Raw genomic sequence first — 60,948 nt, 5'->3', positions numbered from 1 at the left:
TTTATGGTCTCAGAAATTATTTTAGATTACGAGGCTGATAACTCTGAGCCCCATAAAGGACTGTAAACATTCTGTGACTAATGTCCATTCCTTTTATTTTATTCCTAATAATGGCTATTGCCTATCACTTGCCACCATTGGTACGCTGTATAGCCTCTTTCAGAAACCAACCATATTATTAACATAAGTATAACCAAGTAAAAGACAGAAAATGAATTGATAAATGGTCTCATCTAATATCTCTTAAGCATCAAGAATGATCAGTAGATGTGTTGCTGTTTTCTTTATATTCTTCCGTAATTTGCAGCACACTGCTTGTTTTCTAATTATAAAGAACGAATAATGGTCTTAAAAATGTATGGATTTTTTTTTTTCAAACCTAAAATGTAACAAGTATTTTATAGAAAATGTGGTTTTGATAACCTATGATTGAATGTAATACATCTTCTGGTAAAATACTATTTCATTTCTCAACACTTGAGGGCGCACTTGGATCTCTCTCTTTAGAGTCTCCATTGATGCTGTTACAAGGGGGTGGGGGATAGGTGAAAGACCCAGCAGCCGTCCAATCAAATGCGACAATGTGGGTTTTAAATTGGATGAACCAATCATCTTCTTAGAAACGTGTGAAGAGCTGGATTCAGCCTCCTACGTTACCGTAGACACTTTGGTGGACACGGCCCTCTCTCAAAGTTCCTGGGGGAAGAGGGAAGGAACCCGGACAAACCCAAGGAAAGGGGCCAAGATTGTTCTCGGAGGATAAATACTTACCTGTAATTCACCCCAGGGAGGATTATTGTCAAACCAAGTGAAAAGGTTCGGGGACATTGTATCTGTTTGTAGCTATGTTACATAGCTAACGTTAGCTAACTAGCCGTTGGTTTATATGTGTATCGTTAGCTTATGTTACTTGGCTATTAGCTAGCTAGCTATCATTTTTCGTCTGCTAACATTGCCTAAATGTTGAGTACGGGGTCTTCATTGATTCACAGATTTGATTCAAAACGAATATTAACATTAACTGTCAGTGTCCGTCTCTTTTTCTGTTTGATCTAGGGTGCAACACGGAAAACCAAGGTCTTGACTGCCCGAGAACGTCAGAAAATAAAGAAAATGGCGGAGCCGGACAAATTAAACATCGACTCTATAATTCAGCGTCTCTTGGAAGGTGAGGAGAAATAAACCTACAATGCAGTGGTACACTTATTTTATATAATGCATATCTTGATGCTAGAGAGATGTGTATTTTATATCGCAGGTAAGTCGGCTAAAGTTAAAGGTAGACACAGTATGGTGTAGTAGCCTACTTAAGATTGCTATGCTCTCAAGCTCGATGGTTGCATTTGGATAGAACCAAGGATTGTAGCCAAATCCACTTTAACAACTCTTGTCATTAAAACTTAGTTGCGGTATTCGATTGGAAAAGGCTTTTTTTATATTATGGTTTCCCATTTCTGTTTTCATAAGAAACTGTGTTGTATTGAAATCAAGGCGAAATGGGTGACGTTACAGAAGTAAATGGCACGAAAGAAGAGGAACTTAACATATTTGATCAAATGGCACCTAGTCATACCTTAGGATGTTATTATTATTATTATTAATGCATTTCTTGTTGGGAGGAGATTATCTCTTACTTGTATTTCAGTTTATAATGATAGAATCACTGTTGTAGGTTGGATGATTTGCAACATGGTGGCATGGGAATAACTCAATAACTCTACCTTTTTTTTTTAGATTTGTTGTTATTGTTTTCATTCACATTAATACATTGACACTTTCTTACTGTAGGAAAACTCTTGTAATCATAGTTTTCTTCAAACATTTGTAACTCCTTTTCCCACCAGAGCTTCTCAGTTACATGGGTGCACTTTTGTTGTGCTTTCTGTTATGTAGTTGAGGCTCTGATATCAATTTGCAGTCACAACCTTCCCTAGAGTGATTTGTTAATGAGGCGTACAAACAAAGATGCTTTGATTGGCACATGCTCACACTACTGAGAGCAACTGCTGTTTGGCCTTCTATTCTACTTTATGCTGTTTTTGAAGCAATCAGTTATTTTCTACCTTTGTGATCCATACTCAAAATACTTTGTGCAAACAATTATTTCTGAGTGCATATATCAGGATAGCTCTAAAAGACATTCTTACAAGTTGTAAGAAAGTGTTCTCTAGAATGCTTTTGCACAAAATGTACTTTTATATGGAGTGATTTGTAATCTGTATTGGCTCTACAAACTGACATGCTCCATTGCATGCGCACTGTATACAATGTGTGTAAACAGATTTGTTATGCTTGCAGTTGCTTGTGTGTGAGGGAAACAGGGCTGTCTTTATCTTCACATGATGGTTGTGTAACAGGAGCCCCGTGGACATCAAACAGAAGCATACATCTCTTCTGACCTAACTGTACAGTTCATATAAAAAGAACACAAAATAAGGTCGTGACCTCTGTAGTTGACCTTTTCACTGGGTGTGGAAGTTGGTATCCAGGCTTCTTTGTGTGACTGTTTCACAGGAACAACATCATATTTAGGAGACTTGTGATCTCAAACAAATGTGACTCACATTCCATCTATCAAAAGACCATTTTTAATTTGGATGTTGGGCACTGAAGTGTTTCCGAGGCTGTAAATACATTTGACCTTAGCCCTTTGTTTATTTACCTTCTTATATATATACACACACACACACACACACACACACACACACACACACACACACACACACACACACACACACACACACACACACACACACACACACACACACACACACACACACAGTCCCCTCACGACCAGCCTAAGGCAAGCTGGTGTATGTGATTGGGATTATTGTCAAATCTGCATGTGCAGTCATAGTACCTCCTGGGAGTTTGACTTTGACTGTGGACCCTGCCTGTTATGCTCTGTTTTGTACATGGATTCTTATGCTTTGATAAGGTTGTCTGCAAAGCACAGAGGAACACAAACAAGCCTGATAGTGGCAGTATTTTTATCCTGTTATGTAACTCACTTGACCCTTATTGTCAGCATTTGTGGTTTTATTGCTGAGAATAACCACTCGCCTGAAAAAAATACTATTGTGTTTGCCGCTCTGTTGGAGACTAGTGAAAAATAATTGCCTCGCTGCATTAAAAGACTGATAAATTATACACTATCTCAGCCTCTGTGGTGAACAAGTTACTTTCTTCGTGCTTGCTGACTGTTTTTTGAGACCAACCCAAGGCAAGGCAAACCCAATTAAACTTGTTTGGATAATGATTGTTTCAATTGGATTACTTTCGTATATCTAAAGCTAAGTGAACTCTGGGAGTGTGTGTTGCTCATAGCTTGTCTGGAGAGCGTGACATCACATAAGCTCAGCCAGAACGTCCAGCACTGAGTCAGGAGTGCTGGACCAAATCAACTGTTGATTCCAGCAATCCCGGAACCCCAATGGCTTTTCTGTTGTGCTGGTCCAGCTCTTTGTTTCCTGCCCCCTGATCAGCGTAGTGGAAAGCCTTTTGTCTGTATCCCTCTTGGTAAGCTCGCTGTTGCCCACTGGCTATGTGGCTAACTTTGGAGTAAGCTCTGTCAGGGCTTAGCCTTCTGTAATCCAGGTTTAAGTGACAAGCAGCACTGCAGTATTATTTATACCTACTTTTCACTGTTGTTAAGGGACTTACTTTCAGTTCCCATTCCAGGAAAGTGCGATTTATTTCACAACCATTTGTACAAAATGAATACTCTCACTTTCCCTTTGCAAGTGTTTTTCAGTTTTATTATAACTAAATTGGGTTTACTTGTAACAATAATTGACAAGTGATAACCGTGTGATATGTTCATGGTTTGTAACATGGACAAAAAACGTAATCTGTATTTTAAAACCAAATGTTAACTTTGCAGTCATATTTTGTAGTCCAAACTGTGATACCGTTTAAAGTATTAAAATGCTGAATGTTTTGGAATTTTTATTTCTAAATGGTTCATCTGTAGTTTAAGAGAAGTGAGAGAAGTACCATGAGTTATTTTATTTCGAAGCAGGTCTCAAGCAATGTCTGTTTATCCACCTGACAACTCTGAAACTTTATTGAGAGAGCTCTGTTCACACCCAGCTTTATATTAATAATTGTGATTATGACAGTTGGAGGCAAGTCTATCTCCACTGTAAATACATTACCTGTTCTGTAGGCTGTGAGCAATTTGTTGGGTGGGAAACAGAGTGGCCATTATTCGGTTGCACAGCTTGTGTTGAGATTTACTTTGGCATAAAGAAGCACATGTAGGAAATGAGGGTGTGATATCATTCTGCCCGAGATGCAAACAAACCAGATTCCAAACTCCACCAGTCTTGCCTAAGGCCAGAGTGTACACGCAGTCGCTGAGATACAGTCGGGTGGCATCACGTACGCACCCCACCGTGGGCCTGTCAATGTGCAAATGTTTTGATCTAAATTATTAGCGCTGGTGATACTTCAATGAATAATTTAAGAATGCCTGTAAGCCTACCAACTCCTCTCCCTTCAGTTGCTGTCTTTTACTTTGCTCTTATCTTTAGGAGCCATTAAGTGTGTCATTTTAAACAAGCTGTCTGTAAAATAAACTTGGTTCCTTGTCGAAGTCTTTATCTTGGGTTTGGCTCCTTTCAGAGTGTGTAATAAGTCTAAAAAATATGACAATTACAGACTTGACAAGCCTTGTGAATTTGTCAAGAGTATCAGTGAAAGTAGTTGAGTGCCAAAAACAGAAAATAATATTCAACATTACATGATAGTTACATTTAATTAAAATGTCTGTTTTATTGGCCGTCTTTGTGGTGCAGTGTCATAACAATGTGTCGTTCTTAACCGTGCATATTAAGAGGGCCCCAGTTATGTGTTTGAAATGTCTTTGCTACATCAGCTAAAGGGGATGTGGGTTTCTCGTCTTCTTCCTAGCTTGGCTTTAAACTGCTACATAAGCAGAACGACGTGCCTTTGAGGCTGACAACGTCAGGCAAGTTTCCACAGACCAGGGTTTCTCAGATGCTGCATCTCTGCATCCTGCACATAACCATCTTGCTGTGTTGTGGCTAGATTTAAAGTGTAACTTCTGATAGGAAATAACGATTTAAAAAATGAGGAGTAAATCATACACAATAACCATTAAATAGTGTAATTAACTGCGTATGTGGCTGTAAGACTCGACTAACATTTTCCTGCATTTGGTTGTTGTGAGTTCTTTACTTCCAGTCTGGTTTTCAGAATCTGAGGCTCATGTTTCATTGCTTACTCCTTGTGTCCTTCTCCATTCAGACTTTTTTACAGCTCTGACTGTGGCAGTGTCTTTTTGTTTGAACTATATTTCCCATAAAACATCTTTTGTCTTCACCTTTCTTTCAGTCAAGGGCTCTCGACCAGGGAAGAATGTCCAGCTGACAGAGGGTGAGATCCGTGGCCTTTGCCTGAAGTCCCGTGAAATCTTCTTGAGCCAGCCAATCCTGCTCGAACTAGAGGCGCCCCTCAAAATCTGCGGTGAGCTTTAATGTGGTTGTCAATAAGCCTTCAAAATGTATCAAACCAAATGTGAAATACCATAGTAGTTACACTGCAGACTGACTAATGCAGAGAAAATCACCTGATGTTTTGTTCTCGATTAACTTGACAGTTTGCTCATCTGTAAATGCCAGTTGTGGTGTTACTCACCAGCCTCACCCAGTAGCAGTGTGAGAATGGTGTTAACATTGCACTCCTCTGCTGCCCTCTGCAGGCGATGTCCATGGCCAGTACTATGATCTGCTCCGGCTGTTTGAATATGGAGGCTTCCCCCCAGAAAGCAACTACCTGTTCCTTGGAGACTACGTAGACAGAGGGAAGCAGTCACTGGAGACCATCTGCCTGCTTCTAGCCTACAAGATCAAATATCCAGAGAACTTTTTCCTTCTGCGGGGAAACCATGAATGCGCCTCTATTAATCGTATCTACGGCTTTTATGACGAGTGTAAGTGCAGAGTACCTTTTGTTAACAGGACACACTTCAAATCTGCTCTCTTGGCTGGTGCACTTATGTCTCATATTTCCTCTTTTGCTGGTAGGTAAGCGACGGTATAACATTAAGCTGTGGAAGACCTTCACAGACTGCTTCAACTGTTTACCTGTGGCGGCCATTGTAGATGAGAAAATCTTCTGCTGTCATGGAGGTAAGTGTTAAATAAGATGCTATGAGGATTAGGTGATACACACTCGGGGTTTGTCAGTCCTGAACGTTTGGAAGATGCTTCATTTTGACTGTTAAGTTTTGAAACTTAGAAATATGCTTGAACTCAAAAATGCTCCTTGAAAATGCCTGATTTTCAACATAATCTCTTTCATCGGACGCATGGCGGACCGAAGCTAAATGAGCATTAAATACATATCACCCGAACAAACGGCTAAAGTCTTTTAGATAGATTGCTATGGGTATAAAGTATTTTGCAATTGCTTTTATAGCAACAATTTAGACTTGCTTACAAAGGTTGAGAATCTTTAAATGTTTTGTTTAGGTCCCTTGAACATGCTTGAAAAAATGCTTGAATCTTACTCTACTCTTTAGCTGTGAGGACCCTTGCCCATCAGAAGATAAAAACTAGATGTGTGTATGATTTCTCTGCAGGCCTCTCTCCTGACCTCCAGTCTATGGAGCAGATCCGCAGAGTAATGCGACCCACAGACGTGCCGGACCAGGGTCTGTTGTGTGACCTGCTGTGGGCCGATCCAGACAAAGATGTGCTTGGCTGGGGTGAAAACGACCGCGGCGTCTCCTTCACATTTGGAGCGGATGTGGTGGCCAAATTTTTGCACAAACATGACATGGACCTAATATGCAGGGCACATCAGGTAATGTTTAGTCAGTGGGCTTTATGCCCCTACCAACTGAAGCTTTAAGATTATTCCTCTCTTATTCTTTTCCAATAGCAGTTTGCCTTTTTGTTAGGATTTTATATTCAATTCAAAAAATGCTAGTGAACTTATTTCACTTAAATATGTAATATTCTTAACGACCTTCCGTGTAGTGTAACTTCTAGTGTTCCCGTTTAGTTGAAATCTGACTTTGTGTTGCTTCACTCAACCAACCGTACGACACGGTGTAATGTGATGTAACAAGCGAGCTACCGACTGACCTGTTGATCTTTTTGCTTCTTGTTTGTCTGTGTTGTTGACTGTTCCTGTTCCTCCTCAGGTGGTAGAAGATGGTTATGAGTTTTTCGCAAAGAGGCAGCTCGTCACCTTATTCTCGGCTCCCAACTACTGTGGAGAGTTTGACAATGCCGGCGCCATGATGAGTGTGGATGAAACACTCATGTGCTCCTTCCAGGTGTGTAAAGCAGAACCTTTGTTTGTTTTTGTTTTTCTAATTTTGTAATAAAACACATTTGCCATCATCTGCATGTATTTTGTTTAGCAACAACAATTGTTCATAATTGGTAATTAATTAGTTCTAATGAATGTGTAGCATTTCCTTTTTGTTAAGTTTGATCATAGTTTTCTTTGCTTTAAGTTGACCTAAAAGAAATTCAATTTATTTTTTCATTACAGAAGTTACTGTTTATGTCCGTCAAACTAAATAAGAGTTCCTCTGTCTCTCTCTCAGATTCTGAAGCCAGCCGATAAGAAATTGTATCCTTATGGCGGAGGAGGAGGAATGGGATCTGGGAGACCGGTCACCCCGCCGCGAAATTCAGCCAAGGCTGCCAAGGCCAAGAAATAACAGCCGCTGGATCCCCCTCCCTCAACCTGCCACCCTGCTGTCTACCCAACTCTTCTTTCCTCTACCTCCCAAACTTGTTCTCCCTCGTCACCAAACGGCAACAAAGCAGACAAGTGTCCAGGGTTCAATCATGTTTTTTCTCTCTGAAACAAACTGTTGGTTTGGCTGTTTGCGTGCACTCTTTTGTGTGAGTGTGTAATCAAAAAAAGTGAGAATGATACAGAGGGAAATGCTGTATTGTGTATGTATGTTTTTTTTCTTTCTTCCTCTTATTCCTCTGTTCATTTTTCCTTGTCATTTTGTAGAGCTGGGTTCTTCTTCCCGCTCTGTGATGTATATTCAAACCTGGGGGCAGTGGAGGAGGGAAGGGGGCAAAGAGAAAGAGGAGCCTTAGCTGTTTATGTTAAGGTCCCGCACTGTTTAATGCTAAACACAAGCTTTTGTACATCCTGTTTCAGAGGTTTGTGTATGTCTGTGTGATGGGGGGGGGGATCAAGTTGCACACTCAAATGGTAACTGCACATACCACACACTGGGTGCACAGGTGGACATATGTGCAGGTGAACCCTTGAATGAAATGGATTCACATGAAATAATACTTTTTTTTCTTCTCTTCCCTTTTTCGAAAACCAATGATTTGAGAACGCAGACATGGATGTGAAATAGTTTTGCTTCTTCCATTTCTTTTTTGTAGATACATGAAACCTACATGGTTGATTTCTTTCTTTTTGTTCTTGTTTTTAGTTCACTGAAATTACAAGATGAATAAAATAACCATTTATTTGAATTATGCCATCACGCCGCTCACTCTGTTTGCCGTTGCTTTCGTGTTTGTCAGCAACCTTTGCCATCAAGCATAGTGGCTGCGCTTGTCATTGAGTGTGGTAGCTTAATCTGACAATACAGCAGCTTAAAGAGATGTCTTATGAATAGGACCCACTCAAATATAGACACTGAAAAGTATCATTTTAGTTCAAACAAAGGGTAATTTCACATGGTTCTTTAGTGTAATCTACTCAAAGATGTAGGACAGAACAGGTGGTCTTAGAACCAGATGTTGCCTGTTTTTATCACAATACTTTGAACTAGAATCTTGACTATGATTATGGAGAACACGTGGTTAATGATCTTCAGCGGGAGGACTAGGAAGTTAATATTTTCTGGCTTTTAAGCCGTATTGAACTTTTACAACAGCATACTCAAGATACCTGAGCTGAAAGTGGATAGAAGGTTCTCCCCATAGTCCCAGGGCGAGGAGATGGTGAATCATTGTCCAAGTGCTCTAGTCAAGAAGAGCATCATACCAATAAAGAGTGGGTTTCTTTTTATTTGAACCCACTGAATGAGGCTAGAACTGGGAACATAAGCCCTGAAGGCAGCAGAGTTTGGACGGAACTATTATACTTTTTATTTTTATAAAGGGTTGCAGATTACCCTTTAAACTTAATAGGGAATCATATTAAGTAATTGTTTCACTATTAAAGTTCCCAAAGCAATAATATACAGAAAATCCAAAATAAATCTAGATTACATTTTTTGTCTGCAACATCAGGTAATAACCAGGAGAACAGCTACTGTACATGCATTAGTAAATCATTTTTAATGCTTATTAGATTTTGCTTTGTGAACATTTTTTGCGATAATATGGAAGTGCTTGCATTGCTTGTGACGGCAGTCATCATCTTTGAGTTGCTTTCTTTTTGCAGCTTGTTGTTGGAAAAAGCATAAAGACCCATAGACAGAATAAATTAAATACTTTAAGAAATGAATCAAAGTGGACACTGTGACCACTGTCACCCCCAAACAACGCAGCCAACCTAAATTCAGACTCAAAAATAAAAAAAAATCTTATTGAAACAGGCTTTTAAATATACATTCTGTCCTGTACAGAATAATGCCATAAGCAGGCCATTTTGCTTTCCTTTTTTCTGTGCATTAAGTTGGCATACAGGTTGTCCCCATTGAAAGCATTCCATAGTTCAGCGCTGGCTGTTGCAACTGGTGAAAATATTAATTTATGCAGTGTTTCAGGGTGTCTCACTGCCCATTTCTAATGACCCAAACACAGTTTTCCTCCATTACATATGTAGTTTGTCTGGTTTTATTTGTCTGCTGTCTCTGTCCTCATTCCTCTGTCCAAGTATGAGCACATGCCACAGCAGCGTTCCAGATTGCAGAGGCAGTAAACATTGTCAAGTTGAGTGCAAGGCATACGCACATACGCAAGCAGAGGGTGGGGAAGCTGTTTTTCAGCTGTCTGCCTGCCCCATACAATAAGACCAACTCAGGAAGTGAAATTTAAAATAAAATGAATGGTATGAGGAAATCTTATTTTGTATTCAAATAGTAAGTAATAACATTCATATTTACCAGTCGGATGACTTGTCGTTTATGTTCAATTTACGGTAAATAAGTTGAGCCCAACTGTGGCGTGGTGAGTCCATTAGGGAACAATGTTCACAGTGATTTGTTAGTTTAAAGGTCCTTTTGATTTGTTAATAATACAGGCCCGCCTTTTGTAAATACAGTTGATATGATTGTCTAACGGATCTGAAAATGTACAGAAATGTCTGACGGTAAAATATTTTTAGAATAATAGGAAATGAAGGCATGGGTGTTATCATTTTGTGGAGAACGTCTCCAATGGAGAGATTGTGTCTTCAACAATGAGGGGACTCCTTTAAGAGAAAATAGTGAAACACTATTGAATTGTACATTTCAGTCTTCTGAAAAAATTGTCCAAAAATGGCCACTATAATTCCCATTTTCAAAGCTGTACAAACCTCTGCTTAAAGCATTGTTACTCTATGTTTAATGTTGGTATTTCCACAAAATTATCTGGTCTTTAACTACTTTTTCGTTCATTAATTTTACTCAATTCAATGCTAAATACCGCAAGCTTATTAGTGTAGGATTTTTTTAATCAATCAGGGATGTTTTGCACCATGCACTGTTGCTAGGTAGATATTATAATTAGGGAAAAGAAACAATAGAAATTAACAGTATTTTTTATTTGAATCACAAGTTGTGTCTGTTACAAGGTAAAAATAAAACATAGAATTTGTATACTTGTGTATGGGTTTCTTTCTAAACATGTCTGACTGCAAAGTGAGATACATTTCAACATTTCACTTTTACATGAAATGGAAAGTAGCTTAGGCATCAGTGGGTTTTCTTTGTCCCTTTGTGTGTATTTACTTTTTATTATTAAAAATAAAAAGGCCCATCTGTTTTACACATGGGCCTGGGGTGTGAACCATGTTGGCAGTACTTTATTAAGAAGCAACTGAATTAAAACATGTGAAATAGATCAATCTAAATTGGATCACAATGATCTGCTTTATACTGCAAAACAGCAAACCCAGAAAATCTCATTTAATGCAGTCCTTAAAAGTTTGACAATTAAAAATGGAAAAAGAATAAAAACGGATCTTGTTCATAATAATCTATTCAGTACAGATTGCACTGTAAGGGAAAAAGATGAAAATAAGCTATTGAAATGTTTTTTTAATTTAAATAATCCACTACACTGGTGGCAACAAATACATAAACCATTCAAACAGCACTATAAAACACCTGTGGGAGGAACATGCCGGTATATGCAACATTGACATAAGGCGGCTGAAGGTCTGTGATGGTCTTCTAGATGTACAGGTTGTTACACTTTTCTACAGTGAAGTGTATGACCCTGGATAGTGTGAACAGACCCTGTGTACAAATCTTTGTATATTTGAAAATACATTTTCTCTTGTGATTAGAGAATGACTGGACCATAATGGGATGGATGGATTGTCATACTCACATGAAATGCCAAGCCCTAACCGGTTGTGATGACAGTGATGTTTACGTTTTCCTTCTAGTCCTTGGAGATGTAGTCTGTGGTAGCTTAAATGGCTTAACACCTTTTAAAATATGCAGTAGCACTACTCTGGATTGTTTCCAGTTTGCTTCTTGATTTCCAAAGACATTTCAGCAGTCTGGACGAATTTGTGACAAAATCCCATTTATCAACTTAGTCTTCCTTGGCAGCTGGGTAAAAGAATATGGGTCAAATATTCCTTGAGAGTGAATCGATTTTGAATAGTTTCATTGTAAATACATTAGCTTTGATGTAGGCTATTAGATTGTATCCTAAAATATATATTGAAAGGCAAATATAAAAATGATCTTGGCTTCAGAACAGTAATGCAAAACATTGTATATGGTTTTAGCAAACTATTTGTATGTCTATTTTCCAAAGGGATTCAGGATCCATAAACCTGGACTTTGACTCTGGATACCATAGGTTAGTTTGTTATTCAAGGAAAGCCAGGTCTGCATCAGGCACCAAGGATTTGCATTTTAAACTGTTTAAGATAACGTGCTCTTTGAAGACTAACTTTATACCTATGTAGACACAATTAGTAACCAAAAGTCAGATAAGAAGATTGGACCAATTCGTCTCTTTAAAATTGATTGATGGGCCATTTAATAAATACATTAACTTAAGACAATGACACAATCTCTTAATATCCTGATGTTGTGTTTTTTTGGTCTGCATAAACTATAGAAAACAGGCCTGTAGCCTATTGAACTATGATGACGTTTAGAAATGCAGCAGGCTGATATTTCTACTGGTGACAGCATTCCTGTTCTGTACTGGTTAGCTGTTCTGTGAATGATTACATTAGTTGCTACTCAATTTTTCCTTAAATTAATAAAATAAAAATACATATTTTCTTTTCGTTGTCCTATTTTAAATCATAATTGTGTTTTGGAGACACATGTAAAATAGAATGTCATCAAATATCTTTGAATTTACTGGCAGGGTATATAATGTGAATTTAACTCCTTCACTTTAGTCACGTTATTCATGAGGAAGCTTCCAGAACTCCGTCCAATACTGTATACAAACCGTTCCTAATATACCATTAGGAATAGAGACAACATCTCTTCGCACGTATAGGCCTACATCTATATCATGTTGATGATGTGGGGATTTTTTTTTTCCCGCTCAGGATTCTGCTGTGCTGGGCCTGGGGAAACATGTACGTAAGGTAAATATTCACCTCTGCTCTGGATCAACAGTAAAGCTGGATGGCCCCATCTACAAGAAAGCCTGACCAATCATTGAGCTTAAACCCCCTGATTTGTAAAAATGACCTTGAGCTCAGCCAATAGCGTAACATTTGGGCGTTGCCAAAACTAGTTCGGTTGCACCGGACGTTGCCCATCAACTTTTGCTACTAGAAGAGCGTTGTGTAAAGCTAGTTAGCTAGCAGCATAACATATCCATTTTAAGCTACTTTTTACCACTGGTGATGTTTTTCAACCTTTTGCTATTCAATCTGGGATTCGCAATCGTAAACAAATAAGCTACACATTCCAGAAGTGACGAGGAGACTCCATTTTCGTACGCGGCTGCCCGGACCAGCCTGCAAGACGGCAGAGAGCTAGCTGCTTGTGCTCTAGGCTAACTTTCGCTGCCAGAGCAAGCAGGCATCTTGTAATAAAGTATCGATCTGACGATACTTTAGCCGACTACAAAAGCCTCCCAGGTATGTATTTGGAAAACCACATCAACAGTATACATTGCAGATGAGACCATATTGCTTCACAGGTCTGCAAAAATATGATACAGGTCATGTTACGTTAGCTCCGGACCGTAATGCTAATGTTAGCTTCTTCACTACTCAGCTGATAACTCCCCATATTTTCCCAGCAAGCTCGACATGCTAAGCTAACGTTAAGCTAATGGATTTAGCTAACGGGCGATCAGTCACATTCCTAACCGTACCAAGCAGCGGTTATTGGAAACATAGCGTAACGTTATAGCATTCAAATAATACCGGGGCTGTGAATTAGTTACTAACTTAATGTTGCGTAATTTGCGATCTCTGCTTAGATGCACACATCTAGATGATTATGGTTTGTTGTTGTTGTCATCATATAATTCGTAGTGTTACTTTGACCCGCTGATTGCAGCATGCTGATGGTGGGAGGCAATGGACGGATGCACTAGAATGAGTGTGAAGGAGCTGTGTGATACCGATGACCTGGCCAACGGTTTGGTGCTGGACCCTTTGCTGGGCTTCAGCACCCATAAGATGAACATCAGGTAATGTGTTACTCAACATTAGTCTGCAACAGTCAATTTAGGTGGAGGGGATTTAACCTTTAAAAGTAGGATATCAAAGGATCCCAAATTAAAGTATATTTTTACTTTTCTTATTTTATTAAAGGGTGCTTGCCTCCTTATTAAATATGTAAATCGACTTTTACTTCTGCCTTTTAGCTGCAAACCTTTGCTTTTGAAATCTACAAATATAGGATCTCTGATCTTCTGATGCTGATATATTTTTTGGGGGGCTTTTTCTGTTCTGATTATTTGTATTTTTACTGAGACACGTATGAGCTGTCATGACACCAAAACCCTCCATAAAGTGTCAAAATACAGACCCAATTTAAAGATGTCTTGGGTTTGGAAAATATCACGTAATATGATTTTTTTTAAATATAAAAAACAAACTTTGGAGCGATTGTATTTATTTGTTCATCTTGTGTCTTTTCTTGATCTTATCAATACTTACTATCTTAATAGTCAACTAGCACATATTTATTAGTATAAGTATTAATGCTGATGGAGAGTAAATGAATATCTAAAGATACAAGATAAAATAGCATTTTATATAGGCTAAGGCTGATTAGATTTTGTTCTGAGACTTTCTGCTTTTCTTAAATGCCGTTGTATGCTTTCTTTCTTCATCAGTCCCCCACCAGCGATCCGGCGATGGGGTAACCTCAAAGAGACCCTGTTGCGCTTTCAACGTACGCATGACTTCAATGCTACATTCGAGGCGCTGACAGTGGGCGAACAAGCTGGTGACTACTTTAATGCTTTAGGGAGCCATCGACTGGAGCTGCTGAGACAACATGTAAGCTGATATATTTAAGCCTATGAATCATTATAAATATATAATAATCAATAATTAAGTTGACAAAAGTTTCTGTTTTATAGTATCTGGATTAAATCATAGAAGGCTTCCTTTGATCCTGAATTTGTCACTTGAATGTGAGAATATAATCTTTGATGTCTGCAGGTGTATCGCTACCTTGATGCCTTCCTATTGGACAGTGGAGTCAAAATAGAGTCCTGTGACAGATACTCCTCAGAGAAAAATGGAGCAAAGATTACCTCAACGAGGCAATGGTAATCTCTCGCACATTTTATTTATCAAGGCAACATGTAGCTCAACAATAGCTGCTGAATTTCCTTTACCTTTTGTTTTTTATTTAATGTCTGTATGTGGCTTTCATATGTTTTTTCGCAGGTTTGCAGGAGAGCGTGTGGAGGTCCTGCTGGGCTGCATAGCAGAACTGAGCCCCTCCGACGGCGCTGTGCTGAGGGCAGGGGTCAATGATTTCAGTGTGATGTATTCAACACGTAAACGTTGCACTCAGCTCTGGCTTGGGCCTGCCGCTTTCATTAACCATGGTGAGTTTGATTGTATCCATGATTCATATTTTCCGAGCACAGACATATTTGACCAATTCAAAATGTGAATCACAAAAGATTTTCTTAAAATTGAGAAAAGTCTCAGTCATATCCAAGGAGGAAAAAGGTTGTAATGGTATATCAACGCTCAAAAATACAAGATTGAAAACTGCTATCCAAAACCAACACTTTTAATAACTCATATATTTTCATCCTTTATAAGCTTGTCTGTTTAATTTGTGAGCATCACTCTTCTCAACACAGGATTTCCTACATTTTGTGGCAATTAACCAGTTATATAAGAATACTTTCTACTATAACCTTCTAATTTATAAGATTGAAGCTTTACATTATAGTAAGGACATTTGTTTTTGAGAAATATTCTAATGTGTCAAAAAAGGAGCCATTTGTTAATTTATCTTTAAGTGACAAGAATTACTTTGGTATTTTATGTATTGTCACAACAAGTGTAGAAGTGAAACGAATTCACCATAAATTGATATGAAAATAGTCAACAATAACCTATTGTTAATCATTTGAACAAAACTTCCTATTCTATGGTTTCTTGGTCTTCTGGGATAAGGAATTAAATATTTTAGGCTTTTGGAATCTCAAAAAGAACAAGAAATGTAAGTAAGTCAGCATGGGCTGTGGGAAATTGTGGTGTGATTTATCACTACTGACATTTTGTAGACCAAAGGATTATTTGTGAAGGGGGAACAATCAGCAGATCAATAAACAAAGAAAACCTGTTGCAGTCCTTGCTAGTGTGCATTTAAAAATAAATGTATTAATACAAATGGTAGAAGTAATTGCAACAGATATGCACTGGCAGCTTGCTCTTCACAGCCAAGGGTATGAACCAGCGTTTCCGCCAGGGGGGCGTCTTGCCGTCATTTGACGCCCTTATTCAGCTCGGAACGCCCTGAACTCGAGTCGAGGGCGTCCACAAAAATAAATAATTCGAGAAAAGATCGAGAGTTTTTATAGCTTGAAATGATGAAAAGGAAAAAGGACAAGGACATCCCTCTGTTGGAGGGGCAAAGGAGACTGTTGGGATTCTTTTCGCCGCCAGGAAAGAGTGTTCATGTGACGGAAAGTGTACTGCCGGCGAGCCTTGACGGGGGGTGCTATTGGAGCACATGCGTGAACTGCGAGCGCCGGAGCCTCACAGCGGCAAAACTGAGGCTCCGTGGTAAACTGTGGTAACATGAAGAGCCGAAAGAGCCGGCTCTTCTTAGTGAGCCGAGCCAAGAGCCGAGCCAAATGATCCGGCTCACTAAAAAGGAATTCCAATCACACTAATACATAAAGAGATACTATCTATAAAGGGGACAGCTCAATTCAAAATTCAAATCACGTGACACAACTTGACGTCACCCCCCCCCCCCCCCCCCCCCCGGACGCCCTCTCGGCCCTGGTCTGGCGAAAACACTGGTATGAACTGAATTGTAATGTGTACAAAAGGTCCGGTGAAATTCAAGTAAATTCTCCCGTCCACTCAGAGGGCAGTCTCTGACAAGATCTTATAATGTTTGAGAGTTAACCAGCTTAGCCTTTGAGCCTTTTGCAAAATTAATCCCGAACCAGCCATCTGAACCACAAAATAGCAAGCCTTTTATTCATTGCTGTGATTGAATTAATAACCCGTAACCTTTTATCTCTTTATTTATTTCCCCCTTGTTTGTCCCGGGTTGAAGACTGCAAACCAAACTGCAAGGTAATCGTCAATTCAACATTTTTTTATCCATGAAAAATATTTGATAGATTAAAAATGTTTACTCGGATAAATTAAATGTTTAAATGTTTGCATTAATACATTGTGGATATTCAAAGTTGTACCCAAAGTAGATACAGAAATACAACCTACTGTAACTGCTCCGTGCTAATGGATCCCATGGGCTCACAAACCTTTGTCCTTTGCTGTTTTTTTCTTTCCCCTTTTCACCCGCCCAGTTCCTCCCAGGGGAGAAGAATATTGCATGCGTTGAGGTGATTCGACCCATTTCACCTGGGGAGGAGATCACGTGCTTCTACGGTGCCAGCTTTTTTGGCGAAGGAAATGAAATGTGTGAATGCTGCACCTGTGAGAGGTGTGTCTGTCAGCTCGAGGAGAAGTTGTCTTTTTAATAGCTTGGTTTTAAAATATACTGAAGATGTTGTTTATCAGTATAAAAAACACTTTGACTTAAATTACGGTTTGTTATTTTTTCATGTTAGGAATGGAGAGGGTCACTTCAAACACAGAGGAAAGCAGCCTGAATGTGAAGAAACAAAGGACCCTTTGGGACAGAAGTACCGCCTCAGAGAGAGATTTCTTCGCCATCACAGAGAGAAGGGTCACTTTCCTGCAAGGACGATAATACCAGGAGCCCACTCAGGAGTCTTCAAAGGTAACCACTTTTAGGGTTTACATTTTTATTTATTTTTATATATATATATATATATATATCTTTCTAAAATCAGGGAATAAAATGTACTCAGTACTCAAAGGATACACACACAGGGGCAGTGGCTTCAGTTCAGCAGACGTCTCTGTGCTGTTACACCTCAATCAGTCTGATGCAGTCGGTTATATGTTAATGAAATTAGTTTCACTCTTTGGAAACAGATGTCTCCAATTAAATACTGTGAATGCAGTCATGCAGACCCTGTTTGGAAAACATGTTTTTATATAAATTCTGAAGGTAAATAGAGCCTGTTTAAGGGAGCATGGTGCAGTTTTTCCCCTATATACAAATAGCGGCGGTGCAGCCATTGCAACTGTATGTACTAGGCAGGGCCAATTTTTGGCATAGGCGGTCGCCTAAGGCGCCAGATCTGGGGGGGGGGGGTGCTGCGCTGGTAGCTCTGGGAGGGGAAAAAACATTTTTGACCGTTGGGGCTCATCATAATTTTTGGCCTTGATGTAACAACATTCATAATTAAGTAAATGTAACACCTTTTCACCCCGGTTACACTTTTCATTTGCCCTGTACGATGGGCGCTGTAAGTGATGAAAGTGGGGGATGTTGGCTTATCAGAGGCCCGCAGCTCACAGCCAAAGTGGGAGCGAGACAGCGAAGGAGAGAGAGGGCGCACCAGTACCGGCGCTGTTGTTATTAGAATCTGGTGCTAGCTGCGCTAACGGATATAAGAAGTAGATGTTTCTACAACCAGGGTGGAGGAGAGCTCTCCTGTCAGACTGAGAGGCTCAGTGAGGTAAAGGACTCTCCGAGTGTTTAGATAGTTCATTTCAGTCTAAGTTATCTCAGTGGGTCTCAAACGTTTTGACCACAAATTATAAACACATATTTAGGCATATAAGGCACTCCTTTATAATTATTAGGATAAAAAAAAAATATATATATTGTTTAAAGTTGGAGAGATACAAAATATGCATAAATAAATAAATGTTAACTAGGTAAAATAAGATATGAATAAACAACAAAAATAAAATAAGCTACATTTATTTGTTATTGGCTATGGTAGGTTATTGTTTATGTTCATATACTTATTTGATTATTAAAATGTAAACCGATCTTTTTCATATGGGTGTTTTAGAGTTGTACCCCCTAGATCAGGTCTCTAGTAATTGTTTGCTCAAAGTGCACCAGATTGAAGCATTTTACTTTAAAATGTTCAAAAAAATCCTCCCGGGGGGGCATACCCCCGGACCCCCCTAGAGGATGTGACGTCCAGCCCCCAATTCAAACATGTTCATACAATACTGAGTACATTTGAAGCCATTTTGACGTATATTACCTATATCAATAAGTTTCTGTTTTTGTAGTGTATTTGTCTTTTGTAGAGATTTTTCATTTATTCTTTATATATAAAATCTCGCCTAGAGCAGCAAATTGGCTAGAACCGGCCCTGGTACTAGGCCTCAAGAGCCTTTCTTGTGCTGGCAGACACATAGAAACAAATTGGCGGGGTGCACTTCGCACGTGCACACACTAAAAAATTCCACGCGCTTCCCGCTCACATTATGCTGGGCCCACATGCTGCTATGATTCCATCCTAGGGGAAACACTGTGGTGTGTTGCCTCTTCATGACGCTGGGATTCAATGTAGCATGAAATCTCAACATGTTTACTTATGTAGCTTACTTAAGTGCTAAACGACCTTTAAGCACTTGTATTTTTTTGTATTAGTTAGGTTGAGACAAAACAAATCTTCAGCATAATAAGTAGAATGTGTATGCCTGTGTAACCATAATAAACAAAACCTTGAGCCAGCAGATAACCATAATAATAATAATAATAATACAATAATGTGATGACCTTTCTGGAAACAAACAGAGAACATCATAAACCTTAAACATTTAGACTACATACAAAATGTTTGAAACCCTTAAATAGATTTGGATTATTTTTTTATCTTCATAATATATTTGTATATGTACATTACTACAGATGATTGCAAGTGACACCTGCATCTTTTGAGGATATATTCAATATTTTCAAGTATGAGAGCTGTTCCTGTGGTTGTTAGACATTTTATTTGCAAGAAGCAGATATCCATTTGCTACAAACTCCACATAGTTCTCAATAGGCGCGTTCACACCAAGTACTTTTCCTACAAAGGTTCCTGAGAACTACGATTTTAGTTGCGTACACACCAAAAAGTCCCGGGAACTAAATTAGTTATAGAGAACCTTTTTCACTCCCTTTTCAGTCCCTGCTAGAGAGCAGGGACTTTCGTGGGAGATAAAAAGGTTCCTGTGTCTGATTGGCTGGGCGGAATGCAAACCACGCCCTGTCAAACTCCCCAAAACTTTTGTGAAGCCGCCATTTTATTATCCTCGCATTGCATTATTAGCATTAACCCAGCGCAGAAACGCAGAGAGACTAACTTATGACAACACAAAATAAAACATGGGAGCGGTGGTGATGAGGAGGTGTCCGCGTTCTGGCCGTTTACTCGGAAGGCTTCAGTAGAAGCTGCTGGGAGTCCCAGCAGCTTCTACTGATGCCAGTCCCTAACTCCAGGGACTTCCGGTCGGGGATTTTGGGCGGCAGTATACGCCGTGAAGTTCTTTGCGGCCTGCCAGTAAACCCAAAGCAGAAGAAGAAGAAGTGACGTCAGTGGCTTCATTTGCCTAATCCACCCCCAGGAACTAATTTCCGGTGTGAACGCGATCTGTACTTAGTTCATAAGAACTAAAGAGTTCTCAGGAACCTTTGTGGGAAAAGTACTTGGTGTGAACGCGCCTATTGTCTTTATACTCTTATTTGACCCAAATAGAGTACATCAAGAATGACAGTATCATGTCATCTGAAACATGTTTACTCTTTGCTGTGTTTAGGGCCAATAGACATGATTTGTTGCTTCCAGGCAAAGACAAAAACTAAAACTGTACATTTTTGTTGTACTTATTGACAAAACAAGACATTTGAAGACATACTTAAATCAGAACAAGCTATCCTTTTAATACATGTTTAAGGACTAGTAAAATTCATCAGCAGATGTTCAAAATGTCTGAAAAAGAAAATAATTGCTTAAATGAATAAGAGTTTTCCATATAGTTGAATACAATAGAATATCTGTGTTTTTGTTTCTTTATTGAGCAGGATTTTGGTACACTGCTTATATTGATGAGGATTAAGCAAAGAAGAAATGCTTAAACTTTAACTGCTTATTTTTTGTCTTTTATTCATAGCCATCCCCTCAAGGAATTCCTTTACCCAGCAGATGAGGAGAAATGCTTTGAAAAACAGAAAAATTGGTCGAACAAAGAAGTGGAGACGAGAGAAGCTCAGACTATCAGGGAAGCACGCAGTGCAATCCTCCACCGCCAGCCAGTGTGGAACAGATCCACTTTTGTCTCACTTCCCTCTGAAGGACATTAGAATCAGAGTACGGCGCCACTCAGTGGAGTTCTTACTCAATTGTAAGAATCCAAAAAGCAAAGAAAGGGCTTTGCTTCAGCAGCTGGAGGAAGTGAGGCCAAAAAATATCGGGATAACTGAACTGAATCTGACTGGCAAAGAAAATAACAGTGAGGTTAACTTGAAGCCTTTCACTCTAAATTCCTCAATGTCAGTTCTTCGGAAAAGTGGCCCTGCAGGATGCAGCCCAGGCCTTAATGGGAAATCTGTCAAAGTGTTGGATAGACGGGCAGTTCCCCAGAGGTACTCTTCGAGAAAAAGAAGCATGATTCAAACCACGCTCACGCATCAAACGGGGTCCAGCAACACAGCAATCACTACAACCGTTTGTCCCCCGGTCCAAAATGACAAAATCTGCTGTGCAATAACACAGGAGAAGATTGAAAAAGCAACCACAGAGAGTCAAAGCAACAAGTCCAGCAGCATTGAATCCTGCATTGAATCCTGCATCGTCAATACGGCTCAAAACCCAGCTACTGGGCCAACAGAACCCAGGACTACCAGAGCGTCATCCATGCTGGAAGTCTGTCAGAGTGTCACTGATAACACAGAGCAATCTGGAGAAAATCCACCAATATCCCTCAAGCAATACCTTACAGTCAACCTTACAAGGTTATCGTTACCACAAAGTGTAAAAGCAGGAAAGGCCCCTGAAGACGGGAAAGGAATTGTGACGTTAAGTGGAAGGACCAGGCATAGCAAGTGTCACAGACCAGCACCTCTGTCAGTGCAGTCAGAAAAAAGATTGTCCAGATGTCAGCAAAAGCAGGTGGAAAGCTCAGAGATCTGCACAGCTGAAGGTAACAGGGGGGTAAGGGAAATGTTTTTCAAAGCCATTGATAAAGTAAATTTAAGAGAGCAACAAGCAAGTGAAGCTGTAGATGATCTATCCCCCAGCAAGGAAGGGGGAAACGATAAGGTTATAGAAATACAAACGATATCACCCAAAAAAAAAAATGGAATACAGAAAGAGCAGCAAGACATTGTAAAAAGCAAAATTGAAGGGCAGGAAGAAAAGAAAAATGCAGCTTCTGCAATTGTGGAATGTAAAAATAACACAGTCCTGGAAGAAGTGAAAGAGTTGGAATGTAAAATTGTGCCCGTTGAAAAAGCTAAAGAACAAAATATCATACAGAATGATAAAGTCGAGGAGGGAACTGTTAAATTAGAAGAACAAATGCCTAGGAGTGTAATGAATCGGCCAGTAAATAGCAATGAGGAAGATATTGTCATAAAGCAGGCAAGGGTTATGTTGTCTGATATTTTAAGAAAAGATGCGCATTCAATGGGTAAGAGATTACACAGTGATATTGTAGGAAGAGGGCTTTCTTCCTCGCCTTCTAAAGAAACGGTAAGTGCTGAAGTGAAGGAAGAACTAACCAAAACAAGAAGAGGCAGGTCCATTTGTTTGTTGCAGAGAAAGATGATGAGGCAACGACAGTTGGGGCCTAGAACAGCAAAGAAGATGGCAGAAGCTAATCAAAGAACCAGGGGAGACTTTAGAAAAGAAGGTTCGACTTTACTGAAGACTGAATTGATTGAGGACAGTTTAAGGCTTCTGTCGTCACCAAGGCATAATGACCCATCGGCCACATGCTCTAACCAACTACCTCATAAATCAGGAATTACAGCAAAATCTGCAAGTAATCTGCATCCAGGTACAAATACACAGGCGCATGTACAGTCAAACATACCTCTCAAAAAACGTACATTTCGCAGTTCTGTGGAAATAGATCCTGAACAAGGTGTGATTGCTGCTTCAGATCAAGCTTCTAAAGAAGCCACTGAGTTAAATTCATCTGCAGAGCTGAAGAGTAGCAAAATTAAAAGAGAAAATAAAGTCAGGTGTAGGAGAACAGAGCTCCAGAGGTTAAACCCCAAAAGGGTTGCAAAACAAAACTACTGTAAGCGATTGCTTCGTTCCCATTCTAATAAAGTTCAGCGGCGCAATTTATTGAGAAAAGTTCGGAATATTAAAATAGAGAGGCAAGATCCGGACATTGACAAGGCTCCGACTCGAGCGAGTGATAGGCTCGCGAAGGAGAAACAGGCTGGGGATTGTGTTAAAAAGCAGAGTCCAGATACATCCCAAGAGGAAGATGAGGTTGAAACAGTAATCCAACAATGTGGTTTGGAGGAGACAAAGCCGCAGCTCGATTTTAAGATTCGTTTCAAGAGGAGGAGAGGGAGAGTATGGGAAATGCATAAAGCAGGATTGGGAAATATGGCATTAAAAACTGAAAAGGGAGATGGGTTGATGACATGTGACCCTTTTAAAGCCATCATGGAATCTGTATCAGTTTTAAACATGGAGATGGAAGCAGCTCAGGCACATGTGCAGGCTAGTAAAAAGTCAAAGAGCAGATTGCATCGTTTGAAAAAAAGAGGTGAGAGGCTGAGTGAAAATAATACAAATACATCCTCGGACACAAAATCAGACAAAGACCTTGAAAACGTATGTGCACCCAGTGAAACGGCCGATGCCAAAATTGAGATTGCAGAAAAGCTTGATGAGGAACTTCCTGATGGAGTAATACTGGTACAAGAAAAAAACAAGACTTGTAAAAATGATAGTGACATGCCAGCTGTAGCGAAAGAAACAAAAATTGAAGATCATTTTGTAAATAATTGCTGCTTGTTTGAGACTGGGTCACAGCAAAAACTGCTGCCTGAAGTAGATTCAAATGGCCTTCCATTACCAGTTATTAAACTGCGCAGAAAGAAAGAGAATATTTGGGAGGTGGACAGCAAAGACGGGCTTATACAAACAGAACTTAAAGTAGAGCACAAAGTAAAGAAAGAGATGTGCAGTCACCTTTTAGAGAAACAAAATAAAGGATGTCCTAGTTTCAGCAAGCTCAAAGAAGAGTTCCCTTTCCAAAGACCTAACAAGAACTCAGCCTTTCTGAAAACAGAAGCGCAGCCATTTTCCTTGTCTCTGTCACCACTGTCGCTGTCTTCCCCTCTCAATGACAATAAAACTGAAGTGATATACCCGCCTGCACGTGCAGTCAATGAAAGGCCAGAGATGAACAGCGGAGGAAGAAAACAGAGGTACAAAATGGAGAGACCACGAAAGTGTGTGCCTGTTGAAACACCCACCACTTGTCTTAGTCACACTCTACAACAAATTGACAACAGTCTTTCCAGGCTCACAGAGGGCTTGTGCTCATCTCAGACTTTGGAAAAGCCAATAGCCAGTTCCAGTGCTTGTAATTCTGTTATCCAGCCCACGTCCCAGTCTCCTCTATTCACAACTACAGATGCCTTGCTATCTGCTGAGCCTAACTTCACAAACTGCTGCGATGATATTCTGGACTTTCAGTGCCTCAACTTTGAGGGCTATTATCAACCACAGAATATACTTCCATCCTCCCCATCAGATCTGTGTTCACTGGATGCTCCCACTGATCCTTTCAGCAGTCCCCTTTCTCACAGCCCGTCTGACACATGGGCCAATGAGACGCCATACCTTGGCCCTCCGAGTCCAGGAAATAACTTCACAAATGAGGATCTGCAGTTTTTTCCTGGTTTTATTTCTTCCAAAAGTGACACTGTTCCTTTGGAATGTGAAGTGAGGGATACTCCCAAAGACAGGAACCAACCAAACACCAGTTTCGGTTTTGCAGCTCTAGGCAACATTGACTTCACTGCTAAGGATCGACTTTTTAGTAAAAATCCAGGAATGAGGCTGTCCAGAGAAGATCTCAGAACTCAGTCCGTGGTCAGCAAGCCTCTATTATTTGGTGCAACACCATCTTCTGTTACGCCTCAAACTCCTGTTACTTTAACCCCACCATGTATCAATGTAAAGGCGAGCACCAGCCAATCAAAAGCCCAGTCAAACCTTAGAACCCAGGGCCCCTTCCATCGTATGACCATTCCTAGTAAATCCCAGACTTTTTCAAGTTGTCAGCCGAACACAGCAAGAGGAGTACCCCAGAATTGCTTGCCTAAATCTGTCCCAGCATCTCAAACTGCTAAAAAATTCCCCTCTTCTCAACTCTTCACTTTGAAAAATCCAAATCCTCCCGACAATCCATTCAAATTCCAAGAGAAAAACTCCACAGTTATTCACAGGGTGCTTAAGTATCAGGGGGGGAACCAGAGTCAGAACCTGTATAGTGCACCTTGCAAAGACGCCATGGCTGCTGGCAGCCCGATTGCCACATCTAGAACATTTGGTGCAAAATCCGGTGCATTTGAGAAAACCCAGCAGTGCCAGAAACTAAGTGTGGACAGTCACCATAAAGGCAACGTTTCTGTTCATGGGTTTGGAAAAGATGTTGGACATTTTGGTTCCTCCAGCAACCCCAGCAGGGCCAACCCTCATTTCAACAAACCCAACTCTTTACCTCTGTCTTTTGGCAAAAATACAATGCCATCTGACAAACATGAAAGTGGTGAACCTAACTTGACATTCAAAAACATGCAAAGACCCCTTTTCTTTCCTAGCAAAGTGTCTGATGGTTATTCGTCAACACAAGACAAGAAATCCACTTCGTCCGCAACCTCAGACAAGCACCAGTCATGCTTTATTCAGCAAGATCCCTTTGATTTTAGCTTCAGTTCGCCCATGCCTCAGCACAACAGTCCCCAAGTGGCACACAGTACACCTACTGGTACGCCGGCACCAGCAAACAAGAGTCAGTCCTCAACCTCCTCGGCCTCTTTCCCTTATGGCTATCAAGGTCCTCCTTACGTAGTTAATTTCAGTGGAGATCATTCATTGACCCTAGGTCTCAGGGATGGGGCTGATGGTTACCCAGGGTTAGGCTCGACAAACTACACCTACCACTGTCTGATGGAACCTTCAGGCACCCAAGGGAGACTAGTTCTTGAGCCCTGTGGACCCCAACTACCTAACCCAGCATCTTTTTCTTTGGGTGGATTTTCAGGGCTCAAAGGTCAGGATGAACATTGCAGAAAGGACGTGCATCAACAGTATCAGCCTGGGGAACAACAAGGCACACAACACTATGGGAATGTTCCATTGTCTCACTCAATGGGTGCCACAAAACCCAAGAGAGTGAGGTTAGTGGTGACGGACGGCACAGTAGACTTAGATCTCCAGTACTCGGATTGATTTATACCCCTACAAAATGTGGATGTTATTTTGCTAAAGGGGAAATACAGTATCTGCCACAGGATATTTTTGTAAGCTCTGTAATGTAAATCTACAATTCATGAGAGCCTGTACACATAGACTTTTTTAAATTACCATTTTTATTGACTGTTAATGTATGAATGAATTGAACAGAGTTTTATGTAAAGTGGGCGTATCAGTGTGTTAAAACTACTGTGTGATTTGACAAAAATGAACCATACATACATACAAACAAATTGTAAATACCAAATTAAAAATGTATAAATAAAACGGATAATTAAATATATTTGTGAGTTTAGACCTACAGGCCTAGTAAACATTGAAAGCCCTTTTTATGTAGCTGTATGACTTTTTCTATACAATGTATGTCGGTAAAGACACGAGCACCATCATTGCTTGCTGGTACTTGTGTTGGTTGGTTGTAAGAAGGCAGCTTTGTGCCTCAGTCTTTGATATGTTCTTGTGACTTTTTAAAGCACCTGTTGAAACAGTTAACCCTCATTTTTATACTCACAGTAAGCTCCTTTCTCACTTTGTGTGTGTGTGTGCGCATGTGTTTGACAGGCAGGTCTTAAGGGATCAAATTAAGGTGTGTTGTTGCACCCGCTTGTGTGACTGTTTATGATCATTAGTCACTTTTACATTAGTGAAAGGCTTGTGCATGAACGGTGTACAGTAATTTGATTTCCTGACCTTAATCAATATACAGTTTATTCAATATCATTCCATGACTTTAGTGGGTAAAGATGTGGGACATGAACTTCAGCTTTTCACCGCTGCTCTTTTGAGTAACTAGTTGATGAGTGGGCTTGAAAAACTAACTGCAATGTTTTATTTTTCAGGGCGTTGTGCTCAATGCATTGAAGTAATGTACAACATCTTTCTTATGGATGTTCAGCAACGTGGAAACGTTTAGATATTCCTATGGTACATCAAGAAAACTGACAATCTTCTCACAGAGTATCTCCCATTTGTTTTTCAAGGAAATGTGTGATTATTATACAGAAAGAAAAACATAAAGAGATGTTGTGCATCACCTGCAATAGTGATGATTTTTTTGTTGTTCTTGATTGAGCCACATATGTCTTTATACAAACGGAATTATTTTCTGTCGATTGTGGAAGTCATGCAAGCAATCCCTCATTTCATGATGTACTGTATGTTGAACCCATTCTCCATCAGTGGGCAGGAGTGTTCAGCGTGACTGCACAGCCTTTCATTACTTTGAGATTGTACTGTACTGTATTGATATGGAAAGGCCAATTATTTATTTTAATATCCTCATCCTTGAAATGGTGCTTTTTATGTAATTTATATTTAACATTGTGTAAACTATTAAATGTTTTGTATTATTTAATAGGACAAAATACTGAATTGATTTAGACTAAGTATTTAATTTCCCAGCATTCAACATGTTATTCAATGTTTCAGTTGTTACAGGAAAACATTCTGTCTTTTTTCCTTATTCACAGTTAGTCTTACTGAAAGTCTGCTGTAGAATTGTATAAATGTAGACTATATCATTAAAGATAATTCATTCTTTTTAATATATTTTCTGAATTTGAGTCTTTTAATAATTATTTTCAAGAGAGTACTTCATAGCTTAATTTGTCTTTGATTATCCATTTAATCCTTTATTCTACTGCTTACATTACTTCTCAAGCCCATGTCGTTTCTAAATCTGCTCATATCTAATGACATACCTTTCTATAGTATTTTATAATGTCTGTCATATTTAAACAATTCACTTTAATTTATTATTTTCAGATTGAAGCTTCTATCTTATCTTGTTTTGTCAATCATATAAAACAGAAAACATGTATCTATTAGTTATATATACACTGAACAAACATATAAACGCAACACTTTTGTTTTTGCTCCCATTTTTCATGAGATGAACTCAAAGATCTAAAACATTTTCAATATACACAAAATAACCATTTCTCTCAAATATTGTTCACAAATCTGAAAATCTGTGATTGTGAGCATTTCTCCTTTGCCGAGATAATCCATCCCACCTCACAGGTGTGGCATATCAAGATGCTGATTAGACAGCATGATTATTGCACAGGTGTGCCTTAGGTTGGCCACAATAAAAGGCCACTCTGAAACGTGCATTTTTGCTTTATTGGGGGGGTCCGAAAACCAGTCAGTATCTGGTGTGAGGGTTAGGATTAGGGTTAGGGTTATGGTAATGTTGTGAATCGAGTGGCCCATGGTGGTGGTGGGGTTATGGTATGGGCAGGCGTATGTTATGGATGACGAACACAGGCCACTCGATTCACAATATTACCCTAACCCTAACCCTCACACCAGATACTGACTGGTTTTCAGACCCCCCCCAATAAAGCAAAAATGCACGTTTCATCTCATGGAAAATGGGAGCAAAGACAAAAGTGTTGCATTTATATTTTTGTTCAGTATATATATGTGTACAAGTAGAATAAATGGTCAAGTAAACTACCTAAACATTGTAAGTAGTAAAGTATTTGAGTAAATGTGTTTAGTTACACTCCACCACTGTTAACTGTCTCTTAAGGTTTCCTGTTTTGGTTCATCTTTAGTCTCCTTCTCTTGGGGCGAGCGTTCATTCTCCTGGTTTATTGCTCAGCCTTCCTCTCTACCTGTTCTTTCATCATATACAACCTGTGCTCTTCCCCTCGATCGATCCCCTCCTCTCCTTCAGCACATGACCCAGTTCCGCCTTTCTGTCTAGCTCTCAGTAGTTAATTCTGATGCCAAGTATAATGGTTTTCTTATAATTAGGACGGAAAGAGAGTGAGAGCTTATTCCTTGTACTGAGATGGTGTATTTAAAGAGACGGAACAAAATAAGGGATGCAAAAAAGGTATTCATTTGAAAACCCTGTGTTTCTCAGCTGTTCTAACATAGGAAACAGGTTAATTCTGAGCAGTGGTTGGAGAACCAAGTGGCTCCAAAGTCCACTGTGGCTGGTCAATTATTGTTTGAATCGAGTTTTAAATAGATAACATGGATGCTTCATTGTTTAGGATAAGCAGCTTCTTACTGTTTTAGCTACATGGTCAACGTGGAGCTTAATCTTTTTACATAGTGTTGGGTAGTTTAGTCCAGCGGTTCCTACAACGGGTAAGCAGAGGGGTCCTGTGGTGATCTTATGGGAAATAAAGCAAAGATATTCGGAGACCTAGAAAAAAAGTTTATTTTCAAATTAGGTAAGTGATTGGGGTGTAAGAAACATTGAACTCATACGTTTTTCTCTATTTTGTTATAACATGTCCCTAGTGACATCCAGTCAAGGCTTTCTGCCTCTCATCTCCTAACAGGGAAATGTCTGAAACTTTAACACAATCTTTTCTGTGTGACTCATGGCACTAACGGAAGTTTGGAAAGAGTTGAAACATGTTATAAATGATCAAGTCATTTGTATGTAAGAACAGATCTTGAGTAGATGTTTAGTTACTGCCCACTGCTTTTAATCTTGTGTACGCCATGCAGGGTTTCTTGATACAAAATGTGGTAGAATTCAATTTTGTGCCACATTTGAACCCTGCTTGTTTTCCACCTATTGGATTATTCATTAGATGTAACCTTGGATGCTTCTCGTCTTACTCTTGTGTACATCAGAGTTCCATTCGATCTATGTAGCCACATGACTAAATTCCCTATGTTAAGTACTCTGGGGGAAAATGATCCGTCATATGAGAGTTGCACGGCAGCAGTAGCCCTGTGAAATGGCTGACTGTGTTGAGTTGCATTTTGTGCAGCTTTAACCACCACCATCATCAGCAGTAGAGCAGAAACCCTTGTGGGGAAAGAGCACACAGTCAGTGTGTAATCCTGAGGAAACAAGCTTAGGCTGGGAGGAGAGCGCTTTAGAAAGGAGCCCTAGCATTGCACATTATTTCCCAGGTGACAGGTTGCAGGATGTCCAAATGACTGGCTGAGGTGTCAGTGCATTAGTGTAAATTATGATGCCAACAAAACCCTGTGTGGGTTGGGGGGGGCTGAATAAATATGTCAGCTGCACAAGCAGGAATATTGCTGTTATCATCAATATGGTCATCTTTCTTTATTAAGTCTGACTGTCTGCATTTAAGGCAACTCCCCTGGCTCCTTGTACAAACCGCAGTTGCTTGTGTGATTTTGATGGAGCCCATAGCAACCCTTTTTAAGCTTAGTGCTTGCTTACTTTCATCCAATTAATACTGTTGGTCCTGCTTGAGCATGATCTACAAAAGCTGTGTAAGAAACCCCTTCGATAGTCAAAGCAGCAGTGATGGAGGATGCAGGCTGACTAATCAATACAAACGTATTTAAAGAACCAAAGGATCAGATGGTGTAATGCTTTTAATACTGTGTGAAAAAGTTAGCTCCGTATGAGTCATGATTGAGGGAAGAGGTGGACAGCCCCCGCTATAAAGGTTACATCTCATTCTCATCCGTTTCCAAATGTTATGCTTTGAGTTAATGGATGTAATGTTAATCAGATAAGATTTATTGAAGGATGGTGATGTTTATTATTAGCACTGAGCAAGAGCTGAGGTCAGAGTTTGACTGTCACTATCACCGTTGAGTTGAAGCACAGACTGCAGCTTTTTTGAATGCACAAGAAACTATACAAGATTTATATAAAGTCCTTATCAGAATGTACTCCGAGACAGGGAAAACAAATCCAAACATGTTTGTGTTGTAGATGCCATTTTTCATAGTACTGTATACAAATCCTGTTTTCCATGATGTAACAGTGTGGAACAGCCTGTTGTGAGAAACCTTGCCTCTTACATTAATCCATGGATTCTGATCCAGTGATATTCATCAACATCTGACATGTAGCGTGAACATCCTCTGTAAAGAGAGCAGTTTTTTGCGCTGTGGAAATCTATGTATCAGATTTTTTTTTTTGGCAGGTCTGGGGCTCTGGGATCTCACTTGAACTTCCACAAGGGCCTCAGATTTACCAAGTGTCAAGCAGGCCAGCACATTGTTTAAAGGTATCACCCTCGGCAACAAGAGGGAGATCTTACTGCTGAGAAGCATCTGTTTTCTCTTTGATCATTGTGACTATATACACGACAATTAGGGCCGCCACCCCCCCCCAACCACTCCTACTCATCCCCACCAATTAAAGAGGTGTTAGCTCATTAAAGCCATGAGGCAAGTTTGACATGCTTCACTCATCACTGATTGGTATAATGGAGTTGATTTCTACTTGCTATTCAGTTCAGCTCGTCTGTAGAAAGCTCCCTCTCCACCCACCCACACACCTCTCCTCCCTCACCCCCCTCTATGGTAATAAGCATTGCAGCAGTGGCTTCCCTCATCCTCTTATACACATCTCTTTCATTTCTAATTCATATTTCTGTGCGTGTTTGAAAGAGAAAATACACATATTGGCTGCACTGCTGCAATTTGTGCTGCTCTGGATGTTTGGAAATAATGGTTGGATTATGGAAAGCATACATTTAAAAGAGAGAAATGTCGCTAATTGACGTCTGTGGTTTTGTTGATATTGTATGCCAGTTATTGGATACTCTTTTATGTGTGTTTGATATGTGTGTCACTGCACTGTTGGGTGGATCCCACTTTGTTCTATGTTGCTTTCTGTGAGAAGGAAAAAAGAAACAGTTTTTCACAGCTAAGAGACTCCACAACATCAAAGACAGAGAGGGAGAGAGAGATAAAGGGTGGGAGGGGTATGGGAGGGGTATGCCCTGTATCCGGGTAATGATTGAGTGGAGAGAGATGGAGGGAGGAGGGGGGAGAGAGAGAGAGAGAGGTATGGGAAGGAGGTGAGAGAGAGCAACCAACCAACCAGTACAATGAGAGAAAGAGAGAGAGAGAGAGTGGACTCTGAACATGCTGAAGGGAGGGTGGAGGGGAGGATAGCGAGTGAGGGATGGGGAGGTTGCCGGACCGAGTGGAGAGAAGTGTTACTACAGAGCTGCTGCTGCTGCTGCTGGAGGACGAGCTGGGAGCGAGGATAATGCTCCATCCCTCAGCGTACAGCAGCACGCCGGGCTCCTTGTAATTTCTTGAGGCGGCTGTGGAGGAGCAGGAGGGTCTCCATTCTTGCAGCAGTGATTATCTTTTCTTTTTTCCCCTTTATCCAGTCTTCATCATCTTCCTGCTCGCCCCTCCTCACTCCTTACTCCTTTGCAACTGGCAACCGCTGGGCTCCCCCTTCTCTCTTTTCTACTTGTGTCCCTTTTTCCCGAGGAGGCATTTCTGTATTTCTTCTGGGATTGTAGAAGACAGTAAGAATGTTTTCTGTCTTTTCTGCATTTCTTTTATTCTGTCTCAAGGAGACATGCACGGAGATGGAGGCGGGGGTGTGCATGGCAAAGCAGAAGAGAATACGATTTCATGTTTGTGGAGCGATAGTGTTGGAATCAAAGGGTGTGTGTGTGTGTGTGTGTGTGTGTGTGTGTGTGTGTGTGTGTGTGTGTGTGTGTGTGTGTGTGTGTGTGTGTGTGTGTGTGTGTTTGTGTGTGTGTGTGTGTGTGTGTCTGTGTGTGTGTGTGTGTGTGTGTGTGTGTGTGTGTGTGTGTGTGTGTGTGTGTGTGTGTGTGTGTGTGTGTGTGTGTTTGTGTGTGCAGCAAGGGTAGGGAGGGGGTTGCATGTTCAAGTTGACTGCATTGATGTAACATGAACATGAACTTCTCTATCACACGGCTTTAGTTTAAGATATACAGCAGTTGCACAAAATAAACAAAATGAAAAAAATCACATGAGAAAGACAAGACAGCTGTAATGGATGTGCTGAAAGGATGCACAGAAAAGAGGAAACAAACAATGTTTGACAGTGGATTACTCAATGATGCCAGCAGATGAATACTCTCTTCCAGCTTTACATGGAGGCACAAGAAGAGCGGACAAGAGAAAACGTGGGAAAATAAAAAGGAGGATGCATCCGTGGAAGGATACACAGATTTGTACACAAGGCATAGTCAAGTTTAAATGTGAACATTTAGCTAATCCCCAAAAAAAGAGAGATATGCTAGGTAGATGTATGAGACATGCTTGGATTTATTGTGCATAAAATCCCACAGTAACTCTCACTTAGCTACCCCGACATATTGACTGTAGCGTGAAAAGCAGGGTATGCATGGATGAACACGGACACAGATGTGCCTTAGCATTAGAATTGTGGGAAATAATGCACTCAGGTACAGATATAATAAGTGTTGCCATGCATTAAACAGCAGAGGAATTGTATAGCTAATGTTCAAACTACTGTCCTTTCACTTGAGCCGAGCCACTGCCTCACAAAAAAGGGTCATCCTGCCAGCAGGAAACATGTGTTTGGTTGGTCCTTATCATTATCTCTATACTTGATGTTATTCTATCCATAGACGCCTTTGTCTCTATTGGATATAGCCCATAGGAAGGTGATGGCAGGTCACTTACAGGACACACATAATTACCCCTTCTTTTGTACTGCAGAATGTTGCCAAGAGCTGTAAGGTGGATTTCAGCATAATGTAGAAGTATTGAAAGTTAAATAGCAAACAACTTGTTGTTTGAGGCTTTGTGTGCTCAGTTTTGGTTTCACAAAGACGTAGACAATAGCATATGGTGGGCAACTCGCCCACCCATTCATAGTAACTCACACAGTAACTCACACATGCATTGCACATACTATTCATGCTCTAAGAAGTGATGTGTCGCCCCAGGGACATATAAGACACAGGTGGAGGACGGCAGAGCTGATTATCAGCAAAGACAGCAAACATCACACTCCACACAGACAATTTATAACAATAAAAAGTTAATTGACAGTGGATTTCAAGAAGCATATAGTGTGTATTGATGTATAAAAGTGTTATTTTGATGATGTGTACTGATTATTCTGTTAATCTCTGGTGTGCAACCGTGTGCAACACACACTGCACTCTTTACTTTGAGTGGGGCTTCAAACACTCATCACATAGTGATGTCAAGCAGTTGCTTAGTTGCTTCACCCTAACATAAGCTCTGCCGATCCGTTTAAGTTGTGCTTCATTCACACACAAAAAATGTAGTCTCCTCTATAACTGTCTGTTTCTATTGTGTTGTAGTAAATAGTTTATGTTGTGTTTCATTACCTAGTTATCCCCACCTTGTTCTTTGCTATAGGTTATCTATCACCTGTTGAAATCAGGTAGCCATATCATTTTCACCATCTGACGTGGACAACATTCTATTCATTTCTTGAACACACTTCTGGTGAGAAAGAGTTTACCGGAATTTTGAATTGGAGTCCAGCAATAATCTATTAACACCACTTTATGTCTTGCTGTTTGCTCCTTCAAAAGGCAACCTTCACTGTCAATCTGGTATGCCATCCAGCTGTTGCTAGTCCTTCGGCTGGTCAGATGTATACAGTGTCTGAAGTTGTAGTCTGTAGTCTTATGAGGTTCAGAGGTGCGGCCCAGTTTAGTTGATCTGTTATTTTGACTATCTGGGAGCTCAATTCATTTGGCCAGTTGAAGCCGAGTTGATTTGATTTCATAGACTGATGCAGAAGCCGTTGAATGTTAATTATAGCGGTCATGTTGTTTGTACTTCAGATGTAAGTTGGCACAGAGTTAGTTAAGGTCCAGCTAACAGTCATAATTTACCAACCATCATAAACATCCCCCATAAACTGAAGTACTTTTGATTCATTCTTGTTTGACAGTGTTTTGGAACGCCACATTTAAGTTCTACTTCCCACACAGAACACACAGCATACAGTTAGCATTTACACTCGAGGCAATCCTGATGTTGGGATCAGGGAACCAAAATCTCTTTTCTCCACTCATTTGATTCTACAAAGCTTGGGAAAAAGGTGATTCTTAACCACAACATGGCTTACTTGTATGAAAGATGGCAAAAAAGCCTTATGAAAATACATGATGATTGAGTGGAATAATTGGGATTTTCTTCAAGCCATATTTATTCTGAAACCTCTTCGACAGGGGTCGTAGAGGAAAATAAATGAGGTCAATGCTGTTTCTTTTAAACTGCACATCCCTGTAAGTAAGTGCGGTGCTAACAACTTGTCAAGAGCCTTTTTTTAGGTTTAGCGTGTATTTACTTTTTAATCTCTCCTCTGGTATATGTGCAGGGAGTGAAGCCTCACTTCCTTTTTTAACATTTGCTACGTTGCTCAGAGGAAGATGTAGATCAAAACTCCAGATTTAGCCATCTCGTTTACTCTCTCCCTCTTTCTCTCTTATTTCACTCTTTCTTTCTCCCTCTCTTGCCGGCAGGAGACGACTGATCTGGGACAGATGGGCCTCCCGTGCGCTCTGTCCTACTTCAGCGTTGTCCTCTCTCTTGTTTCTCCTATTTTCTGTCGTAACTCTTTCCACCTAACTTTTATTGAGTAGCTCTGTCTCCATCTCTATCAGTCATTACACCCTGATTGTTTCATCATTCCTGAGTGATGGTTCTGTCTAGTATTAATAGGCTGTCAAGGAGTTTGGTAGACAGAGGCCCATTACTATCAGTACATTTGTCTTTACCTGCCTTGCTTTACAAAAGTGATGACCATTTCCTTTAATATAAAGTGTTTCTTAAAAGTGTTTGAATGAGTGTTCGAACAGCTAAATGTTAGTCGAGGTCATATCACTCATCAGGTTATCTGCAAGGGATACATACTTAGAAAATGTAATTAATCCTGTAATGTCTTCTGTTTGGATAGTCTGATATTGTCTGTAGATGCTAATTGTTCTTTAATTCAAATTATGTTTAACACAACTTGGTTAATTAAAGCAAATCCAATCTTGGCAAGCCAGCCATATGGTTTGATAGGGCTCAAAGATCAATATGTAGCCAGATATGCAAAAAGCAACACAGATCTGTGTCATGTTACAATTGTATGTACTTTTTAATGTTTAACAAATAAATAAAGGCCAAGGTTATAATACATATCCCAGAAATTGTATTTATATTAATATAGGAATTGGAAAAGGTTAGAACAAATCTGAAGGGTGCAGCGCACTTTCCAGTCACATGTGCAACCCACACTACTGCACCACCTGAGCCAAGGGATAACATGCTTAGAAGTAAGTTGTAATGATAAATGTATATATTTTTTATGTTTTAATTGTATTGTCTCTGCTCACAAACAGGTATTAGCCCAAAGTACTAAGTGTATAACTTGTTAAAACTTTCCTTATGCTAGTTTTTGCTAGCTAGCTGGTAGCATGTGGGATGTAGCTTTAATGAACATGCCAACTGAGGACTTACATTTTATATGTTGGAAAACGTTTCTTTTTTCAATCAGATTTTCACTTGATAATTTGTGCGTTCACACAGCGCGGGTTGCCTCACGTTCTCTAAGTCCTTTTCCCCATTAGTTATGGTTATACGCTATGGCTGCTTACTCAACACATGGCACATTTGTACAGCCATGCTAGTCACTTCATTAGGTCATGCACGGTGCAGGGCTTTGGCCAGACTCCACCATGCAGCGTGAATGCACTTATCTATTACGGGTAATTGCGCAATTGAGAAGCAGAGGGGGGGGGGTATTTCGAGTTCTCCACAGTCACCGCAGCATCATCAAAGCGGAGTTGCTATATTTAGCAGCAGCAGACATATATATATATGGTGGGAGTGGAGATGTGCTGGGTGGGGTTTGATTCGTGTTTGTGTTTGTGTAGGATGTAATGCTGCATTCCAGTCCTATGGGAAAGTCAGTAGATGTGGTCTACTTACTTGAGAGCACTGATCAGGTGGTTCAGCTTTCAGGTGGTTTATACATCTTAGAAATCTACGGTTTGGAAACTCTAGATGCGGTTGGCTATTAATTTGATCTAGAATTGTTTTTGTTACTTTAACACACAATTAATGATTTAACATAATTAGTATTTGAGATGCAATTATTTATTTGCTTTGTAACAAAAAAACTGCAATTTTTTTGTGACAATACAATTGTTATATATGTTTTAAATATAGTAACACTTTCATGTATTTTGCTCGAAATTCTTATTGATCTTCACTGTTATTCCCATAAGCCTTGAAAGAAAGAAAGTCTGCAGTGTTCAATGAGTATCCAAGTATTTTTAAACTATTTTATCTGTGAGAGGCTTATTTGATTGAACCAAAGAGAGAAATGTGTAAAATCATTTCAATCATCTTTTTTTATTTTTTATAAGTAAAGTATCTTATCAAATACATACTTCACTTTTATAAATATATTAATCAAGCTCCTTGAACATCTAAGCTTCTTTGTCTTGATTTAATAAACATTAGGATTTTGGATAGTTTAATGATGTTTTAGGCAGCAGTTCAAGTTGTCCATAGCAGTGGTGTTGATGAGATTTCTGCTGATGATACTGTCACTGCTAATGGCTTGGTGCTTGTGCAAATTGGAGTCAGTTTGCAATTTGTGATTGAAAGGTGTTGAGCTGCATCTGTTTGTTTTTCGTCAGAGACTAAATCTTGTCTGGAAACAGATGCAGCTGATGAAAAATGCAATATGGGTGGTTTAACTTTTGACTCTACATTTTTTAATGTTGTGATTAGCTTTGGCATTACAGAAACAGTTTATGAGCTCTCTGTCTATTATTCTCTCTAACACCTCTTAACATAACAGTATTACATCTCTATGTGTTACAGTTTCTCAGCAAATAGGAATAGAGCCTCATTTTATTCCCCTACACTGAGCTACTGTACAGCACCCTGCATCCATTTTGCAATGTTTTTCAAACTGTAACTGATCTGTCATCAAAATGAAATGCGTTATTTTTGGTTTTCATGCTGATTCTCCCTCTCTGTCGGCCTCCTCCTCCACCAGTGAACTTGTCATGATAGAAGAGTGTGTTGGTGTGTGAGCATGCACCTTTTCTGCCTGTGTGTGTGTCAGTTTGCATCAGCAGTAGGCAGCAGTGGGTGTTTTAAAGTTTATGGGAGATGATGAATCTGCAGTGTTTGGGCCAGGGATGGTTTGGGCATATTGCTGCATTAATAATGGAAGCACAGCTGGTTGTATTTATAGTAACAGTGGATAGGAGCCGTGGCAGTGTGAATGGTGAGGATATATAAAAAACTGTACATTTGCCTCTATGTCAGTGTCCTTAGGATAGTCAATTGTGGACAGACAGGGATCTGATGTTGAAATGTAAAAGAAATGAAACATTCACTATAGCATAAGAAGACGTACAGTGTGGATACTTCTGCACAAATTACATCATACATGTTGCTGCTGATGATCCTAAGTATATTGAGATTGTCAGTCCAAGTTAGAAGAGAAAGAGAAACAAGCTAGAAATAGAGGAAAGCATTGATAGGGGCAAAAAAGAAGTTGCCTATAGGAAACATTTGATGGGAAGCCGTAATGATTGGCCTATAGCTTGGTTTAATACAGTAAGTCTGTGATGGCTTTCCCTCTGTGGTTAGAGTTTGTGAAGTCTGATGGAATCTGTGGCTGGCAGTCGTTTGGCTCCTCGGCTTCTTTGTTACTTATCTGTCACTTACAAGGCAGATAACAAGAAACACAGATGACAGTCACACATCAAATGCATTCAAGTCTCACTGGATTATTGAAATAGAAGGACAAGGAGGTTAATTTACTGTTTTTAACCAGAGTCAGGATTTAGGGAAATAAAGAACAGTGATATCATGCAACAATAACTGTTCTGTCACGTGATAAATGTGGTTTCCTCTGTCGTGGAGGAAGTAAAAATACAGAGGTATAATCAGCAATTATACTTTAAGTAGGCTTTCTAAACTACTTCTTTGATGGTGTTGTTTTATACAAATGCATTGTGTTATAGAATTGTTATTACTGAAGCTTGTGTAAATTGCTTGTAAATATGTTCCGTAGATTGCACTTCTTTATTTATACTGATTAATCCTCAATAGTAAAATATAGTTTAGTCCTAAAAAATAATTTAAATACAACAAATGAAAGTTAGGATACTGTATTCAACCATTAATATTTTGAATCAATTTGATAATATATATATATATATATATATATAGATATATTATAATGTAGAAAAATAATATACTGTGTAGTTAGTGTAAGTTCAGCTTCCAAATACATTTAACGGACAGGGTCAAATTACCGATATTTCCCTGTTAAATGTAATAAAGTGTTTTATGCTTCACTCAGTCATGACAAATAACTGACTTTTAATGTTAGATGGTAGAATCCCATCCCAAAGAATGGTAAAGAAAAAGTGGCAGGAAGAAGCGTTTAATTTATGTATTTGGGATTCTGTATATGTCTGAGGAAATAGATTTTCAATTCCAAGCCTTGAAAAGAGGAAGCACAGGCCCTCACGGAAGAAATGCTGATTCAGCCGCTGCTGAACCGCAGGGAGCTATATCCCTTCAGTCGGTCAAACAAGGCTTTCTCAAACAATGACAGCTTTTCACCACTTGTGGCTCCCTGCTCCTTACACCTTATTGTTAGACAATTTGAGTGGATTTGAATCAGAGCTCTCATCGTGTCTCCTGGTTAATGGCGTTTAATATCAACAACAGTAAGAACTTGCATTTTTATGTCAGAGCTGCTTGCTCATCTCAAATCCCAGCTTCGGTAAACTCCCAGAGGGTTGAGATCAAAACTTCCATTGCTGCGCTGACTCTGCTGACTCTTTCTGACGCTTTCTGACGCTTTCTGACAGACTTCACGATGTTCTAAATGGTCCAGCAGGCTCTTGTGAATATGAACTACTGAGACATGTGAAGTCTCACTGGTCTCCTGTATGTCCATAAAAAACAAAAAGAGACGACTTGGAGGTTGCCACATGGTCAGGCTCCCATTTGTTGCCTGAAGCCTTGAAACAGCATCCACCTTTAATATTTCACAGCCCATCGTATGTTCAGGCAGTCTCCTTCCCTACAGCTACTCGCATTGTGGCTTATTTATTCATGATCTCCCCACGCGCTGCCAACTATTAGCCCCAACTTGTCCCTCGGTGCAGCCCTAGATACCATTGAGTTGTTCCTGCCACTCTGAGCTGAGCCACCTCTTCTGCTCTTCAGCCAGACAAGAGAGATGAGTCTGTAGGATCTAGGGTATTACTCAGCTCTCTTAAACAGACAGCATATGTGGCTGCTAGCTGAAAACAAGTACAGATTCTGAGTTGTCCCACTGAGATTTAGTGAAGATGACAAATAAAGTTGATTCATTAGCAAGCTATTTGAATGAGATCTCAGCTCTCTGGTTCCCCAGCTGATTGACTGTCTTTCTCTCCTGTGGAGAAGAGAGAAGCTTCAACAAACACTCCAGCCTCTTACATGCATGCAGAGAAAGACTGGTATCAAATGTACAAGGCTGCTTTATTATAAGGTAATAGAGCCGTGTAGGTTAGTCTACAAATCAAGTAGTCAATTGGCAGACGACAGAACAAATAATCAGCAACTATTTCAATCCTATTTACAACAATATTCCGAAACATTTTCCACGTCCAACCTCGTCCTCTGAGCGGTCCAAATGTCCTATCCTAGCGTCAGCACGGCTAACTAAGTCAAAAACTAGCTAGCTGAAGGTAGCTATTGTTAGCAAAAGTTAGAGTTTAGCCTTACTTGAGTAATGAGTAAAGCTTTCTGTTCATCAAGAAACTAAGTCAATCACACAGCTCAAGGCAGAATATATGGAGTACAACTAGAATACATTTCCTTTACACAATATCATCCAGGTTCACCTAAATTAACTGAGTTTAGTAAAGCCTTTCAGGAGATTGTATGACCCTCTCATTTTGGTTCAGTGCAAGATAAACTCTTTTCGCCAAGGGTGGGACCGACAGTGACACCTCATTCTCCCTAAGACAAGTCAGTGTAGAATAAAACGTATTATGAAGCAGTTATTTTAAGTTAAAATGTTTACATAATGTACATATAAGTGCCAAAGTTATAAGAGTCTTAGCTTGTTTGCTCAGTCAAAAAGCATTCTTTTTGTGTGGTTAATTCATCAGCTGTCTAAATGTGACAGCACCTTGTTAACAACCTGACCTCTGTTTGATTAATAGGTACGAAAATTAGCTATGCTCTGGCTTTAGAGACATTAGCAACCTTGGAGTCATTTGTATCCATATTACAAAGCTAGCCCCACTAGTGCTGATTATTATTTTTGGGGATTCAACAGGCCCTGCTCTCAGCAAACATTGAGCTTAATAGTCTGGAAAACATGATTTCAACCACAAAATAGCGTAGTTACTGTGTTGTTGAGTGATGGTTGGTTTGGTAAACACTATTTTGAACCACAGGAATCTTGGCTATTGGGACACTCTTCCCCCTTAAAAAGAGCTCACACACTCATTTATTTGTGTGTCTTCAATCACCCACTCACATCTTTACTATAATCCACTGTTGTCTATATATAGAGAGCCTTCCGGGAGTTTATTATATTGCTTTTCTCCACCATGTCCGTGTCTCCTCTTCCTGTACTACTGTATGATTTCTTTTGATGCTCAAAAATCAGAGAGACGGAATTGGATAGATGTCTTCGGGCTCATTGTCAGCGTGAAAGCTTTTTGATTTGTTGTGAGCATGAATATGTTTGCAAATGTTTTGCAGTTGTGGTGTTTTGACCTCTGTTTACATTTCAATATGGGCTTAGGTAACTTTGTAATCTCAAAAAAGGGTATTTGAAAATAGGAGGCCAGACTTGTATCATATATAATGTTTTTATGAAAGTCACAGTTGTTCTTCCACCACTTTGGTCCAGATTGAAAAAGCTTAGCAACTACTGGATGGATTGGATAGCGATGACATTTTGATCAGATATCCATGGTACCATAAAGATAAACCCTCATATATTTTGTTTTTTTAGCACCACCAGCAGTATAAATGTGTCACTTCACTAGATGGGTTTGTAAGCCAAGAGTTTGTAAAGACATTCATGACTTTCAGTTGATAAATCCTAAATGTAATCATCTTGATGTCAGGCAGTATCTTCAGGTCAACATTTCCATTTGTCTCGTTCTTTCTTTCTTGGTAAAGAAAACAAAAACCAATAGACAAATGATAATCCCATCAGCTGGAAGTTTTGTTGAGTGAAAACTAGAAAATGTCATCAGGCTAAGAGTCTAAACTAAGATGGCGAACTGGGTAAACATTATACCTGCTTAGCATCAGCACGTTAGCATTAAGCTGAAATCCCCACTGTGTAAGTCTTGGGTGTATTACTGTGTGAATACGTTGGGTGAGTGTAAGGTGCACAGAAAGGAGATTCTGGGACACAAAATGTGGTGGTCTCATTTTCAAAGTTGTCCTGGACCTAATTCTGTGAAACCAGATGCTTCTAACACCAGTGACGCTGTTGTACACCCAGCTCTTTCGTCTCGAACTCAAATCAGATTCCTCCACTGGTGCTCACCCTAGTTTAACAGCACGAGGGATAGCACAAGCGTAGCACACGTGGCTTCATTCTCCTTTGCTCTTGCCCTCCTGGGTCCCTGCAGTTTAGATCGACATTTTCTGTGACGTACAGTTCCCATTAATTACTTATGTGCTCAATTGACCCGAGGGCTCGAGTCTACAAACATTATTGCCCTTTATCCATCTGTATGCACAGCTTCATGGTGAGGTGTATGTTGAATTGTGGGCATCAGAGTGCTGCCTTGTGTGTAGATGTCAAACAAGGAGGAAAGGAAATTGGCCGTTCCAGTTTACTGGCAGGAAAGTGGGGCGATCTGTTCTTTGGAAGTTTCCCAGAGACATTTCCTGGGGACCAAGACACTGAAAAGATCTATCTATATACACGCAATGTCCTACATACTGTAAAAGAGAGGGTGAACCAGAGAGGGTGAGAGAGATGATGAGAGGGAGGGAGAGAGCACATGCGCATACATGTGTATTTGAGAAAGATAAAAAGAGAAAGCGAGGTGAAATGTCACTGTGCTGCTGGTGGGATATTAGTCTTTTGATGGCACCATACAGATATATGGATTAAAGCTTAGTCAAACCAGGTCAAGACTCCGGCAAGTTACCAAACAATGTCACCTCATTTTCCTTCTTTGGTGAAGTGGAAGTAGAACGGTTGCTCCATAGCCCCATTTCCCTCTGCTCATCATCTTCTGCAAACAACGGCAGGCTCAGTTGCGGCAGCAGGGTTTGTCTGCTACAGGATTTATTTGGATAACATTTACACCTAGCAACTGTGTCTTGAGTTAACAAACATAGATCAAATCCATTGTTCCCTCGCCAAAACACAGTCTTTCTTAACATGCCACGTCCTTCTGTGAGCGTTGCATCCTTTAAGCCACAGGTTAATGCCTCATCTCACTTCTTCCCCACCATCAATATCTTAACATGTTGTATTTTAAAAGTGTGTTGCCTAACATATTTTACTATGGCCAAAACAGCAATTGGAAATATGTCCTTGCTTTTATGTCAGGGTTACCACTAGAATAAATCTGATGGAAGAGAAGTAACAAATCATTGAGTACCATAGTTAAGATATTTGTACTGCCAAAAGAACATCTAGTGAATGACCAAAGATCTTATAATAGGCAATTAAGATTCAGACATAACTTATCTGTATACACAGCACAGCAGCATGTCAACACACATCATTAAAATATAATAAGAATAGCCTGTGGGTTCATAACACCCTGCTGTCTCTTAAATCTGAGACTTAACAATAACAACTATTGAAAGTGACACTGCCAACAGAACAGATATAAATAAAAGCTGATGGATATTTTCGAGAGTACAAATGAATTTACTGCAAATGTGAAAAGGCAGGGGCAGGTATTCAAACACCACAATGCTAGTAAAACAAATAAAGTTTTAAATATCGTAATGCCAATTACCTTTATACTCTGTTTCGTTTAGCATCCATATTTAGATTAGGAGATGACCTTGGTTACATTAATAGTTTGACCTACCTACCTACCTATCTGAAGTATCAGCTTTATTTAGTCTCTCTGCAAGAAGGTAGATGAGAAGATCAATATCACTCTCATGTCTGTTCGATATAATGCTACCGGCAGTGGCCAGTAACCAGCTAGCCTTGGTCTATCCATAGGTAACAAACCCTGTTTACTAGCAGCTCTAGAAAACAGTAGGAAATACCGATAATACACTAAACTCATAGTTTCCACTTAAATCCACTAAATCTTGTATGACTGTCACCCTGATAACTAGACTCTAGGAATTCACTGCTACTGGACAAAAAATAATACAGAAAAATGTTTGCAACCTAAGCTAAGTGTTAATGATTTGACCTGAAACAGCTTTCCAAGGAGAATGATAGAGAATAGAAGGAGAGATAAAGATTTATATCAGCGAGATACAGTATGAAGCGGAAGAGATGATTACTCATATAGATAGACACACACACACACACACACACACACACACACACACACACACACACACACACACACACACACACACACACACACACACACGCACGCACGCACGCACGCACGCACGCACGCACTCACGCACGCACACATATACACACACACACACACACACACACACACACATATACACACACACACACACACACACACAGACACACACACACACACACACACACACGCACGCACGCACGCACGCACGCACGCACACACACACACACACACACACACACACACACACACACACACACACACACAGACACTCAGAGCAGAGCAGTCATTATGAAGGTCTTTTATGTGTGAGTCATGACTTTTCTCTCGGGAACTGATGATCACTTTCTCTCTCATATCTTTCCCTTTGTCCTGACCTGTTCCAGCTTAATTGAGGATGAGTGATTATCTCAAAAGTTCGGATTTAGCCTCTTAACTCCATGCTAATTTTCTCAGTTGCAATCTATCAGGATAGCTAATGTCATCCTCAAAAAGATATTATACCTAATAGATAACTGGAAGGCAGATCATGTGTGGAGTTGGTGGGTTTGACTCAATAGCCTGCTTTTATGAGCCCCTCATCATACGATAAATGTCCTTATGGATGGGCATGTTTGAGCAGCCCATGAGGGTCGGCTTCAGAGTCTATTCTAGAAGAAAAGGCCATTTCTCAATACAATGAATAGCAATACTAACTCTGGTTGCTGGCGGCTTCAACCAACATGGTGGTGGTGGTATCATGGTTCAACCCCACCTTCATCCTCTCTGCCTTCTGCGCCTCTCTGCTCTCCAACATCCAGCCCTGTGAGTCCACACCTCTGATTCACAGCCACCTCTCACATTCAGTTCCTTTGTCATTGTTCTTTTGGTTCCTCCCTGTTTCATCATAACATCCTTCAAGTGTTTTTCTATCCTCCCTCTCCTTTCTATCACTTTCAGACTCTCTCTTTTTTCTCAAACCATGTGTCATCTTCTTTCTTATTTCTCTGGATATAAAGGATGTCGTTGTCAGTCTGTTGGTTCGTTGTTGAAATGTAGTTCTGACTGAAAAATAGTTAGACAATCGTTGGATGGATTGACATGAAATCTTGGACAGATATTAGTGTGCCTATTCGTCTAACTGTTCCTTTAGCATTAGAATGAGGTCGCTTGCTATTTTTGGTCAGAATAAAACATCTTAAGAACTGACATGACATTTGGTGTTATCAGTGTCCTCAGAGGATATGTACCCTCATTTTTTGTCTAGCACCACCAGTATCAGATTCTTATTTTTGCTTTTCAACAAAAAAAGATTGGATGTGTTGCCAGGAAACTTGGTACACACATTCATTAGGCCCTCCCCTAAGGATTTCCTGGGATAACTTTGGGGACCTTATCTCTAAGGCCAGCATCAGGTCACATTGTTGTATTTGTTTAAGAACAAAATCCTGCAAAACTAATGACATTCCAACAATACATCATTTGTGATAACTTCTAATTAGAAAATGAGACCATGCTAAGATGCTTCACTTAGATGTGTTAGCGTTTAGCATGGCATTGTATGTTATGTGCTTTTCCTCCCATGTGTTAAAGCACATTTTTAATTGCCTTTCTTTCTTTTTCTCTCTTTTTATTCCCTCCTTCTCGTCTTGTCTCCATCTGACCCCTCCCCCCCCTGACTGCTTCCCCTTTCGTCCTCTCTCCTCTCCTTCCTCGTTAGCTTCTCCTATCTTACTCAGCAATATGCAAAAATCTGAGTTGTTCACTTCCCTTTATTATCCTATCTGCCTTTGGTATGTCTTTCTGGTTGGTCAGCTTTCTGACAGGACTATAGCAACGTTGCTTTTTTCTCTATCTCGCTCCTTCTCTGTCTCTGTGCCCTTGTCTCTTTCACTCGTCAATTCCCTCAAACAGTTTGGTTTTCAACTCCTCTTCTCCTCCCTTGTTGTGTAGTCTCTTTCTTTAGTCTCGTGTTTGCTTCAACGTATTCATTTCTCTTCTATATCTCCAGCACTCCTCTAAATGGTCAGAAACAGATTTATATAAGCATCATTAAATTTTGAAAATGTTTTGAGCGTAACATTTGAAAGAGGTTTGATAACCTTTCTGAAGCTTGCAATTCATCTAGCTGTAGCAACTTTATAAAAACACCCCAAGCTCAAGTATTGTATTTTTATTGACTTTCCTTTATGCATTTTCGACTCTATTTGCTCCATTCCCTTTATCGTATGGCTGTAGTTACGATTCACTACCAATATTAAGATTTGACATGCAAAACCTAGAATGAGATAACGAGAAACAACGTGATAATCATGATCCTTTAGTTTACATAATCTAAATGTTGTTCCTGTTCATTTTCTAAATGTTGCTTCATAATCATCTGGCTTCTCACTCTTTCTTCATGACTGTGAACAGAAGTTTTATTGCTAACAAGCGTTTAGAGGCTGAAATGCTCCCAGATTCAACGACCGCTCATGAACTCAGTGTGTGAGTTGTGTGAGAAGTAAAGAGACACTGAAACAGAAAGCAGACATTTAGCTTCCAAACTGAAGACATGTCAAGTTTCAAGAGCTTCATATTCTTTCTGGATCAAGTACACTTTCTTTCTGTATTGCCTCTAAATGGCACAGACTGCAGTAGGTAGAGAGTGATCCACTGGCAGCAAATAAGTGATTCCTAAATCAAGGAAATTCTTGAAGAAAATCTCATTGCAGAAAAAAATCTCCCGCTACTGCCACGCTTTTATCTTCCAAATCAAATGAGTTGTGAGGACATGAAAGTCAGATTCGTTGCCAAAATCCTATTGTCTCTTTTTTCTGTTACATTGTGTTGTAGCCCTTCTTCTTCTTTTATTCTTCCTTCCTGTTCCTTGTCGATCTGGACAGCTGGTAGTTTTAGCTCAGCGTCCCACGAGGGAAATCTTGACATTTGTGTCTAACACTTTTCGTGCCTCGCCACAAACACGAGCTCCATTTACAATTTAAAACACCCTCATTATCTTGTACTTGGTATTCATCCCGAGCAAGAATAAAACAAACAACAACATGATACTGATTCTTTCTGCATATGAATGTTTGGACCCAAAACCTTCATATGAAATGATATCTTGTACAGTTTTGTTTTCAGATTACTAGTGCAATGGTCATTCTTTTAAAAGTACTATATTTCTGTCTTGAATGTAGTGAATTAACACTATATACACAAATAGCAAGTAAAGTAGAAAATAAATACCTTATACTTTAGCTTAACTAATGTATGATACATGTGTTTGGTATTTCCACAGCTGACTCTTCTGCTCGGTCACTCCTCTGATGTTCAATGTGTCCGCTGTTTGTCCCTGCCATTTGTCATTCTGCTGTTTGGTTCGGTGTGAAGCTGTCCAGAATGTAGTGGTGCTGAAAATCCTGAAACAGTGTTCAAAGCCAACCAGGAATCACCAGGGACAGATCTGTTGACTTGCTCAGCTTGCACTTCATCAGCGCTGCATCACTGATGCTCTGAAGTGGCTCCTCGGCTCTCTCATGGGTGATGGCAGGAGCAAAAGAGTGCATAGTTTATTGCATGAAGAGCTGCTGTCTGTATAAAAGACGTGCATTGACAAGCAGTCAGCTGTATAGAGTTAGAACAATTCATTAGTTCACTAAGCATATTAATGTCTTTCTAAAGTACCTTTGCTTGAAGGAAACACTGTTGGGTATTTCGATTTCCACAGATGTTGATTGGTCTCAGCAGCTATAGAGTAACAAGACTTGGAAATCTTATTCATTGACAATACAGAAAAAAAAAACAATATACTGGACATAAAGTTCAACCCTTGTTTGCTTGGCTAAGTTTCTACTCATGGAAGCTTTAGAAGAAAGGTAATGGCAACACTAAAATCTTATTTTATGATACGATATATCAATGTGCTCAATAACAGTCCTGAAAAATCTTTTGTCTAATAGACTTTGGTATTGCTTGTGTAAAAGTGGTAACACAAAGTAGGTCAAAAACAAGGCCAAAACACAGCAATTCCTCCTCTAGGTGCATCAAATAACCATGCCAAATGTTATGATAATCTACCCAGTTATCGCCCTACATTTTGGTCATACAAAAATAAAGATATACAATGGGATCAGTGCATGTGTATCAAATGGTCTCTCTACTACAATGGCACACATATCAACATAAACAGTTTGTATTATCTTTTTCCAATGTTTTATTTTCAAGGTGTTGATGTTAATGGGGCCTTTTTTTCTACTGTATACAATACACAGTGCCACCTCACACATGTATGACTATATTGCACTATAGTATAACACTAACGCCATAGTACAACTGCTCAGAGTGAAAAACTGACATGTTTCATGCGTCAGGAAGCATCTGAGGCCTCAATCATCTTGGCTTTACAGCACAGGCAGGATGTCTGAGTGTCTAACAAGAGTCTGAAAGCTGAAAATGAACCGCGCAAGTGGGATCATTTATACATGAGGTGTGAATAGTATGTCATCATGCGGTGAGGTTTAGAAGTACTGTATGTCTGTAACTGCAGCAGTCTGTCCCCATAGAGCCCAGAGTGTGTTGGAGTGATGCGGTTCGGAGGCCTGGATACAGCTGGGGAGGAAACTTACAAACTTCTGCAGTTCTTCTTTGTCTCTGATTTATTCATGTCTTCTCTTTCATCCTCACATTGCAGTGTCTCTCTGGGAGTGATGATGTTGCCACTTGTGCCGCCCTCTCTGTCGCCATGACGATGCCGTTCAGCCCCCTGTCCAGCGACGAGGAGCACCAAAGGATGCTGGGAAACAATCGACATCTCTATCCAGGGGCAGAGAACGAGGAAGAGGAGGAGGAAGAGGAGGAGGAGGAGGAAATGGAGGAAGAGGAGCGTGAGGAGGACCAGGAGGAGGAGAATGGCGAGCTGGAGGGGGAAGAGGAAGACTATGAAGGGGAGGTGGTGGAGGAGGTCAGGCGAGGCGGCGTGTCAAGGGCAGGCAGGGCTGAGGGACACAGGCAGTCAGGTAAAGTGGCCGGACGACCCGCGGGGGACAGACAGGTCCGGACAGGGAACCCTGGACACACCGCAAACCCCTACTCGTCCAATCCGGGACCCACACACCAACCGCCAGCCAATCACGTTCCGCCGCAGCAGCCGCCGCAGCAGAGGAGGCCGAAGGAGCGCAGCACCGGCTCCCTTCCATCTGAAGACACCCACATTGCTATGATGGTGTTCCGCATTGGCATCCCAGACATAAAGCAAACGGTCAGTGCTGTCCCCACACTCCCACACATCTGTCAACTTCATGGCAACTATCTATTTTCACACCTTTTCACTGTCATCATCAATACACCAGTTATGTTTATCAATTTCACCACGTAGGAAATAACAGCCTCTAACATCCCTGGATAGGTACTATAATAGTATGTTATACTATAATATATTGTACTGTAAAACAATATGACAAGGTATATCAAATAAGATGTAACATAATACTGTTGAGAAGACGACTAGATTAAAAGGCCAAAGCAAACCCACCCCATGTTAGCTAAGATGAGGACAAAGAGTGCTAACAGAGGTACAAGCTCTGTCCAATGGTAACAGAATCCACCTGCCAGCACCTCTAACGCTCACTAACATGTTGTATTCTGTCTGTTTAATCTTTACCAAAACAATACAGCTGTTTTATGGGGGTGCTCTGTGCATGACTGCAGAGCCAATCTAGCTGTCCCCAATGTCCTGCAGTCTTTGTGCTTGTCTTAGCTATCTAGCTGCTTGTGATATGTGAATAGTGTCCATCTTCCTGTCTAACTCTTGGAAGAAAGTACAAGTTTGACCCAAAAGTAGCTTTTAACTTTTCCTTCAATATAAATGTTGTGCCTAAGTGATCATGGGCCTGTTTCAGCAAGGATGTATTCATACAACTTTGAATAGGAGTGTGTGTTTATCATAAATTATGAAGTGTGGGCTCTGGTACTTTGAAGAGTTATGTCATCAAGGAGCCATGTGTCTGTGCCCTAAGGCCCATCATTTCCTAAGCTAACCATGAGTGTAGGTCAATTCAGTCAAAGTGTGTAAAAATGTGCTCAAAAAACACTCCAAGTCCTTGAGGATATTACACAGATCTCCCCTTTTTTCTATTGCTTACTTTCCCCCCTGCACCGCCAGCAGTTCAATGAGAGAAGGGTAATGTGAGTGATCTGAGAGGGTGAGAGAGACTCTCCAAGGTGACCCACCTCCAGAGAGACAGAGCCAAACCTCATACAAGAGCAGTCACGTTGGAATATGTGGGCTAGAATTTGATTTTAAAAACACTTCAAGCCAGAAAGGATTTCGAGGGAGTCAAACAGGGGGGAATTGAAGTGGAGAGCGGTGTCTAACAGAGGGGATGCCTTTGGCTTTGTGTTGAGAAAGAGCTTTTAAATGTTGCCATACAGCTGCTACGATAAGCCTTTTTCTGGCTTAAAGAGAGCTGTCCAGAATCATGAGAGATTTATCCTACATTGCTCTTCATTTCCCAGTTGGGTTCTTACATCATATCACTGTGAACGCTTCCATCAGAAGTGTGTCTAAATCAGCTTTACGGGGGGGATAGCAGCGGCATCCATGTGCACTACGCTATTCTCCCACTCTTGAAAAATAACTCAGTTTCTAGTTGACGTACACACAATCTTTTTCCCAATTGATGTATTTGTGATATGTTCAAATGAATGGTCAGTAGTAATTCCGTGTAATGATAATGGAGGTATGGGTGGCAGGGGATGCAAAGGGATGATTCTGCATCCCAGTGTGTGATTTTTGTGCAGAAGAGATACAAAGAAAGTATGAAGAACAGGAAAAGGGAGGATAGAGGAGAGAGAGTGGATCTTCGATCATTGCCAGAACAAAGCAGAACCAGACTGCCATTGTGTTCAACAAACAGAAGGCTGCTTTACTCACACATTAGCGCTCGGTTCTCTTTACTCATTTTATTAAAGCCATCTAGGCTTCTGTAATCTGTCAATTATAAGCCATCAGCAACAATGAAACTGTAAAATTAAGTACATTTATTTGTGTGTATATTATATTTACCAACCCACTGCACTTTAAAGGCCTCGCTCAACGCTTATTCCACCCTCTTGCTGCTGTGTGATTTATTATTGATCGGTGCATGGGTGTTTTCAGCAGTGTGTGTGTATGGATACACTAGTGTACTCGATTCAGTTTTCTTTTAAACCCAGCTATAAATAATTCACCACTTTCTATTTATTCTAACAAATCAGCATCAAAGCTTGATTGCAAGAAGATGGATAAATGGGATTGCTTTGGAGTAGAATGCTCACTCATGCTCAAAACCTCAGAAAGAGCCTGGTTGTTGTGATGGAATAATTCTCCTTTACTTTTAAGATATCTAGCCTTTTTGCCCTTTGACGTTTTGACCAACCCTGATTCTGTTATCTCCCTTGAGGAATGTGCAGCTCCAGCTATATGTTGATATTCCCAGTTTATGACCGGGCATCTCTCGGGCACAAATGGTTTATGGTTTTGAGAACGCTGGAACATTTCCTTCTCGGTGTTTGTGGACTCCAAGGTGTAATCTTCGAGGCCATGAGGGTCAGGCAAGTGATTCAGTGTTCGCAGATGTTTAGGCTATCTCTAGTGTTCCCAGATGTTTAGTTTATCTCCCCCACTATGTTGATTACTCTCTGTGAACCTATTAAAAGGTCTAGCAAAAGAGAGGCGCTTCAGAATTGATGTGGCAACCCTCCGTGTAGTCAGAACCTCTGGCTGCTGTGACTTGTGATGTGAATTCTCCGGCCGATACTCGTAATAAACCATCAGTCTTTGACATCAAAGCTCCAACTCTCCTTGTGTCTCTCTGAGCCCTGACTCTCCATTGCTGCAGAAGTTTCCCTTACAGTTGTCACATAGAGACACATTGAGATGGGTGGATGCAGAGTGGGGTACACGTGTTAGGAAGTAGAGGCAGAAGGAAGTGGAGCAGGGTAGATACAGTGCACATACAAAGAAGAGGAAGTAGATAAAGGGATGGAGGTAAACACTGATGCATATGAAAGTAGATCAATGTTGAAAAAAGGTAGTTGAGTAGGATAAAGTGAAGCAGACAGAGTAAATAAAGGGGAAATGAGATTCAAGTGCTACAGTAGAAATAGAACTAGTGAGCAGCCAACAGGAAGAATGTGATTGCTGACTGATATAGACTTTTGAACCGGACTATAAGCATTCTTTTATGTAGATTTCCTGTATCTTTGAATTGAACCACATTTTACAATTGTAAATATTCTCTCTTTTACAATAGGTACTGTGTGTGGCAAAAAATTATCTCTTGGAGTTTCAGTACCGTAATCATCACTAAAATAATTATGTAATATTTGTGCAATATGCTCATTTACTTTGAGAAGATGATAACATAAGCTTTCAAAAACCTCCCTGCTGTTTCAGATCATTTAAAAATAAAATACAAATGACTCAGTGAAGTAGGAGTTAAGTTTTCATGGGAGGACAAATTCACATTTCTCTCTCTGAATCTTTTACCGGACAGGTTTTTATATAAACTCTGTTTGGTCTTTGTGATGGACAAGGAGGTTGAAATGAAACATTGATTCTTTAAAAAAAAGTTGATTTCAATGCTGACATACCATACTGATGGGGAAATGCAAATCAGGGTGTCAATGAAGGGATTGGTCTGACTGTACATTTTTTTAAATTATCTGTGAGTCCAACATGCAGATTCACGTTTACATATGACAGCACTACATGTGACCTTAAAGACTCCCTTCCAAGATGAGCTGACTTAGTGCCTTTTGTTTTGTTACCCAAGGTAATGAGAGTCAGAAACCCATCATCAACACTGACATTTTCTGACTCACTCTCCTCCTGTCCTGACTCAACATCTTAGTCAATGTTTGACTCATCAAGCACATTCAGAATAAAAACCCCTGGGTTTTTATGTTGTCCTACGGTTTCATCGCCTGCCCTCCTTCCTATTGGGTATTATCCTTTTCCACTCCTTGTACATCAAGTTGTTCTACATGTCAGCTAATTCCCCCTCAATAAGCTCTTAATTGCTCGTTAATTGTATTGTGATGAGTCCAGGGAGTGACGTTAGCACGCAAATGCAAATGTTATGAATTTGTGGGGAGGATGGTGAATGACGTAAGAGCTTTCACACGCAGTTATTCAGAAATCACAACACTGGTAATTACTTTAGTGTTATAACCATTTTTGGGCAGAATATATAACTCTATGTAAAATGATTACAAATGAGTGTTGAGCATCACTGAAATGATCCAGCTTGATGCTGTTTCCACATTTACCACATTGACAAATGTCTCTTACGATTCCAGTGGGACTGCTGCGCATCAGGAAGCATTTATATTTAAGATGACTTTATATTTGGGGCTGATATAGTAAAGAATATAAAAAAAAAAAAGGTCTGTTAATATATGATCAATATTCTTTTTAGGCACTGACATAGTTCATTTCTAATGATCCCTCAATACTAAAGTTGATAAAGATCTGCTCAATATTTGCACTGATAGAGGCACTTCTTGGACAACAGCTTTTAAGCATTTGCAATTGTGAGTCTTTTCTCTGCCATCAATTCACCAGGATATTTTCTGACATGGCAATAATAACGCCCTCTGACCTTTGTCATGAGATTTCTAAGCAGCCCTCAGAGGAAACATCTGGTGCAACGTTCTTCCTCCCCTCAGTGGGACCTACCTTTGCTTCCTTCAAAGTCCCCTATCAGAGCCATGCAAGCGTAATGGGGGGGGGGGGCTCTCTGGAGGCTCCGTCTCTCAGGGTGTCACTGCTGGTGCCCTGACGGAGAGACCCATTCAGTGATCTGTGTACTATCAGTCTGATACATTTGTCAAGAGGAAAAGTGGGCCATTACTACATGTGGAACAAATCCGGGATGTCATACTTGGTTTTAATAGGTCGAGCTGAAAGACAGTTGGATGGTTTCTATCTCATGCCGGTGAGAGAGAAGGGCAGGGTGATGGAAAGTTGATGTACTGTCCCATTTTATCAGCTGAAACTCAGTGAACTTCAAACTGTGTTCGCCTCAGTGTATCTAGTAAAACCGTTTTGGTGATTTGCAGGTAAAACAGAAAACAGGGCTTTATCAGGTTGATGTTTTTTGGGTTCCAAGTATTATTTATCTGGTATTTAATTAAATCTGAAGTGCCACATTTTACATTGATATACCTTTACATTTAAAATACTCTATAAAACACTTTCCCTTTCCGATATCTGTTGAACATCTTACCAGCAAACAGCCAACTCAGTGATTGCTGAGAAATGACACTCAGTGCTTTTATGATGCATTGTAAAAGGTGGAACCGTCTGTAAAGTTAAATAAACGTAGCTACAACGTTAGAATAGTGCTTGAATGTTAATGTTTAAATAATAAGAATCTATTAAAACGATGCAAATCTCACAGGGGGCATTTTCCTGCATTATAATGTATTTTATTGCGTGTCATCTTAAGGATCCATTCTTACAATGATTCCTTTTTAATCGTACATCCTTGACATGCTGCTTGCGGACCTGTTTGCTCTGCACTCATCGTTCCTCCTCCACTGGTGTCTGATGAAAAAGGAACTGGTCCATTAACTCGTGTGCAAAGCGCCTTTAAGATATGTGAATCACAAGAAGCTGATATGATTCTGCCACAGTAGGCGGTCCAGGCAGTTTCATTTGAAGGTTTTTTAGATTGTCTAACTTACGCATGCACATGCAGTGTAGTTGGAGTTTGCATGCTGAGCGCATTAGACAATGTAAAACAAATGAGTCTTCCTCCACAGTTTGACATGATCTGAATTTGTGCAAACTCTGAAGTATAAGCAGCCGCGCCTTAGGCAGGATGTGATCTGCTCATTTCCACTTTGAAATTCACACGCATAGACACCACGAGAAACACAAACACATCCATAAATGTTTTAATGCATTTTTGAGATATTTTACCTCTCTGTTGGAAAGACACAGACACAGTGTCCACCATAACTCTCTACCACTTTGGAGTAGATATATCTAAATGAAAGGGGTCAGCCCCCAAAGTGAAAGATAATAGCATGGGTGAGTGAAGAAAAGAGAATAGAGAGAAGCACGGCAGGCAGAGCGGTAGGACAGAAGTGCTTTAAGAAAATAATTTGTTCTCTTTAACTGCTGTAGGAAGGATAGTGAGATATGGGGAGGAAGTTGAATGAAATGGTGACATGGCTGACGTGTGTGCATGTTAGTGTGTATGTGCGTCAAGTGGGGGCTTATTTCCCCATAGATCTCATTAAAGGCTTCAAGTCCCCCTGCACTTGGCCTGCAGCAAAAGGCCAGAGGGACAGAAAGAGAGAGACTCTTATTTCTGCATAGATAGACAGAGCTGATGCAGAAAGATGGAGGGAGAGGAAAGTGCAGGGAGAATAAGATAGAGATAGGCAGAGGAAGATAAAGAGCAGCATGGACAGAGAGAGTGGGCGCATGTGAGTGGGAAAGTGTGATCACAGCTTCAGGAGACAAGACCACATTTTTGGTCTGCATAATGAAAGAAAAACAGGAGAGAAACAGAAGGGCGGAAAGCTGCGTTAAGATTTTAATGTAAAACATATCAAGGTTGAAAGTTATATAAAAGCTGTGACTTATTGACATATTCATATTAGCATACATGTGTTCATATGTTTCTTCTCTGTACTTCCCCACACCTCCACCACTTTCACCCAATAGCCCTAAAGACTTCACATAGACAACATCAAATAAACAAAGCACACAACATCACCTCAATGACTAGTTTCATGTGCTACAGTTTTTTTTGGCTTGTTCTATTAATGTTTTGTCTTGCAAAAAAAAAAAAAAGGTTTCATTTAGGGCAGTAATAGATGACAAGCATCCCATTTATTTTTGTGTTATCACAGTATCCTTGTTCATTTTTGCGCATGAAGTGGAAGGAGATATTTTACATAATTGCAAAGAAATTATACCACAGTGTAAAAATACCATTAAACGTTTTCCACTCAAAACACGAACATTCTATTGACAATTAATGTATTTCTAAATGGTGTGTTGTGTTATCTGTGTTGTATTAAACATTACACAACAGAGTTGCTGTTGTTGGAGAAGCCAAAGACACACTTTCACTGAGGTGGGCAATAAAGTCAATCTAATCTAATCTAATGTGGAAAGATGTGACACTGAAAGCACCCAGGGGAATGCTCTGAGTACACGGGTACATTTCATTTTTCAGAATCGGGAACACTACAAAAGGGCTCATTTAAAAAAACAAAAGAAAACATTCTCTGAGTCCAAAAAATCAGTCCCCGTTCATTGTCTATGGACATAGTTAGATTTTGAACTGAGTATTTTAACATTTTCATTGGTACTTTTGGGAGCACATTTTTTATTTTTTTTGTACGAGCTGACAGAACCTGTTTTTTTGTAATCATATTGAGCTCTAATTATCCAGAATGCTAGCATGAATAAGTACAAATGAAGAACAGCATCTTGGCATTTTTCTTTTTCATAATCTGACACCAAGACAATATATCTTCAAATTGCTTTTACAAACTAACAACTCCAGCATCCATTTAGTCTTACCAAGAAGCTCTCTCACCACTAGAGGGCGCCACAAACACTCAACTGCAAGTAATAATAGATTTTAATTTGTTAGCGCTTTTACAGGTGCTCAAAGACGCTTTTCAGATAATAGTGAAGAAAAAAGAAAAGAGAAGAAAGGAACAACAAATAAATATATAGTTAAAGTTCAAATCAAATAATACAAAAACAATCACACATTAAAAGCCAGATTGAAGAGGTGAGTCTTTGTGAGTTTTTTTGAAGGTGGTGAGATCGGTGCAGTCTCTGATGGGTTGTGGGAGTGAGTTCCAGAGGGAGGGGGCAGCGACGGAGAAGGCTCTGTCCCCCCAAGTCCGGTGATTGGTGCGGGTGGGGATGGATAGGATGTTGGCTTCTGATGAGCGGAGGCAGCGGGAAGGGGTGTGGTGGTGCAGCAGGTCTGTGAGGTAGGGGGGGGGGCCTGATTGTTGAGGGCTTTGTGAGTAATGAAGTGCACCATTTGAGGTTTAGAACAAGTTAACTATGACCATAGAGCTATGAAATGTATTGCAATATAATAAAAGTACAATTTACAGGCTGTACTATTGCATTTCTAACAGTACAGCGAAACAGTTGGAAAACTCTTTAAAATTCGAAGCTGCATTTTGAATGCCTTGTAGGAATGAGGAAATTGTGATGGGCCTTAATTATCTGGCCGGTTAGAAACTGTACAATCAATTACATTCTTGGAAGCATACAGATCAATAAGCAGCGTGGCTGCCTTAGTGAAATCTGCAACCATCTGAAGGTTTTTAGGTTCAAAGCAAAGCTATAACACATATTTTAATCTCCATTTTTCTATTATAATTGTCATTGCTTGTCATTACTCCTGCACAATAACTGAATCATAATCCTTATTGTCATTTATCATTTATCCTAGCTGGCATCCTTTTTTGGGACTGTAATTGCACACACACACACACACACACACACACACACACACACACACACACACACACACACACACACACACACACACACACACACACACACACACACACACACACACACACACACACACACACACACACACACACACACACACACACACACACACACACACACACACACACACACACACACACATGCACAGCCTCCCAGTACCCCATCTCCAAGGGAACACAGTGATGTCTCTATGGCAACAAGCAGCTTGCTCCACTAATGAATCGGTTGCCGTGGCTACAAGGTTGGCTGTGCGAGAACGGAGTTACTGAATAAAATAGAGGGAGAAAATGTAATATTACTTCTACTCTGTTAAAAAAAAGCGTATGCAGAGGAAAGGACAGCCACACATACACACACACACACACACACACACACACACACACACACACACACACACACCCACACACACACACACACACACACACACACACACACACACACACAAACACACACACACACACACACACACACACACACACACACACGTTTGTTGGCTATGTGAGAGATTAAGATGAGTGACAGTTACTGAGAGAACGCTCTGGGTTAGAAGCTGTATATCTGGCTGAGAAGAGAGCCAATGCAGTGATGCAGTAGGAGGCAGGGATCCTTGCATCTGTACTCTGCATGCATGGGCCAATCATCCTGCTGTAGCCTCAAGGTCAGAGACTTCACTCTGGGCAAGGAGAGGGAGCAAGCGATGGAGAGAAAGAAGGAGAGAGAGCGGTGCCAAAAACCTTCTGTCAGCCATCTGTGTAGTGAGTTACGTCCCACTTTGCTGACTGAGCCTCTAAGCTGTTATGCATTTGGCCATTCACGACCCCACCGGAGACACTAAAGCTGCACAAAACTGCAATTCATGTCCTCTCTGTTGACCGAGGTCACTGGGAATCACCCACTTCGTTCTGGGCCTGTCTCCCCCTGCTGGGTCACCGGGGGAACAGCCTCAGTGTGCTGCAGTCAGGCTGGAGCATCCCTTGCCACAAGATTGTCTTGTAGACAGTAGTGACATCTACAAGGGGACCTTAATGAGTTTTAGGGGTAACAAGATGAAAACGTAGATAACCTGATCAATGAATTTTGCCATTGTAGTTTGTCAAGGTCGAGTTTTAAACATAAACATTATACAAAGTCGTGTTTTTGAAAAACAACTGAGGAGCCCCATTTAGGCAGTGTTTTCTGTAATGTTATTCAAGCCAAATATTGAAGAAAGAACTACTTTAAGACACATATTAAGCTTTATTTCCCTTTGCACCAAAGTGCCAGCTCTAGTTCGTGAAATGTGGTTCATTCTGCAACAGTTAATTCAAAACATCCTAATTTTAGCATCTTTGCATTAGTAACAGTTCATTTTTCAAAACACAGATGGTTTGGCCACCAAAACATTACAGATCATTTCACCCGCATGAGGCAGATTGCAGCCAAGTTAAATAGTTCTTAAAACTGGGTTTCACTCACTCACTTTTAAAGTGACTCTTAATAACCCGCCATTGACTTCCCTTTTTCTGCCCTTTATATGTGTAACCTGGCTCAATGCTGTCAAATGAAATGTTAATCTCTTGTTAACCACAATAATTTTCTCAGATTCATCACATGTTAAGATTTTGATTAATGAAATCATTTTTATGTCTTTACATTTAGAGTTTACGAAATAACCAATGTAAATTAAAACTTAAAGCTGACCTACGTCTCCCTCTGTCTCTCCTGTAGAAATGTTTGCGCTTTAACCCAGAGGCCACGGTGTGGAAGGCCAAGCAGCAGGTGCTGTGCTCCCTGACCGAATCTCTGCGGGACGTCCTGAACTATGGTCTGTTCCAGCCCGCCACTGATGGTCATGATGCCAAATTCCTGGAGGAGGAGAGGCTGCTCAGAGAGTACCCACAGTCCTTTGAAAAAGGGGTACCGTATTTAGAGGTAATATTCCAGTCCTCCATTGACACATTATTACACAATAGAGAAGAGATGTAGCTTGCATGTCCTCAGGATGTCACTGTTTTTCAATAACGAATGATCAAAATCTGAATCAAATGTAATGTAATCTTAAAAAGTTTAGATACATGTCAGATAAATGTCAACTTTCTTTTAAATCATTATGGTGTAATTGGAAGGAGCAATATAATTCCAGAAAATACTTTTGTAAAGGAATACTTGGGACCATGTTTACTGTAGCTTTTTCTATTTTACGTCAAGATTCCAGATGAACTACACCTACTGTAAATGCTCCTTGTGACATTTTATGTATAGCAAAGCAGAAAAGGCTTTGTTCTATAATACATCTGCAGACCCATTTAGTAAATCTAGGCCAAAAGCTAAGAGAATTAAAGACAAACACCCTCGGAGTAAGGCTTCACTTTTTTTCTTCTCTCTTGTGTTTAGTTTCGATACAAGACCAGGGTGTACAAACAGACCAATCTGGATGAGAAGCAACTAGCCAAACTGCACACCAAGGTATGAGACCCATGTATGAAATGCCCCGAGGGTAGATCCCTGAAGGGTTTCAGCTGCATGTTTTAAATCAATATTATACAGTATGCATGTCACTGCATTAACAATATTTAAAAGACTCTCTCTGCACGCAGGCTAGTCTGAAGAAATTCATGGATTATATCCAAACCAGCGCTGTGGACAAGATGACGAAGTTCTTAGACAAAGGCCTCGATCCCAACTATCAGGACCCTGACACCGGCGGTAAGGAGTGCCTCAGAGCCTGAGGATTTGTTTCATCCACAGCGTCATCATTGTATCTATTATCATACATTCATAGCAATTACAGACTGCAGTTGTATGTGCTTGGGAAATAAATTAGAAAGAAAAAATGATGTTAAAGTCAAAGAAAGCCATATAAACTGTACACATTCCCATCTAAACACAATTATATTGCAAAATCTAATCCCTTATGTGTCTCTCTATGTTTACTGAACTGTTCTTTCTTTCCATCAAACATATAAACGTGTATCTCAGGTTTAACATCCATTATTGGTTAATCATTTTCTCTCAGATATATTAGCAGCTTTTT

The 60,948-nt window shown here is 40.1% G+C and overlaps 3 protein-coding genes across 5 annotated transcripts in view; all 3 read left to right on the top strand.

The window, feature by feature from the left end:
- The first annotated feature begins 618 nt into the window (after positions 1 to 618).
- On the top strand, positions 619 to 8,489 carry ppp1caa (protein phosphatase 1, catalytic subunit, alpha isozyme a). The gene is made up of 8 exons (XM_079643346.1): positions 619 to 816; positions 1,057 to 1,168; positions 5,359 to 5,490; positions 5,726 to 5,956; positions 6,051 to 6,155; positions 6,608 to 6,831; positions 7,175 to 7,309; positions 7,586 to 8,489. The coding sequence occupies exons 2-8, from the start codon at positions 1,114 to 1,116 to the stop codon at positions 7,700 to 7,702; spliced, it is 999 nt and encodes a 332-aa protein (XP_079499472.1). The 5' UTR covers positions 619 to 816; positions 1,057 to 1,113; the 3' UTR covers positions 7,703 to 8,489.
- Positions 8,490 to 12,796: 4,307 nt separating this feature from the next.
- Positions 12,797 to 27,707, top strand: kmt5c (lysine methyltransferase 5C). Of its 3 annotated transcripts, none has more exons than XM_079643004.1 (10): positions 12,815 to 13,239; positions 13,667 to 13,799; positions 14,451 to 14,616; positions 14,782 to 14,891; positions 15,013 to 15,176; positions 16,877 to 16,896; positions 17,133 to 17,269; positions 17,397 to 17,569; positions 20,821 to 21,849; positions 26,999 to 27,707. In XM_079643004.1, the coding sequence occupies exons 2-10, from the start codon at positions 13,687 to 13,689 to the stop codon at positions 27,070 to 27,072; spliced, it is 1,986 nt and encodes a 661-aa protein (XP_079499130.1). In that variant the 5' UTR covers positions 12,815 to 13,239; positions 13,667 to 13,686; the 3' UTR covers positions 27,073 to 27,707. The 3 variants fall into 3 exon arrangements, with proteins under 3 accessions (XP_079499128.1, XP_079499130.1, XP_079499129.1); XM_079643003.1 differs by having other exon boundaries at positions 12,817 to 13,239; positions 25,948 to 27,707; XM_079643002.1 differs by having other exon boundaries at positions 12,797 to 13,239; positions 20,821 to 27,707.
- A 4,344-nt stretch (positions 27,708 to 32,051) lies between these two features.
- shank1 (SH3 and multiple ankyrin repeat domains 1) overlaps positions 32,052 to 60,948 on the top strand; it is a 70,927-nt gene continuing 42,030 nt past the window's right edge. The window contains 5 exon segments of the mRNA XM_079643008.1: positions 32,052 to 32,392; positions 49,077 to 49,643; positions 59,643 to 59,846; positions 60,309 to 60,380; positions 60,512 to 60,620. Of these exon segments, the coding sequence (XP_079499134.1) occupies positions 49,128 to 49,643; positions 59,643 to 59,846; positions 60,309 to 60,380; positions 60,512 to 60,620 (901 nt within the window). The 5' untranslated portion in view covers positions 32,052 to 32,392; positions 49,077 to 49,127.

This window comes from Notothenia rossii (assembly GCF_949606895.1).
Source record: "Notothenia rossii genome assembly, chromosome: 8".
Classification (NCBI taxonomy): Eukaryota; Metazoa; Chordata; class Actinopteri; order Perciformes; family Nototheniidae; genus Notothenia; species Notothenia rossii.
This window is presented reverse-complemented; position numbering and strand designations above follow the sequence as displayed.

Coding starts and splice junctions, on each gene's coding strand:
- ppp1caa (XM_079643346.1), top strand. CDS start 1,114: ATGGCGGAGCCGGACAAATTAAACATCGACTCTATAATTCAGCGTCTC. Junction 6,156..6,607: donor AATCTTCTGCTGTCATGGAG/GTAAGTGTTAAA, acceptor ATTTCTCTGCAG/GCCTCTCTCCTGACCTCCAG. Junction 6,832..7,174: donor TAATATGCAGGGCACATCAG/GTAATGTTTAGT, acceptor GTTCCTCCTCAG/GTGGTAGAAGATGGTTATGA.
- kmt5c (XM_079643002.1), top strand. CDS start 13,687: ATGGACGGATGCACTAGAATGAGTGTGAAGGAGCTGTGTGATACCGAT. Junction 15,177..16,876: donor TGCCGCTTTCATTAACCATG/GTGAGTTTGATT, acceptor CCCGGGTTGAAG/ACTGCAAACCAAACTGCAAG. Junction 16,897..17,132: donor ACTGCAAACCAAACTGCAAG/GTAATCGTCAAT, acceptor TCACCCGCCCAG/TTCCTCCCAGGGGAGAAGAA.